This window comes from Rhinolophus sinicus, chromosome 6 (assembly GCF_057876585.1).
Source record: "Rhinolophus sinicus isolate RSI-liver-muscle chromosome 6, RSI-T2T, whole genome shotgun sequence".
NCBI classification, from domain to species: Eukaryota; Metazoa; Chordata; class Mammalia; order Chiroptera; family Rhinolophidae; genus Rhinolophus; species Rhinolophus sinicus.
In genome coordinates, this window is record NC_142506.1 from 5,994,800 (window position 1) to 6,065,948 (window position 71,149).

At 49.8% G+C, this 71,149-nt stretch overlaps 2 protein-coding genes across 2 annotated transcripts in view; both read right to left on the reverse strand.

Moving 5' to 3' along the window:
• Positions 1-3,602: 3,602 nt before the first annotated feature.
• CCN4 (cellular communication network factor 4) lies at positions 3,603-35,432 on the reverse strand. Its single transcript, XM_019724120.3, has 5 exons — positions 35,179-35,432; positions 20,110-20,389; positions 12,912-13,172; positions 9,485-9,678; positions 3,603-7,741 (listed from the first exon to the last, which is right to left on the reverse strand). Exons 1-5 carry the CDS (start codon positions 35,245-35,247, stop codon positions 7,442-7,444), a joined length of 1,104 nt encoding a protein of 367 aa, XP_019579679.2. The 5' UTR covers positions 35,248-35,432; the 3' UTR covers positions 3,603-7,441.
• A 34,625-nt stretch (positions 35,433-70,057) lies between these two features.
• TG (thyroglobulin) overlaps positions 70,058-71,149 on the reverse strand; it is a 211,028-nt gene continuing 209,936 nt past the window's right edge. The window contains exon 48 of the mRNA XM_019724102.3: positions 70,058-70,274. Within this exon, the coding sequence (XP_019579661.3) occupies positions 70,165-70,274 (110 nt within the window). The 3' untranslated portion in view covers positions 70,058-70,164. The remainder of the gene's footprint in view (positions 70,275-71,149) is intronic.

The window sequence follows — 71,149 nt, forward strand, 5'->3', positions numbered from 1 at the left end:
ATCCACAAGAAAAACAGTTTATTTGGGAAAAAAGGAAAAAGAAACAAATTCCACCACCGCAGTGGGGGAAATGCACACCTACATACAATCCAGGGCTCCAACCAGCTCCCACATGAAGAAGGAAAATAATGGCCCGGTTCCAAGATGGTTATTCTATTAGCATCCCTCCCCCTGAAGGTACCACAAAGTTCAACAGGAAGTCAGGGCTAGAGAGTTAACGGGTGGGGGGGGGGGGGGAATGCAGCTCCACCCACAGTCCTCCCAGCTCCATGGTTAAGCATTCCAAGATGTCAGTTCACTTTTATCAGGTCTTATATTAATTTTTGCTCCAAAAGACACGTTAGAACTGATTGTCCAGCTAGGTCTTATTTTTGGGGAAAACACGGTAGTACATATTTGTCTTGGGGCTTCCCAGGCTGCATGGAAACCTTTCAACTGTGTCCCACGTGGAACGCAAGGGCAGAAGGTGAAGCCTGGTTTTACAGGGTTGGAGATGGGATTAGGGAGGAGTCCCTGCCAGCAGATCAGCATCGTTCGAAGATGAGATTTCTCTGCATCTCCAAAGCACAATGGTGGTCCTAACCCAAAGGCTACATGACCTTCCATTCTTGGACCTAGAACCAATCAGGTCTTTGTGCTCCTTACGGGGAAGAATCTCATTGGCCCAGATGGACTCAGGTGTCCGCTCGCTGTCCAAGCAACTGTGACTGAGTTCACTCTACTCTCACCCCCTCTCCCACATACAGGCAGCGGGGGCTTCCAGGAATTGATGTAGTGGTGGCAGGTGAAGTGCTATGTCCTTTGGAAAATTAAATCCATTGACAGTCACACTCACTGTGGCAAGACAGGCCCTTCCTCATCTCTACTCAGAAATGTTTTCTGAATGCCCCTCCCTCCCCAGGAAGCACTGACCATGTGACAGCAGCAGTGATGGCCTCAGTAGTATACACAACATTTCTAATGTGCATCACCTTACGTTTCCTTTTTCCCATCACTAGCATTTTTTGTGTATCTCCACCACCTGCACAAGTGTCCAGCGTATAATAAGAGGTTTTTGTTAATTACTTCCTCTAATAACAGTAACATTTAGCACATGTTATAGTGTCCTTCCCCCTTTTCTCTTTGTCTGTGTGCCTGAGTTACCCTTGCTTTATAGGTAAGACAGCCAAGGCTCAAGAGATTAAATGGCTTGTCCAGCCATTTCTAACACGGATTACATCCTCCTGCCTTTCAAACAGTTCACTGAGCACACGACGCATGCAAGCACCTGTTGATGTTTTGGACTATAGAACATCAGTTAGTTCCCAGTTCTAACACCGCAGATGCGCTTAAGGCTTTTATTGCCTGAAGGGATGTTTGTCCCTCCATGAAATAGTCCCACCCTGATGAGTGACCAACCTGCTTTTATCATATTTTCTATCCGGTTCTCAATTCTTTTGTCTCTTCCTTTGCTGACAAGCTGACATTTTCTTACTGCTATCAATAACCCTGCTTCTAGCAGCTTCCTCTCCGTTTTTACGGGATGGACTAAGAAACCCACTATGTTAGTACTGTGTGAAAGGCAAGAGCAGTGAGGTTAGCATGCAGATCTGGAAATACTCTCTACAGAATATAGTAGAGGAAACCATACCTGGGCTTGGTGCCAGCTGCCTCATTTCCTTCGAAGTCCTGTTTGCTCTGACCTGTATTTGAAAAGAACACAGGCTCGGCTAGGACTTGGACCTCTGAATACCTCTGATGCTTTTGTATTTTCATTTCTTCAGTGGGGGCAATGGAGAGCATGAGTATCTCTGCTATGTGCTTTTTTACCTTCGTAATAAAGTGCACTGGCCATTTCATTCCGTTAAAGAATAAAATTCAGCCAAGTACATTTGAAGATCTAATTGTCTTTTATTAAGTGATTTGTGAATCGGGCAGCACCCCGTTTAGTGAGTGCAAGGGGGCTCCAAGGAGTGGTACAAAATGGAAGTTTTTATAGGCAGAACAAGGGTGGAACAAGAAAATTAAAAGACTAGATTATTTCAAGCAAGGTCACCTTCCCTTAGGGGGAGGCAGGCGGCCTTATCAGGCAGACTGACTCACTGGTGCTGACCAGGAAATTCCAGACTCAATGGTTTAAAATTCTACTCCTGAGAGAGGCTGCAACTACAATTAGCCAGGTATTAAATGTTGGTGGGGCTCCATTTTGGGTATGTTGTTTCTTTTTTAATATCCCAAATCTCATTTTGCCAAAACTTTAACTACCTGATATCATAAGAAATTTCCCCCAAGGTCTGAACATTCATTCTAAAGCATCCACAGGACTCCACAATGTAACCTCCAGTTTTTTTTTGGGGGAAAAAAAAAGGTATGCTTCAGGATAGAGGTGTTTTGGGAAACAATTCATGTAGCAATTATTTTTTTTACTGGAATCAAGTCTACCTTGATTTTTATTACAATACCATAATGTGTTTTGAGGAGTAGATGATGGGGATTTAGCTAGAAGATATCAGTTGTGTCATTCTGTTCATTTATTCTAGCCAGCCATCTGTACATCTGTTCATACAGCTGAGCATGTGCTATATATATAGTACATTGATTTGGGAGACACCGTAAAATATGACACCCTTCTGGCCTTAAAGAAGCTGGGAGTTTAATCAAACGACAGCATCAAATGAAAACCTAAAAATCAAAAAGTTAAAGGATCAAGCAGCATATGATTAAAGTAAAAAAACCATTCAACTGAGTATTGGTGACGTTTGCTTTGTAGTTACGATTTTGAAATAAGAACTCAATAAGTAAAATATGCAGACACATGCATTGACTCCAATTCTTCCTACAGCCTTGCTGATTACCCTGGTTTCAGGAGGAAACTGAGACTCAGCTAATAATAGCTGTGTTTCCGAAGTGCTCACCCCGTGCCACGCTCTCGTCTAAAACTTTGCATGCAACATGCATTTTCATCATTACATCATCCCCACCACAAGCCACGCACTATCATTTTCTGTATTTCACAGCTGAGGAAACGGCGGCTTACATGAGTGAAGTGAGGGCTTCCAGTAAGGAATAAAATATGTAACAATCCACTTGACTCCCCAAATCAGAACTGTTTCTATTGTATCTTGCAGCCTCCCTTACACTTCTTTTCACTCCCCTTGGTTCTCAAGGCAGCCGGCAATAGCTACGCCTCTATCCATCCGTCTCTCCACCCATCCAACCCTCGCTTACCCAGTTCCCAGCATGTACCAGGTGTTGTGCTCAGCTCAGGGGATGCAACCATAGTCCCTGACCTCAGGTGTCCAAGTCTAAGTGATGATATAGAAAGGCATTGAATAAATGAGGGAGTGAATGAATGAATGAATGAATGAATGAATGAATGAATATAAAAATCTCTATTTTACATTTATGTGAGATGTCTTCCAGCCAGGACACATTTGTAGCATTGGTCTTTTCTGAATGCCAGAATTCCTATTTCTAAGGGCATCGCCAAACTTTTAGCTATTTTTATGGCTGTAAATAAAATATCTGGGACCTGATTTCCACCATCTGCATTTTAGTGCTCAGGGCTCCATCATTGCCTCATAATAACTGAATATACAAGAAAACCCATCAAATCCAGTCAGTCTCTTTGCTGATGATTTATTGCTTTAAGGAGACAAGCTATAAACAGGGAACTTGAGCAATGCAAACCCTTCACATTGAACAAACATGTTCATACTACACAAATCATGAGAAAAATGAGGAATGTTGTAAAACATGACAGATTGCCCAAGTGCTATTTTCCCTCTGTTGGGAAATTCCAAGACATTTTTTTTTTAAATGTATTTTTCAGTCACTTACAAAAAATGGCAGTAGGAACACTTAAATATTAAGTCACAGTTTGAAAATAGATATACATACATATATAAATATAGACACACGTATATGTGCAGATACAGTTGACCATTCTGATTATTCATGAGTCCCAGCTGTGCAGGCTTGGTTATTATCGCAGTTACTGTGGATCCAGATAAGTCCTTTAAAAGCAATGACCTAATTCAATATAATAGTCACAGGCCACATTGCGTAGGTCCCCACAATCCCTATGTAGACACAGTACTATGTTAATGGATCACAGAGAGTCGTATCACCTGAGTCGACTTCCTTTGATCACTCTTCAAATCACTTTCAAAGTTAGAACTGCAGCAAAGCTTCTCTTGTACCTTTCGATTTGGGGGACAGGCTAACGGGGCTTAGAATCAGGAGCGATGGCTCAGGTGTCAGACTAACCTTGGTTTGCGATCCTGGTCTGCAGTTCACGAGCTGGTAAGATGTTGAGCAAATGACTGAACCTCTGTGTACCTTAGCTGTCTTATCTTTAAAATGGGGAAATAATATAATGACTAAGATAAGATATGGCAGTAACGCACTGAGCACAGGCGTGGCACACATTAAGTGTCCATAAAATGCTCACGATAAGGCTTAGCAAGAATGAGTGAACTGGAGGACTCAGGTCTCCTCCCACACCAGAGAAATCCATTCTAGGCACTAACGTGGCTTTCTTCACCAAAGGTTCACTGACCCTGAGTGTACCTTTCCCTCATCCCAGCACATGGAGTTACAAGGGACTGGGGAGGCGATCTGTCTGACCAGCTCGATGCCCCCCACCACTGTGACCCTCCAATGGGGGTCACTCACGCTTTGCCTGCAGGCCTCCCCAAGAGCGGGGCAGAGTGGAATACTCTGGGATTTGGGCTTCGGCTGTTTTTGACTGATTTCTCAGCCTCTCTGAGTCTCAGATGTTCCATTTATAAAAGAGAGCTTTACTCAAAATCGCTGTGATAATTAGTGATAATTTAAAATATAGCTTAGTGGTTGGCCCCAAGTAACCACTCGATAATGGGACATTTTTTTTCTTTTTTCTCTTCATTATGATTGTTAATCTTTATTGAAGTGGTTTACTGCAGGGTAATTCTGATTGCTTCCTTACTTTGGGCCCACATTTTCGTCCTCATGACTTCAGCACATGGATCTGAGTCTTTCCCTCTGGGACCTGCATAGGACAGGTCCATTTCTAGAAACAAATACTAACTGGGACATTCTGGCCACCCCATCCCACCCATTCCCAGGCCAGTCCCCAATTCCTCCAACTAGGATCCCTATGCTCTTCGAAGCTCTGGTCAGTTTCCCAAATCGGGGTGTCGTTCAGTAGGAACCTGGCTCTTGGGTTTCCTCTGAATTTCAAGTGGGGTCAGTAATCATGTAGACCTTGTCATTTGTCGATGGCAGGTGATGTCACTCTAAGAAAATCCAACACGGTCCACACAGACTAACACAAGAGATTATTCATGGGGTAAATTCTCTTCACACAGAATTCTTGTTTTATTTTGTTTCCAATAAGAATATACATTTCTTGAAATATTGTCTCTTCTTCTATGGCACTTAAGGTAAGATTCAGCTGATAAAAATTAGATTCTTCGGAAGAAGAGAGCTTCTGAATAAAAGTAGGAGCACGTACACATTTTCTTTTATTCATCAGATCTGTGTTGAGCACCACTGTGCCTTGCATTGGGTCAGACATTTAGGAAGTCACAGTAAATGCAGGCGCGTGCCTGTCCTTTGTTTCCTGGTTAGGAATCCCTTCTGCACACCACACAGAGTTCCTTAGGAATAACTGCCCATCACTCAGTATGCAGTGTTGGGTGAACAAAGCCGTCTTGTAAATGCCTGGTGAGCGCTGCTTCTGCTTTGAAGGAGGGGGTGATCTATAGGAGATTCATGGATTTTTGTCTACGCCATATTTTTTTGGATGCTGAGGCACCTAAATTATCTGGAAGTCAGATACTCTTCTCTTGTAAAAGGAGCCAGAGAGACAGTTAAAAAAGAGCAGAAAATGAGAGCAAAGGGTGCCTTATTCTGACATGTTTTCCTGCTCTGACATGTTTGGAAGCTTTAAAAGTAGGGAGAAAAATATCACGTCAGTCCAACCTACATTTGAATCCTGACTCCTTCACTTACCAGCTGGGTGACTTTGGTCCAATTTTCTTACCGATCTGAGCTTTGAGTTCACATTTGTAAGACAGAAACAATAATGGGCACTTCTCAACAAGATCGTGAAGTTTCCATGAGCTGGTGTGGGGGAAGCACTGAGAACATGGCACATAGAAGGTACTAAATAAAAGCATTATAACAGTAAACATTTATATTTTACTAATAAAATAAATACTCGCCTCATTTCCACTAGTGACAACCTTCTCTTCCTCTTAGCGTCAACCCCCTTTGGCTTTTAATCCCTGTTAAATATATTACCATTTCTAAACAACTAGTAAACCCCTGTCTTCACACCAAAACTGCGTTGTTTGGGTCAGCAGACCCGAAGTCTGTGACATGGGTCACTGAAGCGGAACAAGACATCATGTCCTGGGTCAAGTGACCCTTGCCACCCCAGGCAGATGCAGACGGACCCGCTTCTTGGTTTGACTCACACCCAGCCTGGACCTCTTGGTCATTTCAGGTGGGTCTGCTTGGGCTTCAGTTGGGGCCCCTTAAATGCAGAGGAATGTCCCAGGACACCGCTCTCAGGAGTCAGACAGGCTCTCCCAGGGATTCTACCAACTCCCGTGAGCCCCAAGCAGGGAGATGATACCAATTTGAGGAAGAGCCTGGCCAATCCCCTGATATCCTGTCGGTCAGCAGCAGATTTGGAGCTACGGTCAACTGCTCCTTCTGGAAATGGGCTGACCTTGCTCTGACCCTGGGGTGTGGACTGGGGACTTTTTCGTGAACAAGAATGAAATTTATCAAATTGCATTTCTGACTGGAATGAACCCAACGTGTATGTACCCTTCACAGTGCAGGGGTGGAGAGAAACTTAACTTCCACAACACCTGGATGAATGGATACAATTTTCCACGAAAAATCAAAACCGAACAACCATTCACCTCACTTGGCAAATGTTTGGTGACCTTGGGGTGCACACATCTTTGTAATCAGGGGTACTTTGCTGTGCTGTGGTCAGAACTGGCTACTGGAGCACCACCCAGCAGGGCCCAAATAACAGAATGTTCCATTGCCCGAAATCCCACCTCTCCTTCTCAATGGATCCAAAGAGCCTTGTGGTTCGGCATCTAAAGAGGGAAGTAGTGATACTGAGTGTCCTGTTGATTCTGTTCCTTGGGACTCGGGCAAGATCCAGCAGGCCTCCCAGTGGCTTGCATGGGCTGGACGGCTTTGGGCTTGTCCAGAACAGCTGGAGACAGGCATTTACGTTGGAGCACATGCAGAATCCTGTCCAGGATGGGACCCCGAGTCTGGGACTGAGAGGCACCAGAATGGATCATTTGGGTGGTTGGAGACAGGAAAGGGGGCCAAGGGAAATTAGAAATGAGAGGCAAGTGCACAAAAGAAGGTTCGATGGTGGGCCGCAGAGGGCTGGCTGCTTGGCAAGCATGGGGGCAGGCCTGAGCCTGTGTTCTGTGCCTGCCTAATTGGCAATTTCTGAGAAGTCAGGGTAGGATTCCAAGTCAGCAAAGATATCGTTGGGGTTCCTGCAGCTCAGGCTGCAGAAGCAAGCGTTGATCCACAGGACCTGGCGGGAGAAGCCAGGCCCATCGGGACACTGGAAGGAGACATCGATGGTCTTGGATTTGTAGGGGATACAGCACCTTTTGTCCGTGCAGACCCCACAGTACTTGGGCCGGTAGGAGCGTGTGCTGACACAGCTGGAGAGGGTAAAATTCACGGGCGCCTCCGGCTGGTACACGGCCAAACACTTCTTCCCTTCCTGCAGGAAAGGAGCTTTCAGTTGGGATGCTCAGAGGATGAACAACCACCTTCTTCCCTCTAAGGCCTTAATTGTTCCCTGTTCATTCACCCTACGGGAGCATTCCACCTCACTTTCAGATGTGCAGCGTCTTTAAGCTAGGAAGGCCCTCTCCCCAATGCACCGAGACCCAGCCATGTTACACAGGAGTAAACAGAGGCCCACAGATGAGGCATGTCATGCTTAAGGGGTACCTTGCAACCTGCATTTCCTTTCCTTCCCACATTTCTGCCCGGTCCTCTGTCACACTTTCACCAACACAGGATGCCTTTGTAGCTCCTTCAGTCAATCAAGCACCCAGCTAGTTAGTGGAAGAGGCGTCTTGGGACTCCATGACTGGGGACACACTTTCCCCCATCCTCTTCCTCCTCTGTCTCCCGCAGCCTCTCACACGCCCTCATCATGCAACTTACTCAGCTGGGTTGGTGTTATTTAAAGGTAGCTGTCTTTCCATTGGGCTGTGGGCTCCTCAAGAGGGGCTCTTGTTGGGTCTCTACAGTCTAATTCAGCAGCTGAGTTATGCAGTATGAATACACAGCAGACACTTACTAAACTCATTGGACCAGTGGTTCTTGGGGTCTACTTGGTACCAGCACCATGTCAGACCCGGGGACAGAGCAGATCAGGCTCTGCGGGGCCTGAGGCTTATACAATTGGAGGAGGCATCTTAGGCACATAATTATTGAAGTAAAATTGGGTGGTAATGGTGGGGATTGGGGATGATGGAGGGAGACTTGAATTAGTTTTGAGGTAAACCCATCTCTACCTCAAGGGCACCCTGCATTTTTCCTGCTTTTTTTCCTGCTGCTGGTAACTGTTCCATTCATGCTTCATTAAGAGACGTTTGCTGGGTACCTACGATCCACCAAGTGTGAAGAGTACAGACTGCTACGGCAGGGGAGATAATCCGAGAGAAAGAGGAAGAGAGAAGGAGAAGGAGGTGGAAGGATCCAGGTGACTGACGCAGAGAAGACGGGAGCAGGGGCCAGGGCCAGGGAGCAATGTGTGATAAGTGGGAGAACTGTAGGAAGCTGGCTGTTGTGTCTACTGGGCAGCCGGTCTTCTGCACCCCCCAGAAACCATCAGTGCTGAGTTGTTGTTTTTTTAATTGTTTTAAGTGACACTAGGCTTATGGTCAGTCTGAAGGCACCAGCAAGGACGCCACAAGTTAGGCAAATCAAATCCATTTCTAACTCTGAGGAGCAGGGCTCAGTCTGCTGTATCCTTGATGTTTTATTTTAATGATCTTACGTCAACTCCTCAGAGGTGCGAGGAGACTGGCCACAGCCACATGCAGTCAGCACAGGCAGGCATTTGGCTCTGGCGTCCCCTGCCCCATTCAGTGCCCCCTATCGCCCAGCATGGCTGGCACGTGGTGCACACAGGTGTGGGCCACCCCAGGAACAGAGGGAGAGTGGCAGTCAGCGAGGGGCCCTCAGAATCATCCCAGGAGAGCACTTCGGAGAGTCCCCGGGTTCTCTCCAGAGGGACCCTGATTCCAATAATACGGTCACCACCATCAGTTCCATTGAGTGAGATTCACGACACACCAAACCGGTGACACACATTATCCAAATAACTTAGGAGGGGGCTTAATGATTCCCATGTTACCGATGGCCCCACGAGGGAGTTCAGGAGCCAGGCTCAAAGCCAGGCTTACCTGTGACGTCTAAGATGCCTGCCCTACCTGGGAGGTGGACCCACCTTGATGTGCGAACGGATGTCCACGTCACAGGGCCGGAGGGTACAGAGGCGGCTCTCTTGCTCAGGCCAGCAGCGGGCGTTGCCATTGGAGATCCGTGTGGAGATTCCCAGGCCACAGCTGGTGGAACAGGGGCTCCACGGGCTCGTGTAGGGTATGCAGTTCCTGTGCCAGGGTTCGACCTCGCCCATGGCCGCTGTGGATGGAGACCGGAGTACCTGTGAGTCTCTAGCCACTGTCATCCCCAGTCTCCACCATCACCACACAAGCACAGGTTTGGGGTCCCTGAAACTCAGCAAAGAGAGAGGTGGCAAGTTGGCTTCTAACCAGCGTGGGTCCCCAAGGAGAGAAGGACGTGTTCTGAGCTCCTTATTGGTCTTTGGAGGGAAGACCATCCCTACAGACAAGTGGACTTGAGTTCAAATTCTGCGCAACCACCGACAAGCTGTGTGACCCTAGACAACTCAGTCTCCTTGTTGGCACAATAACATCTAGCTTGTGGGGCTGGTGTGACAATAAAAGGGTCTAAATAGTGACTAAGCATGTATCGGGCATCTATCTGCTGGGTCACAAGACACTGTTCCTGCCGCTGCAGAGAGTAAGTTTCTCTGGGGGAAGGTCAAAGGGGAGTGTCTCCACCCTAGTACCCAGCATTTCATCTGGGTGATGCTGAGGGCATAGCCGTTAAGGGGGCACACAGGCTTCAGAGTCACACAGTCTCGGTGCTTCTCTGAGCATGGCCACCTGCAAGTCAGCCCCCCTCCCAGGGCTGTGGACGGGAAAGATGGGTCACACATGTCTCAGCACTCGCACTGTCCCTGGTCCCTAGTAAACGCTCAGTAAATGTGAGCAGGCGGGGATCCTTGACTGTCGGCCAACTAAACACCAATTCTCAGATGGTCCATCAACATATACATGCGGAGTGCTCAATGGCTTCCTGAGAAGTGGAAAACAGAACTAGCTAGAGATGGAGGCAGGTGAAAGGCCAGGAAGACAAAGGAGAGATCCCACAGGAAAATGGAACAAGATACACAAGAGAGACGGGAACAGCAAGCCAGTCCCACCCTGACTCATGGGTACATAGTGCAGGACGTGAGAGAGGAACAGAGGGGGAGGGGTGGGAAGGCAGATGAGAGAGCAGAGAAGAAAGGGAGAGGGAGAAAAAAGGAAGGAGAGGGAGTGAGAGTGCAGGGGACTGAGAGAGGGAGAGAGAAGGAGAGAATGGGGAGGGGAGAGAAAAGTGGTTAAAATGGGGGGGAGAGAAAAGAGAAAAATAGGAAAGAAATCTAGTAGGATCAGGAGAAGAAAGAGAAAGGGGAAGGGTCTGTTCTTGATACCGAGACCTTCCAGGTTCATAGATGTGCAGGGAACATTGATGAATGAAGGAGTGAGAGAAGGGGAGGTTTGAGAGACAGAAGAAACAAAGGAGAGGCTTGTGAGGACTGAGGCTGGGCCAGGCTGGGATGAGCTGGGCCAGAGCGTGGAGGGAGGGAGACCATGGGAGGGATTTGCCTAGGGGGATAAAAGGGCTTTGGTTTCTGGGTCACCTGCTAGGCAGGCAGGAGCTCTGCTTATGTTCAGTCAGAATGGGGTCACTGGGCCACACACAATGAGCAGTCACTGCCACCCCGTCCCCTTGACCCCCTTGTGGCTCTGCCAAGAGGGTTGGTGGTGAGACTGCTGCTGTGCGCCTGCTAGGGACAGAGCTTTCCCGCCAAGCCCTGCATCCACAGGGACAGCTTCTTCAGGGGGCTGGCTCCGCCCTTGGGGGGCACCCAAGCCCCATCCAGAGAGGCTGTGCATCCCTGAACCAGGAGGGGGGTAGGATTGCGGGAACCACCCTCCCTCCTGGTCCAGTCAGACCGAGGCTGCATAGGACGTAGGTCTCTGTCTGGGCTGGTCCCTTACATCCTGTCCTCTCCGGCTTTCCAGTTTGTTCTTGTCGGAAGCACTTGCTTCACTTGGCTTCTGCAAAGTCTCTGGTCCTGTTTCTGGCCCGCCTCTTGGATTTGCCTTTCTCTCCCTCACCTTAAATGGGGGTGCCTAGGCGCCACACCAGTGGTTCTCGGGGTGGGGGGGATTGTGTCCTCCAGGGCACAATTAGCAATGTCTGGAGGTAGGTTTGCTTTTTATGTACTACTCGTGGGGCAGGTGCTATTGGCATCTCGGGGACAAGGGTCAGGGATGCTGCTACACATTCCACAATGCACAGGGCAGCCCCACCACAGAGAATTATCTAGTCGGAATGTTGTCAGTCCAAAGGCCGAGGAGGCCTCCTCCACGGTCTTCCTGACTAAACTCATGCACTTAGCATTAAAAAAAAAAAAAAAAAAGACCACCCCCTCAGACACCCAGACTCTATTGCCATTTCTTCACTTCTTCATGTCCACTTGCCTGATAGACACTTTCCTTCTAGAAATATCCTTAGTGCTACCTTCTGTGTCATCAGAGGCTCCTGATTTCCCTCTTCTACCCCCCACTCTCCTTCTTCTGCCCCATCTCCCTCCTCCAAAGCTGCCCCTACTGGACGATCCTCTGGGCGATCAATCCCACAGGTGGGGTGCCCAGCCTCAGACTCCACCTGTTTCAAACAACGGAGAGCCCCTCCTCCCCAAACCTACTTCTGCTCTTGTATTTTATCCCAGGTAATGAGGAGCCCGAAGTCACCCGCCATGCTCCGTCTCCACATGTTAGATTGGTGCCAAGACCTTCAGTTTTACTCATGCAATGAATGCCTCTTGTATCTGTCCCTTTCTTGCCACCTCTACTCCCACTGCCCTAGTTCACATCCCCATTAGCCCGCCCATCTATCCATCAATTTGCCCATCCATCCATCCATCCATCCATCCATCCATCCATCCATCCATCCATGTGACAAACATTGATTGGTAGTTGCTAAGTGTCTGCCATTGGCTAGGCTCCAGTAAACTGTGATGAAACTAACAGGTCTGTCCCTGCCCTCCCTTGCCAGGCTTTCTATGACCTGGTTTACCTGGCTGAAGCCTCACCTGTCCCCAATTCTCCACAGTGAAAGAAAGCCATCTCCTCTCTTGGGCCCTCACACCTGTCACTCCTGCCTCTCCTCCCCAGGTTCCCACCCTTCCGCCACCTCTCCACCCCCTACCTAACCTCTTAAGTAGGATAATAATGAATCACATCTGTCTGGCTTTGTTCTTTACAAAGCACTTCCACATTTTACACTCAGAGGATCCCGTAAGACCGGCAGGACAGAGGGTGTCACTTCCATTCTAACCCTGGGGAAACAGGGTCTAGAGGGGATGTGACTTTCCCAGGGTCACACAGCTAGGTTAGTGAATGGTGGGCTGGGAGTGGGACTGGGCTTGTGTTAACCACAGGCAGGCGGTCAGAGCTCCAGGAGGGTCTGCAACCCGCCCCCAGAGTCCCGCCCACCCCGCCCCTGGCACCCACCTAAGGCGCCCGTGTGGCGTGGCGCCGTCTTGCGCGGCCTCCTGGCATCGTCGTCGCACACCCACTGCTCACAGCAGCGGCCGGGCACGCTCACTCGCCGCGGGTGTCGGCACCAGAGGCGCGGGGGGCGCACGCGGAGGCACAGCGGCGTGCAGCCCACCGCGCCATCCACGCACGTACAGTTGTACTTGCAGTTAGGCTGGAAGGACTGGCCGTTGTTGTAGCGCACCCCGTCCAGGACGCAGCCCACGCCGACCACCTCTGCGAACACATTGCAGCTAGGTCAGGCCGGGTGGGCACCGGTATCCCTGCCAGCTCAGCGCGCAAAGGCTGGGAAGCTCCTCCCATGGGGGAGGGGCACGGCAAGGCCAAAGGCAGGGCCCAGCCAGTGATGGGGAGTTTGGTGGACTTGAGCAGAGGGAGAGCGGAAGTTCCTTTACAGCTGCAGCTGTCACCCAGTAACACCCTCTGCCAAGGTGAGAGGACATAAGTGTCTGGGCCAGGAAACCAGGCAGCTAACCCACTGTCCTGTCCCCAGCACGTGGCACAAAGCCTGGTACTGACAAAGATCTGCCACTAGGGGTCATGCTTCTGAGGGGGGCGGATATGGGAAACGAATCAGAACACTTTGAAACGAGCACCCCATTCATTCCATGCGTATGTGTGGCATGTTCTAGGCGCTGGAGATTCAGTAGTGAAGACAATAGACAAAGCTATGCCCTCACAGAGCTTACATTGTAGTGGGAATGACAGAGGAAAGACAAATCACTCACCTGGAATGTTACGGGGACAAGTGCCAGGGAGAAAACTGAAGCAGGAGGGAGCGTTGGTGGGGGTTTGGGTGGGGGTGGGGCAGTTGCAGAGTAAAATAAGGTGGGCAGGCAGGGCCTCACTGAGTGAGGATGCTTCAACAAACGTGGCAGGGAGGTGAGGAAGTGAGCCGCCCAGGTGTTGGGGGAGGAGCTTTCCAGACCCGGAGGGAACTGTATGTGGGAAGGCCTGAGGTGGGAGCACACCTGGGATGTGGGAGGGGGCAGGGCATGAGGGGAAAGAGGGCTTCCTTGGAGGCTCAGAGGAAGATGCAAAGCTGTTAGAGCCTAGAACTGTGCCTGACACACAGTAGGTGCTCAATAAGTGACTGCTGACTCAATGACATGAACACAGGGACACCCCTGGTGCTGAGCTGAGAACAGGATGAAGGGAGAAAGGCCGTCTCAGAAATCCAGGTGGGAGGTAGAGGCGCTTGGACCAGGGAAGCACCCAGGACAATGAGGGGAAGGGCTCAAGTTCTGGGTGCTTTTGGAAGGATGAGCTGCTGACCGATGGGAGGGGAGGATGAGAGGAGAAGGGTCAAGAATGACTGCCAGTTCTGTGCCCTGAGCCCTAGACAGAGAGACACTCTGTCCTTAGAGGGACAGGTTTGGAGGTCAGGGGACTCAGAGTTCTTCACTGGAGCTGAGATGCCTGGTTGACATCCGAGCGGCCATGTGGTATTGGTTACACAAGCCTGGAGTTCCAGGAGAGATCTGGGGATGCGGGGCCCGGCCAGCGGTCCCTCCTTTAATGGCATGTCCTGTCCTGAGGACAGTGCGTGGAAATGCAGGCAGAGCGCCCCAGGCAGTAAGGGCGCCCACCCAAGGAGGGCGAGTTTGGAATTCACAGTCAGCTCATAGTTGCAGCTTATTGCCAGAATTTGCCTGGGGTGGATATTAATAATAATAACCCCAGTATTTTAACCGGAGTGAAGGTTTCCCTAGGGCTGGCTGTGTTCTTGGTCCCCTGACCTGCTCCGTGTCACATTTTCTTGCATTGCTGACTTCCTCCTACAAGGAAACACCACCACGTTATCACATGAGTCTCCGTGAGGTTATGTCACATGCCAGAGGTGACACAGCGAGATGCAGAATCTCAGCCTGTGGAGATGCAGATGTGACTGCTGTTTCTCCTGGGGTGTGACTGTGCACAGAGGAGGTGCGACAGGAAAGGTACTGACACAACTGACCCTCTCATCTTGTGCCCGGAACCATCTCATATGTCATCTCATTCTGTTCTCTCAATGTCTTCACAAGGGGAGTTTTATTTTCTTCTTTGGGGAGAAGGAGGTCAAGTGATTCATTAGCTCAAGGTCATCCAGTAGGTGAATGACACAACTACGCTTCAGACCCAGGGGATCTAGGTCCACAGCCCATTCCCTTCTACCAGACACCAGTAAATGAGAGGGAACAGGAAAGAAAGAAAGGAAGGAAGGAAGGAAGGAAGGAAGGAAGGAAGGAAGGAAGGAAGGAAGGAAGGAAGGAAAGAAAGAAAGAAAGAAAGAAAGAAAGAAAGAAAGAAAGAAAGAAAGAAAGAAAGAATAATGCAGAGGAAGCAGTGGGTGAATCTCTCACTTTTGTGTTCTGAGTTATCCCCACTCCACCGTCTCGCTCCAGGAAGGTGTGTGTGCACCTGTGAGTATATGAGCATGTTGCGGGCACAGGGAGAAGGGCATGTGTTGAAGCTCAGGTCTCTGCCCCTGTGGGTGGGACTTTGGATGGACGAGGCCGTGCTGGGTGCCTGTGAGCCCTTCGCTCAGTGCTTCTCACCACCAGCTGCACAGCAGCCCCACCTGGGCAGCTCTTTAAAATTCTGTTGCCCATACCAAGCCCAGAATAGGGGGGTGGACCTGGGACTCAGCATTTTTATTTATTGACCTTGGTATTTTTTAAAGCTTCCCAGGTGAATCCAGTTTGCGGCCAAGATTGAGAACCACTGCTTCTCGAGCTGTCCATAGTCCCCTGGGAGCTTTGGGCAGGGTGGGGGAACTGGGTGGTGATGCCCGGCCAGGCCCGCTCACCCCAGGCTAGAGGGAGGGCGGGATGGATGGTGTGCAATGGCTGTGGACGGGCCTGTCAGCGGCCTCTAGTGCCCCCTCCTCATTCACTGTCCAACGAATTGAAGGACTAGCTCCTGGTGAAGCTGGCCGTTTCCTTCACCATCTCCTATCTAATCTCAGGTTTACAAGTCCAGGCCTGGCCTGGTGAGCTTACCTCTTATTAAAGAACTTCTGGGAACTCGAGTCACCTTGCTTTGCCATCCAGGCCTTCAGTCCCCTCACCCACACCCCTCGTGGACTGTCAGCTGCATGGGAGCAGGGACACGGGGTCATGTCTTATTGTGATCTTGTTAGTGTGTCGTCACTGTGTTCGCTGTGTGAATGCCTCAGTGGATGGACGGATGGATGGATGGATGGATGGATGGGAGGTGGGGTGAGCCCTAATCTTTATTGGGCTTCTACCATGTATCAGATACTTAACATCCCAACCACTCAAAGAGGCAGGCATTATTTGTCACATTGTCCTGGAGGAGGAAAGTGGCACATAAAAGCTTAAAGGAGCTGGCCTAACATCGTCATGCTAGTTAGTTACGGCCTTGGGATGAGAACTTAGATTGTCCAGCTCCAAAGACCACGTGTGAGTTTTCTACTCCCTTACTCTTCCTACTGGGGAGTCTGATCCTGGAACTCGCTGGCCTCTCCTTTGAGGACTTCTACAAGGGAAGGTTAAAACAATGACCCAGAGCAGCCAATCACAGTTGAGGCTTTAATGCGTTCCTTTGCCATTCTCAGCAACCACAAGAGGTTGGTTTGATCAAGCTCCTTAAGTGATGTGCCTAAGGTCACGTAGCCGGAAAGTGGCAGAGCCAGGATTCAAAAGCCAAGTCTGTCTGCCTGTAAATTTCATGATCCTTCCAGCAAACCACACTGACCTCAGGCCCGACCCAGCTGCGTTAAATGCAGTGTAGTGTTTGTACAACTAAAATAGCCAAAGAGTATAATTCAGAGGTCACTCTCTGCCCACAGAAGTATTTAGTTTGGCGCACAGAATATTTAAAAAATCTTTTTTTTTTAACGTGTTGCCAACATTTACAAATCATACCCAAATCTGGATTTCTGGGTTTTCTTGAAAACTGAGTGGGACGGACAAGCCCAAGCTCCCTTTTTGGCCTGACAAGGATGGCTGGTACCCAGGACCTCTGACAGCCACAGCTTGCATTGACCAGTTTGCTCCAGTTCCCATCATTTTCCCTTTGTGTTTTATGTGCCCGTGCTGTCATTGATCGTTTTTATCACCTGCCTTGCCCCGGCCAGCTTACAGGCTCATCTCCAAGGACAGAGGGCCTGCCTTGGGGACTGGTTCGGCTGACCATTTGATGACTTTGTCTATTTAGTTCTTTCTCTTTCCCCTCTGGTCCCGAGGCGCCTTCCTCTCTATAACTGACAAACCCTGGCCTTTCTTCTTTTCTGCACGAGGGTCCCATGAACTCAGACCCTATGGCAGCATTTTTGGGAAGACGTTCAGTAGAACATTAATGAGGTGTGTGCGTGTGTGTATGTGTGTTGGGGTGGGGTGGGTGAGTAAAAATCTACCTGGACAAAAAGAGTTCACTGTGCAAATAAGCTTGAAAAGAAAAAGCTTCTTATGATAGCTCCCTTTTTGGAATTTTACAATGGACACGAACATTTAAAACCTCTGAGAAGTTCTCTAACACTTGCTTAATTTTGTTCCAGTGTCTGCAAACCTAGACGACCAGGGAACCCTTGGCACTGTAAACCTATTAAAATCTCCTGCAGACCACAGTTTTCTTTCCAAATGAAAAGACAGAATACACAGAGGCCTCATGGTGAAGGGGAGCTAAGAGGCTGTCATGAGTGAAGCAGGAACTGAGACACACAGTGATGGGGGAGGGGGTGATTGGGAAGGTGGTTTTCCAGGCCTCTGGTGGGGAATGGAAGGCAGGAGAAGTCGTTCCGGGGCCTGCCCAGTCTCTGGGTCCGTGAGAGAATGGCATTAATGCCTGGCACCTGGTAAGATGTCACTATATCATAGCTTTCCAAGTTAGTATAATCACAGTGAACTGAATTACCTTTTTAATAACCTTGAAGTCGGCTGTAAAAGGGGAAAGAAACAATGTGACAGTGTCATACAACTAGAGGGAATTCTAGTGCGGGAAGGCTCAGCCAAGTTTCCTTACCTGGGTACGGGGAGAGAGTATAGGACTGACAGTAAGCAGTACCCCTCCCCCACCACCGCAGTTTCATTATCCACGGTTTCAGTTACCTGTGGTCCATTGCGGTCTGAACATAGTGAATGGAATATTCCAGAAATAAACAATGCAACAAACAATTCATACGTTTTGAATTGAAGGCTATTCTGAGTAGCATGATCCTGCTCCTGGGATGTAAATCATCTTTCTGTCCAGCGTCCCCACACTGTATATGCTCCCTGCACGGTGGTCACTCAGTAGCTGTCTCAGTGACCAGGTTGACTCTCCTGGCATTGCGGTACTTGTATTCAAGTCACCCTTATTTTACTTAGTAATGCCACATTCACATAACTTTTATTACAGTATATTGTTATAATTGTTCTACTTTATTATTAGTTATTAATCTCTTACTACGTCTAATTTATAAATTATACTTTATCATAGGTATGTATAGGAAAAAACAGTGTAGATAGGATTTGGTACTATCTGTGGTTTCAGGCATCCACCAGGGGTCTTGGAAAGGATGCCCCATGGATAAGGGGGGCTACTGTACGTTACCAGTCAGTCTCAAACTTGAGCGTGCCTGAGAATCACCTGTGAAGCTTGGTAAAGTTGTAGATTCCATCCCCAGTTCCAGGAAATTGATTCATAAGTCTGGGTGGGACTCAGGAATAACATTTGCAATCAACACGTCAGATGAGTCTGTCTGTTTGAACACACTGTTTGTTTTGGGGGGACTGATAATGCATATGAATAAAAGAAAGCAAAGTGGAATGGGAGAATCAAGGGTCGTTACCTGTAAAGCTAAAGACAGATGACTTGGTATGAAAGTTGAAGCATGAATCACTGACAAAAGAGCAGAAGAAGCTCATAAATTAACTGTGAGTCTCAGATAGGATTGTCTGACTTGGAATTATGTGTGTATCCCTCATCAACCACCCACCTCGGAAGACACAGTAGGTTAGCTGAGATGAGAGGCTACGTCGTGTGCAAACATGTAATGGGGTAGATATGGAATCCTATTATGGGGGAGTCTCGATTCAGCACTAATGGAAGAAAGAGGTTCTTGGGTTTATGAGGCTTTGTGTTACTTTTCTGAAGTTAGCTGCTGTGTCACGATGCATAGTTGCCTCTCTTCATCATGCTGAGTCAGGTATCCTGGATAAACGCTTAGATGATTCAAGCTAAATGAGTACCAGTCCAGATCAAAGCAGAAGATCAGAAAGTCCCAGAAAGGAGGTCTCTGGGAACCAAAAGGGATATGATGGGGCACTTGCAGAGCACAGACTACAAAGAGCAACAGCTTGCTACCTCCCAACATGAGGATATTATAAAAGACCAAGAGTCAAAAAAGCAAAGGCAAATAGACACTCCAGGAAAAACAAAAGGCTTCATAAGAAAGGAAATTCAAACTTGTACACTAGCCAGGCTGCTGCAAACAATATTTACATACTTATAATACTGTAAATAAGGATTATTGTATAAATGAAAATGTGACAGTGACATTTGAAGACGGGGGAGGTGTCCAGTGGCACTGGTGAGCTAAGTCGTTAGGTCATCAGCTATCATAGAAGATCATTAATAGAATATCCAAAATTCATATTTTAAGGCAATCAAGATACAACAGTAGATGTGTATTATGTAGTCGTAACTACAAGAAGAAAGAAGTTCAGTTTTAAAGTTAAAACTCTAGTAACTGAAGGCATGTAGGTGGGTAGTAGGAAGAGAGGGTTGCAGGCTGCTGGCTTTTATTCTTTCAAGACTAGTGAATTTAAAATATATATATTATTCTAATTTATAATATTACTAAAATATCTGGAGCTCTGCAGGGTCTTGGTGCCCCTAGGAGGCCATGGGCGTCCAGCAAGGGGCCCTACCACTAAGAGAATGAAACCAGGCTGAGGTCCTTCCTGGTGGCTTCTGTCTCCTTGAAGGCAGCCATGGATGTGTCTCCAGGACTGAGAAAAGAGCAGGATGCCAGGTTCTGGAGGCAAGAGGAGTGCAGGCATCCATTGTCAGGAAGGACCCCGCCACTGGCCTCTAATCATGGACTGGGACGTGGGGGGTGCCTGCCACAGAACAGCAGCCTGGCAAGGGGAAGGTTCTGCATGAGGGGCCCTGGGCCAGAGCTGGGGACGCTGGGGACTGGCCAGAGGGGAGGGAAGGTCTCACTTACGTGCACACACTCCTATTGCGTACCTCGGGCGGTCCCCACTGTAATCGCAGTAGAGGCCCCGGTGGGGGTCACAGATGGCGGCCTCCGTGCAGTGGTCCCCGAGCTGCTGTGCACACATCTTACAGCATTCACAGCCATCTGTGATGAGGCTGACCCCCAGTGGGCAGCGGGGTGGGGATGGCGGACACTCACATGGCCACTTGCAGAACTGGGGGCGTGAGGATGTGTCCTCCACTGGCGCCGGGGTGAAAGCCATGGCCGTGGGGGCTGGCGAGAGGGCCTGCGGGGGAACGGCAGTGATAAAGGGGGGCTGCCAGGCAGGGGTTTCAAAGCCAAAGGGCAATCACCTTCCCATCTTCGTGGTGTTCAAAGGTTTCTATTAAATTTTACTCTGCTTTAACAGCCAGACATCTCCTTTCTCCTCAATAAAGAAAGAGTTCAGAGATGTTAAGCCAACTGCCAAATCCCCCTGCTGGTGGGCGGTGGGACCCCGCGTTCCCTCAGAACTCTGGCCTTGCTGAGTCTCCTGAGTGTTTCCTATCCTACCTCATCCCACAGCCTGGGAGGTTGGCGAGTTGGCCCGAGCTGAGGCTTTCAGAAGGAAATGCCTTCCGATGAGTCATTTTGTAAATGGCAGGCCATGTGCCATTGCTCTTTTCTCTGTATAAGACCCACCTGTTTTACTCCACCAAGGATCTTTAACAGCTACAGAGCCAGCTGACTCATATTTAAAACTGGGTTTCAGCGAGCCGACCTATCCTTATTATTATATATTTATTGTCATTATTACTATTATTATTATTATTATTTTCCCGCTGAGTGCCAGGAAAGGGCTGCAGTGCGTGGCGGCAGGAGCACGACCCCATCGCCCCCGCGCTGGCTCTCCCTGCCTCTGTGGAAAGGGAGTTATGCCAGCACCAGCCCTTGTAGAGAGGAGGCTTTGTGTTCTGTACTAAAGGGCGATGGTTCCTTGCTCCAGTCCTCCCGCCTGCACCCCTCTCCATAGCCCCATTCGCATCCCCCAGCTACGAGGTTCATCGTCACAGCACAAAGGGCCAGCTGGGAAGGGGAAATCAGGCCCAAGAACCACCCTGTGGGCAGGAAGGACAGGAGGCAGTTCTGGGGGTCTGCGAGTGTAGGGGCTTCCAGCTGTCGGTATCTCTGGGATCCAGTCACTGCCCTGCCCCCGCTGGCTGCCTCCCCAAATCACCATCCCAGCCCCTCCATCTTTACACCTGAGAAATGCAGGCCCAGAAGGAGGAGAATTGCCTGAGCACAGAGAACGTGGGCTGCTGCCAGCTTCCAGCCTTCCAGGCCAGTGCAGTCCCTGCTGGGCTTCTCCATGTGACTCCAGAGTTCTGAGGTAAGCAGAGGTGGGGAGCCAGGCCACCCCCCTTCCATTCCAGAGGAGCCCTGCCCTATGGAATTTATAGATCTCCACTTCATTCTCAGAATAACAGGTGCTGAGCTGTTCAGAGAGATTCTTCCACCTTTGCCTGAGGAGGAAACTGAGACCCAAAGAGGCAGAGGGATGGGTCCAGGATGACACGGTCCATGTCTGGGCCGAGACACAAATGACTCACCTCGCACTCCTACCCGCTCTGCCTCCTCTGGGCTCTTTCAGTCACTCAGCAAATGTTTGCTGAGCCAGTTCACAGCCTCTCTTAAGTTTTAGGGATTTGAAGAGGAATTCAAAAATGTCCTGTGCTTGTGGGACCCACAGATTATGGGGAGACAGACGTGAGAGGTGGTTTATTAAAATATGAGGCTGTGTGCAGAGTGCTGGGCTTCCCAGGGGAGCCCCCAGAACACTCTGAGCCCCAGAGCAGGAGTCTCTGTGGGGGGGAGTGAGGTCCACCCTTGTACGCGTGGCTGCCAGGGCCAGAGGCCAGGGGAGATGGCCCAGGTAGAGAGGCTGGATTCGCTGGGCTCATGTTTCTAGGATTGGCACATCATAAGTGCAGTAAATATTGATTCAACAAGTAAAGGGCCCTTGAAAGTCAAAAAGGCAAACCTCGATTTGAGATTTTTGTCACCTGTAGGCTTGGTTTTAGGCAGGTTTGCTGATGGGGACAAATTGCTCTGGGGGTTTGACAGTGCTGGTCCCTGTTCACCTGGGAGGCAGGTATATGCCTCCCTTGTTTGGTTTTCCTCAAAAACACAACATGACACAACAAAACCCCAAACCTCCAAATCATTGAAACCAACCAAACTCACACAAACACACCCCTCTTCCTGACACTGCGGAGAGAACATTTTCCCTGTCAGACTGTGACAGTGGAAAGCTAAGCTTCAGGGGCACCAGTCCCAGAGCCCAGGCCCTCAGAACACACCCCTGGCAGAAGAAGGAGCAGGAGAAAAACAACAAAACCCTCTCCTCCAGGAAGCCTATCCCAGGCCGCTGGAGGTGCCACCTCCCGCAACAGAGGAAGCCTAACGGAATCTCTGGCCCCCACCCAGGAAGAGAACCCAAGACCCGAGAAGTGGGCCGTCTCCATGGAGCCGTGGACAAGCTTCCTAACCGTTCTGCGCCTTCACACCCCCGTCTGTGCTACGGCCACAGGGATGCCCCCTCCAGGAGCTGGGAGGGTAAGGGGCACTATGTGTGCGGAAGCAGTAGTGCAGCGCCTGGCACGTGGCGGGCGCTCCAAAGCATGACCTCCCCCTTGCACTGCTTTGCTTGTGCACCCCCTGGCTCCACAGTACCCAGCACAGGGCTTGAGGGTCTGCACACTCTGAGCTGAGCCTGATGGGCTGTAACTGGGTGGGCACCCCTGTCCCCATGGTCATTGTCCATCCTGCTGTCTCCATGCCAAGTTGCAAATCTCCAGAAGGAAGCTGCGCTGAAGGCCCCGTGGACTGAGGGAAGTGGTTATATGTCCCTGGCGCTGTGGAGAGATGGACTCTGGGTCCGCTGAGCCAGGCCCTTGCTGTTGGCGCCATCTTGTGGTAAGAAACCTCCCAGCCCTCAGCTGCACACTCCTGCAGCTTTCACACACACTGACACATTCTCTCTGACACACACACACACACACGCACACACACACGCAACATCAGCCACCTCGAATGTCCAGGATAGCATGCCATGTCCACCTGCCCTTTGCCTTGGTACATGGACCATTGTCATAAAGATACGTACTCTCCTTTTCATCCTAAAAGGAATAGAAGTGTGCAGCTACCAGGGACATTTCTTAGTGTTTTGGCCAGAGAACAGAGATAAGAGGCCCCCAGACCTTCTGTTGGTCTCTTCCCCTGAGACGTTAACCAAATCCCAAAGGCCCAGCTCTCTCGCCCTTCCTGCACCTGGAGACCAGCCATCAGCAAAATGCAGGGTCCGTCCTCATTTTGGGTGGCAGGAGGCACAGGCTGACCTTGAATGCGCGATCTGGGGCCACTTGGGGAGCGTGACCCTGATCACTTCAGAACCCCACGTCTGGCCTGAGAGAGTGCCTAGAGCTGCAGCTCTGCAGGTCACCCCGTGACGTCACCCTGGCCTCTTTTACCTGGTCAGGTTGCTCTTGGGTCTTCTGTGCCCCAACCTGCAGTGCCTGCGCAGAGTGACAGAGCCATGGAGCTCAGGCCCCTCAGCCACATCCTTATCCCCAGTGGATAACACCCATGAGGTTATGGGTCAACACAAAGCACAAAGGTTAACAAGGTAGGTGGTGACGTAGGGAGAGTCGGAGGAAATTCTGTGTAGCCAGTGGCAATAGATGAGGAGGCCAGTGCATCTACCTGGAGACTGATGACAGCATCTCTAGCAGCCCTCACGAGCAGCCACTAGTATTATCCCCATTTCACAGATGTGGAAACTGAGGTTAAAGGTCTTAAGTAACCTGCTCAAGGTCTCACAGCTGGGAAGTGGTCTATAACACCAGAGTGTCCCTCCAGAGCTCTTACTTGTAACCACCATGCTGTATTACTCCCACATTCATTCACATTCATATTCATTCATTCATTCATTCATTCATTCATTCATTCCTCCATCTGCCCACCGCACATCTTCCCTAAGCATCTCCTGTGCATCTCCTTATGTGTCTCTGTGTCACAATACAGAGACACACAAAAGGTAACACAGGGTGGTAAGGACTCTAATGGAGTTGAGCCCAAGTTGCCAAGGGCACCCAGAAAAGGAGATGGGAACCCTTCAGGAATGAGTTGCCCTTTTCTGCCTCTTCCGTTGCCCAGCACTGAGCCTGGCAGCCCTGGACAAGTGCTCAGTGAATGGTAGGGATGATCCAGAGCTTGGCTTGCGGGAGTTAGGGAGGCTGCACTCAGATTCTCCACAAGGGGGCAGGGTTTAGACAAAAATGGCCCCAGCAGGGCCCAACGGGGCCTGGGGGCTTTAGGAAAGGGCTGCCCTGTCTGGAAGCAGTTTCGGGCAAAGCCCCCGGCATGAGCCCAGGGCGTGGATGTGGCCCACCTGCCCTCCCCATGGCTTTGTTACCACATTTCTGGTGTAGCCGACCGGGCATCCGTGATGTGAGTGGGTGAACAGCTCTTTCCTGAGCACCTCCCAGGAGTGAACCCCTAGGGATCTGTGCCCAGGGCCCCAGTGGCTGCCTTCAGGTGGGGTCACCGTCCTGGAAAGCTCTTAGCTCCAACCCCCTGAAGTCACCTGGCCTGAGTGTTTGGAGGACTGGGTGCTGTCCAGAGCTTTCCATTTCTGGCTGGGATGGATCTTCAGGGAATTAAAAGTGCCTGCAGTTGACTCAGTGTTTTGGCCAGACTGCATGTCATGGGCCCTGGAAGATTCTCTTAGATTTTCTGCTAATTGGTTTATAAACATGCAGTCTTGTAAGCTTCTGGCGAGGGACACCAACTTTATATGGAGAGAGTAGAAGGGCAGGGAGTCAGGCTTCTTTCCAAATAATGAGCCCTCATGCTCATTCATTGGGTTCATTCATTCATTCATTCATCAAACATATACAAAGACTCTACTAAGCTCTAATTACAAAGCCTCAGGGAATGTCCAGCCTTCTAAGGAGACAGAAGAATAAAAAGGCGACCACAGCCGTGGACCACATCGGGCCCAACGCATTTTTTTTAAGGGCAAGGAATGGATTTCACATTTTTAGAGGGTGGTAAACAAATAATACTAATAATAAAAAACACAAAACAAAGAAGAATATTCCACAGAGACCTTATAGCCCACAAAGCTTAAAATATTTACTATCTGATCTTTGATCAGGAAGGTTTGCTAACTTCTGTTAGAGAGCAATAGTGCTACTAATAAGAATTACAGCTAACCCTTGCAGAATGCATGTCAAATGGCAGGCATTGCTATCGGCACTTTATACATAAGCAAATTTAAAACCTGTTCTTTGTTCGAGATATGTTCAAATTGTCATAAAAGTTGGGAGGATAATAAAACCAGGAACAACCATCAGCTCTTTGCCGATCTTGCTTTATCCACTGCCCCCACCTACATGCACACTTTTTCATTCTTGACGTCACGTGCTTTTCCCTGAAATTCTTCAGAGTGCGCTCTAAAGTCTGAAATAATTAAAAGCAAACAAACTAACTTAACCCCCATGCAATTATCACACCAATAAAAGTAGTCATACTTTTGTAATTTTCTCTAGTTATCACCTGGTCCATATTCAAATTTCACTGACTGTCTCAAATATTTTTTTGAATCGAATGGTTTCTTTGAATCAAGGTCTACACATTGCTTTGCCTTTCCTGCCTCTTTGATTAGTTTACATTCTCAATAAGTCATCTAATCATCTCCCCCAATGTACAGATGAGTCACCTGAGCCACAGAAAGGTCAAATAATTTGCCCACGGCCACTAGGAAATGGCAGAGTTGGGATTTGAACTGAGTGTCAGTCTTTTAAGGCATCGCACCCAAAGGTCACACTGTGGATGCCTCAGCAGAGCCTAGGTGAGGTCTATGACAGCAAGGTGAGAAGGGAAGGGGTGGTGGCATAGGAACATGGAGGGCTTCCTGGAGGAGGAGGCATTTGTGCTGCATCTTAAAAGGGGAGTGAGAATTGACCAGAAGGGCCAAGAGAGCGAGAGTGGCCAAACTGAGGAATAGCATGAGCAAGGCTGTTCAGCTAGCAGCACTGTGGCATGGCAAGGAATGAACATGGTCAATGTTTCTGGGGCTTAGGGTTCAAAGACATGGAGAAAGCAGGTAGAGGCCATGGCCAGAGGCCATGCCAGGGACACGTGCCTCCCCCCCCACCCCCCGGGGAAAATAGGGGTCTTTGCTGACCAGCCTGTGATCAAAACAATGCTGTGAGGTTAGCACTGATGGCCTCAATTTGGCAGATGATGAAACTGAGGCCCGTAGAGGCTCAGAGACACCGTAAGACAATTAGACACTCAGCTCTTCTGACTCTGGGTCCCATGCTCCACAAGTGACCTCTAAGGGACACTGCTCTTGCCCAATTTCCAGTTCATTCAATGGACCAAAGGAACCGAGAGCTTTCCATGTCCCAGGTCTGGGTGTGGGGGTGGCCATGGGGTGATCAGAGAGGCCCAGGCCTGGGGCAATAGTCAATACAGACAAAGGTGAAAGAAATGGCCATCCATTGAGCTCAGGCCTGCTCCAGGTACAAGAGTGGAGTGAGCAGCTGCCTGACAGGGCAGATGGAGCCTCTTCCAGCATCTACACCCATCCCTGGAGGTAAGAAGCCCTGGGCTCTAGCCCCCACGCTGAGGCTTGGGGCCTTGGATGAGCCACTTGTCCCATGACAGGGCTGGTTGGGATGAAACGATCCCACTGGTGCCTTCCAGCTCAGACAGCCAGCTCCCTGAGCTGGGCCTCACAGATGACCTCTGGTCCCCCCATGGCCGGAGCCTAGCCACCCCTCACCTGCCTCACTGGACTGGGTCCTGACTCAGGCAGGTTGGGGATCCAGGGGACAAAACATAGGCGAGGAGCTGGCATACAGGACACCCCTGGAGTGAGTCACACCAGCTCTGCATGGCAAACTTGCTGAGTTTTTTGAAGCTTGGGTGGCATGGGGATCAGTGACACCCTGTGCCTCAGTTTCCTCTTCTGTAAAGTGAGGATGATAAAAGTTCCTGCCACACAGAGCTGTCTTGTGAGACTAAAGGAGACGTATGTGGTCCTGGCCCACAGTGAGGGCCCAACAAGAGCTGACATTTTTGATCATTTAAGAGCTGGAGTTTCCTTGTTTATCCAAGGAATAAAGTTTCCTTGTTTATCCAACTCCAAGGTTGTGGCTGCTTGGAATACAGGGCCAGAGAGCTGCTAAGGAGGCCAACTGGTGTGTGTGTGTGTGTGTGTGTGCGTGTGTGTGTGTGTGTGTGTGTGTGTGCATGCCTGTGTATTTGTGTGTGGGGGGTGTGGAGGGACAGATTTAAATACCAAGGGCAGTGGCTGGAAGGACAGACGGCTGCAGCCCACAATCCATGCAGCACCCACCTCCAGGAACTCTCACAAGGGCCTTGAACTTGAACCTCCTCATCCCAAATCACCTTGATGTCCGTGCCTCTCTCATTTGTGCCTCCACCAAGCTCCTTCTCACAAGCACTCAGCACCTAACTTTGCTCCATCGTCACAGGGCTCTCGCTGTGAGACGGCCTTTTAAGCCCGCACTAGAGTTAGGAGGTGTGGGAGCTGGCTCTTGGGCGCAGGCTGTGTGCTACCCCTTCCCTTTGCCATCCCACCGTCCTGCCTGGTGCATGGGCAGAGTGGGTTTCTTGTCCCCATTTTCAGAGGAAGAAATCAAGGCTCAGAGGTGAGGTCAGAGCCCGGACTAGAGCTGGGTCTTGACTCCTCGTTCCGTGCTCAGGAGCCAAGCCCAGACGCTGCTGTTTGCTGTTCAGTCCCCTTAGCAACTGGGTCCAGGGCATCTTGTCTCCCCTGCTCCCCACTCCCCTGCATGAAACCTCCACTTCAGAAAGGTCAGCGGTCGCTCCCTCCCTCCCACCGCTCTCTCCCACATACATCCTACCCGGCACACAGGCCCACACCTGTTTGGTTCTCGTTTTGTTTATTAATTCATTGACTCAGCCCACAAGTATGCACTGGGACCCTATAATGCGCACCCACAGTGACAGCCAGACTGAGTAGGGAATGCGTCAGGCACAGGAAGGAGGAAGCATAAGCAAGGATGGGGGGACACTGCACGAGCCAAGGCCTGGGGTTTGTCCTTGCAGGAGGAAGGCGTGAGGAAGGGCAGCTCAGACACGGGGCAAAGCCAGCAGAGAGCTCAGCTGAGTGACGTATCCCCTTCCACCTGGGCGAGAACAAGTACCCATGAGTGCCCACGTGGGATGCTGGCTGCTCAACTTGGGGACGGCCCAAGGAAGCTGCCTGGAGGGGGAACAGTTACGATGATATCAATTTCATGAACAGAGAAGGGGCGAAAGGCGTTTTAGGCAGAAGGAACAGCGTGGGCACTTGAATGTCTGGGAGAGCGGCCCTTGAAGTAGGAAAGGAAAACAGGGGTATCTCCAAAGGATGGGGCTGAAACACAGGCTTGAGCCAGACTCCCAGGAGGAAGGAAAGCAATACTCACGGAGGGCCCACCTGCTCCGGGGTCTGTGCCCACCTTACTCGTTCTCCGGCATGTCTACATTCAGAGGTAGATGCCCCCATTTCACAGATGAGGACACTGAGGCTCGGAAAGGTTAAGTAACATGCTCAAGAAGGTCCCCTTCCTAAATTCCAACTCCATGGTTTAGTCCTGATCATTCTGATTGCACAGTTGATTCATCCTCTTCCCTCCAAGCTCGGTGTAAGGACCTGACCTCCTGGCCAGAGGAAGCCCTGGAGTTGCAGGATGGGGGCAAGGCGGTCACAGCTTGGGATCAGCTGAAGGTCAGAAGCAGGGGATGGAGGCCCCGGGTGGGGCGATAAGGGTGGATAACGGCCCCAGGCTTCTCATGGGAGCAGAAGGAGGCATTATTCACTGAGATGGGGAGGCATGCAGGACGAAAGGCTTTCAATGGTACCTGTTTCTACAAAGGTGCTTCCTGAACTTGCAAGACCTCAAGGATCGCCTGCGGTGGGAGCTGTTAAAACGCTGGAGTCCTGGACCCCTGCCCAGCCTGACTCAGGAGCCTGGGGGAACCTGGCATTGGACTTCGCAGCCCCACCCAAGGGTCCTAAGGACCACTGATCTGTGGACCCCTTGAGCTTGAGCTGGTGCTGTGCTTTCCAGCCTTATGAGCCCAGGGCTTCACTCTCAGGGTTGAAAGAGGAGACATGGGCCAACAGGAGAACACTTTTGGACACCTTACAGGGAGGAAGCATGTCTAGAGGGACATCTCAGAGCATGGGACACCCATTTTGGGGTGCAAAGGTCAGCAACACTCTTTTTAGAGGGGCAGTAGCATGAGTTCTCCTACAAGAATTCTGTCACATAAGCCCCGCTGCTGGTGACATCATGGGCCCACCCAGTGAATGAGTGAGTGGGTGGACCCCAGGTGGCTCCAGCTGGAAGTAGGGGTTAAGTCCAACCGCCTTGTTTTCAAGATTAGAAAGTGAGCACCGAGAGGGCAAGTGGCTTGCCTAAAGTCACAGCAACGAGCAATTTCCCCTGGTTCTCTCACTATCCAGGCAAGTCTACTGTTCTGCCCAAAGGCAGGCGTGTGAGTCCCTGCTCTCTCAGAAATCCCTCTACCCTTAGACACCCTGTCTTCCTTCCCCCATGGGCAGGCTCGTAGCACGTGTCCCTTTCCTCCACTCCCAGACTCAGTGAAGGAGAGAGGCGGGCTGGACCCCTCCCGTGCCCTCCCGTGGTCCTGGGCTCTCATTTTCTCTCACTGCCTCCTCCAAGGCTACCCCGACCAAAGCCCGTCAGATCCATAGTCTCCCCAAGCCTGGACTTGCCTACAGATGGGAGGCCTTGGGGTGGGCGGGCACAGACTTTATCACATCCCCTGGAATGTCCATTACTCATGTTTTGAGAGGCCTAGTTCCTTCTCTTCTAATTCTTTCTCTCCCTTCCCCCTCCACCTCCTCCTGTCATGGGAAAGAAAGGAGGGGGAGACGTGCAAGACTAACACAAATCAAAGCTGGAGGAGAGACTGGAGTCCATCTAATTCAATGGTTTTTAAAGTCAAGTGTGTGTAAGACTCTTTAAGAAACTACTTAATGTGCAGGTGTCTGGGGGGTCTCCCCAGGAATTCAGGCTCAGGGTCTCAGAACTGGTATTTTTTTCTCACAGCCCTCTGAGCTTTCCTCTCTGATTTCTCAACACATTTCTCTCTGCTAGTGTCAAAATCTGTCTCTAATACACGAGCCATCCTCGATGGTAAGGACAGAGCCAACCGTTTATCACGGCATCTCCTGAAGTAGGAAGGGGCTGGGCACATGGCAGGGCTGTTAACGTCCGTGGAACAAATAAGTGGATGGGCTACGAAATCCATGGTCAGCGTCAAGGGACCCTGACCCAGGGTTGTTAGACACAAGTCTCACCTACAAGAATTATCATCACCACCACCACCAGCACCACCAGCACCGCCATCACCACCAGCACCATCATCACCACCAGCACCACCACTGTCAGCACCATCATCAGTATTTCTTTCTCCTACACAAAATCCAGGATGTGGAAACCTTAACTCTTCAGAAGACACCCCAGCACTGAGCCCAGTGTAGCCTGCCAAGTAGTCTGCCCCTCCTCCTACCCACCTGGTACCGGGCCTGGGGTCTTTATAAACCCCTGCTTGCTGGGACCTGGCACTTGTCTCCTGCCAATATCCCTCTCCTGTTATTGGAACAATGGGAGTCATTTCCCGGATCCCCTCAGATGTGCAGGGGCTTCGTATGCCTTGTCTCCATTTTATTCTTTAACCGCCCCAACAATCTCCAGAAGTATTAGTATTATGCCTTTTATAGAGGCAGACAACGGCTCCGAAAGGCTGGGTTACTTGTCCGAGTGTGCACAGATGGTAAGTGGAGGCGCTGGGATCAGAACTCTCAGTGGTTTTCCCTCCCCGCCTACTGTAATCCCTCTGTGGACACTTGTGTCTTTCCAGGTCAGTACTGTCTAGCAAAACATAATGTCAGCCTTATGTGGAGTTTTACAGTTTCTAGTAGCCTCACTAAAAAGTCATAAGAAACAGGTGAATTTTGTTTTAATAACATATTTTGTTTAACCCGATATGAAAAATACGATCATTTCAATATGGAGTTAATGGACAAATTATAATGAGAATTTTACATTCTTGTAGTCACACTAAGTCTTAGAACTCCGGCGTGTATTTAAGTCTTTCAGCTCTACTGGGACTGGCCACATGTCAGATGCTCAGTCAGCAGCCTCAGGTGGTGAGTGGCTCCTGATTGGACAGTGCTGGTCTACACTACAATGATACTGCCTGCCTCATCGGCATGTGAGCTGATATATGCCGAGTGTTCAGGACTCAGCCGCTTGGCCCACGGTTGCCTTCGTTGTCACCCGCATTCCTGGGATACAGGGAGCTCCTCACATTCTCTGAATGAACACTGTGCCCAGACCCCGGTCCTAGACATTCTCAGTATTACATGGTTCTATCGAGACCCTTCCTTCCTTGCTTGCTTGCTTTGCTTCCTGGGCTGTGGTTGGCGTCCTGCCCGACCCCACCCTGGACCATATGGAACCCACAGTGTGTGTAGCAACCCCTCCCTGCTGCCCAGAGACACGGTGGAGGTTCCTGGGAGGAATTCCAGGGTTCCTGTTTGTACAAAGCGAAAGCCAAAGCAGCCTCCTGGCATTTGGCTGCTTTGCTGGTGAGGCAGGCAGGGGTGGGGGGTGGGGGGGGTGACAGGCAAGAGCCTTTTCTGAAACCTGGGGGAAGTGTCTTCCCTCCATCCTGCTGACAAGGCCAAGGTCAGGGTCCGATCTCTCAAGGAGCACTGCGCCCGTGCCCATTCCAGAGGGTGAGCCCAGGCAAGGGCCATGCCAGGTGGAACGTGCCTGCCCCTGCCGGGCTGTCACCAGCGCCCCACACAAGTGGCGGGCTGAGGGGCCTGCGCTGGGAGCTGTGGAGGGTGGGGCGTGGGTGGGGTTAGAAATGCACACTCAGCTCCCAAGTATGGACAGGAGGTGTGAGGAAGGTGTGTCGTTTGTGCTCTCACTCTTTTACAAGAGGCACCTGCCTTTTAAAAGGGTCCATACTATTAATATTTTACAGGTGGTCCTAGGAGCAGAGAACAAGTTTGCATTCCACACCCAGCACACACATCGTCACGCACTCACACGCACCATGGGGATTTCTAGGCTCAGAGAAGCCACGACTACACACATGCCTTGTACACATGTGCACCTGTTCACACCCACATACATTTATATGGGAGAAGAGATATGGGTCTCCGCTGTATGCAGATGACCACAGACCTAATGTTCACCTAGGAATTTGTTAGCCAGCATTTGTCCATCCAACCAGGCTTCCGACAGGCTTTTCTCAAGAAGTCCTAAGTTTACTTCCCAGCAGCAGGAAGCTTGGGGTGGGGGGTGGAGGGAGGGCTGAGGTTGTTGACCCCACTAACAAGCAAAGACAGTGAAGTCCAGAATGGTTAAGGCACTTGCTGAAGCTGGCACAGCCAGTGGCAGAGCCTGCACCCAACCTGTCTCTTCTGGATGACATTTCCCTGTCGTCTCTTATTCTGACATGTAGGTGGCTGTTGCCGGCCTCACTCGCCTGTAAGCTCTATAAGGACAGGGACCATGTGCTTCTCATCTCTGCATGAGTATGTAGACCAAGGAGACAGCAGGCTGCACTGCTAAGAGCTGGACCTAGGTTCAGATGTCGGCACCAATGAAAACTAGCTGTGTGACCTTGGGCAGATTACTTAACCTCTCTGAGCTTCAGGTTTCACATCTACAGAGGAGGCTATTGACATCTGCTTAATGTATTGCTATGAGAATTTTAGGAGCTGCTTAATGATTGTCTGCTGGATGAACTGAGGAAGGTCTTGCATATAGACGTAAATAGGACTTGGATACTGAATACTTGTGGTAGGAAGAAAAGAACAAAGCGATGGAAAAACAAGTCATATCTGCCGTGCACCTTTATCGTATATTACGGTCCCGAATACACTTGGCTCAGTTTCTGAGCTCAGTGCCCTGTCTCGCTCCTTGATTTATCTCTTCCTCCTTCGATTACAGAAACTTTAGATAACATCTTACTGTCCGATAGGGCAAGTCCTCCCTCGTAACCCCATTTCCTCAAAGCTTTCTTGGCAATTCTCACAAACTTTTTCTTCCATATGAATATCTAGAATCATTTTTTTCCATGCAAGTCCCCCTGGGATCCTGAATAGACTTGCATTCCCTTTATATGTTAGTTTAGGGAGGATTGCCACGCCTGGAATCTGGCTATAAATCAGAACGCTGCTTGTCATTTGTCTCACGGCCCTCCCGGGGGGCAGTAAGGATGCCACAGAGCTCCAGCACTATACTATGTGTGTGTGTGGAGCTCCTGAATCGGGGAACAAGTGGGGGCTGGTTCTCAGAGAAGGTCCCCAGGCAGGGACTGCACAGAGAGGAGGTACCTTCATCCTGCTGTCTGGGACCGTCTGGACTCTTGGCTCCTGCACTGCGTGTCCCCTGGGCTGAGTCCACGGCCCTGTACCCCACTCTTCCCCAGCACTGGCAGCTCTGTGGAGGTACCTTGGACCCACCTGCAGACTTCTCTCTGCCTCCTCCTCACTCAGACCTCGCTACCCCACAGCCCTCACCGCTTCTCCATTCACTCCCTGTCCTCCCAGCCACCGCAGCCCTGAAATCAGCGCTGAGTTGTTCCAGTCTGTACTAGGAAGTGCTCAGTTCTCCCTAAACTTGGAAGGCTCGGGAAGAAAGAGTGGGATTTGGCAAGAAAAGATCTAAGTTGGAGCCCTAGCCATTGATTAATTATGAGACCCTCGGCAAGTCCCTTAATTGCTCTGTTTCTATGTCTTTCATTGGTAAAGTGGAGTTCATACCCTTTTTCATAGGACAGGCAGGTACCACACAAGGTACGGAGAGTTTAACAATGAATCAGACAGATACTCTCCCTGCCTTACCATGCACTCTACGGCAATTGGGGGAATACCCATCACCCAGCTCTTACGAGGCACCTGGCCTAGTCACCTGCAAGCTCTCAGCCTCAGATCAGGTTGAATCAGAACGGGTGCCTTTGAACCCATGGGGAAGCTACTTGCTTACAGAGCCTCAGTTTCCTCATCCACGAATGGGGCACATGGATCACAGAGGAATCTGTCAGTGTAAGTGGGTAAGAAAACCCCTCTAGCCACCTCCCTCTGCTTCTTGGCTTTCCTACTGGCAGCAGGCCCTGGCCCGGGCTGTGGGACGTTGAATTCAGTAGCTCTTCCCAGCGGCCCCCTCCTGCCCGCCCCGTGCCTGCCTCCACGCCCAGCTCCGGTGGGCTGGCTCTGTGTTGCCACGTATCTTGCTCCCCTGGCCTCTTGGAGGTACAGACCTTCTTCCCTTCCCCTCGGTGTGCCCTGAGATGGAGGTGGGAGACAGAGAAGCCTCAGGGCTTCCCTGAAACAGTGGGCTTCCTCCACAGGACCCTAACATGCACGCTCCATAAACTGTAGAGGGCTGTGCAAGCCCAAGGTGGCAGCACTGGGGGTCAGAAATCATCCCAAGCACTGTTTTTACTCGAGAGAGGCACTTTTGTTGAAAGCTGGCATTTTCCTTTCCAACTTTTCTTGGCATTTTCCATCTCCTCTTCCTGTAGTGTTGCCAACACTTAGAGACTCAATTTTCAAACTCAATGACTCTGGAAGTCTCTTAACAACTTCCTCACCTTGTGCTGCTCAGAAAGGGTGAGTGACTAGCCTAAGGTCACACAGCCGGTCTTGGCAAAGCAGAGTCTGGAGTCCAGGCCCCCAGTGCCACCTTCCTTTCTGCTTTATTTCAGGTGGGAAAGAAGGCATGGGAGGACCGTTTGTGTTTCTTCACTTGCTGCCCCTGCCCCCTCGCCCTGCCAGAATCTGCTGATCCCGTGCAGCCCTACCCTTCACCCTCAGCCTCGCTCTTGCACCCTTGCCCTGTCCCCCACCTTTCCAGCCCCTCTCATCCTGCCCATCACGCAGCAGAACCAGTGGGAGAAGGGAGCTGGGTCCCCTTCCGAGCCCCTCCAGGCAGGACTCACCGTGGCCATGGCACTGCCCGCGGCTGCTGCCGTCACTGCTGCCAGCATCCAGGGCAGGAACCACCTCATGCCTGGAAGTCAGTGGCAAAGACATCGACCGAGCTGCCCAGAGGACCCACTACCTCTCGGGGGAGCTGGGCCGAGACTGGCCCAGCCCATGAGGAGCACCAGATACGCCTCGTCCCACAGCCCTTGGGGGGTTTTATTAAAGCAAGATCTGACGTCAGGGATTAGGACAAACCCTGCATTTTCCTCTGAAAAAAAACTTTTCCTGCCTCTCTCTTTTTTTCTTTCTTCCCTCTGTCCCCACCTCCAGCCCAGGCTTGGCCGCCTCCCCGGCTCTGACAGTCTTAAAGGGAAAGTCACAGGGCTATGATTTCACACCGGGGCGGCAAATTCTCACAGCGGGAGCGGGTCATCCGGCAGGGCTGTTTCACAGAGGTGGAGAGCAGGAATCCCTGGGAGGGTGCTGGGTGGAGTGGGGGATACAGTTACCGTGGTGGGCGGGTGGGGGGCTTTGAACGTGCTCCCAGTGGGGAAAAGAAACTCCCTCCCAGCTCTTCAGGCTGCTCCCACGTCTGGTTTCCATTTGTCATCTTTCACTCCTCGCCCCCTGGCTGCAAGCGAAGGAGGATGGCTTTTCCTGCATGGATCTAGAAATGATAGGAATTCACACATGAACACAGCGCTGGGCTCAGGTTCACACCCCCATCTCCTCTACAAATTGAGGCCTCGCTTACTGATTTGCGGGACTGACTTTCCCTGCTCCTCAGCCAGGCCCTTTGCAGCTGGAGCTGTCTCCCCATATCTGGGCACGTGTGATCCCTGGGGTGTGGTGGCCTTCACAGGTGTAGCCTGGACACTTGCCACACAGGTGAGGCGTCTCCCCTGGGTCCTGCTCTCCCTCATCCAGCCCCCTCACCTCCACGTGGACTTCAGTGACAGCCTCCTGAGTGACGCCCCATCCTGTCCTCCTGCCCCCCACTGTCCACGCTTCTCAGAGCCACCAGAGCGAGCCCTGGAAAATTGAACTGAGTTCATGGCACGCTCCTGACGCCAGCCTCCCAAAGCCTGCCCACTGGCTTCGCGTGGAATCCCCAGTCCTGGCGTGGCCTCCCAGGCCAGCTGCCTCCCTGGACACTTCTCTTTCCATTCTTCCTCTCAGACACTACTCTCCGCCACGATGGCCCCCTTGCTGCTTCTCTCACACCCCAGCACATTTCATCTCTGAGTCTTGGTGCCTCAGTGGGAACTCTCTGCATTGTGGTTTCCTTCCACATGTCTGCAGGCCAAACGGTGCCCCTCGAAGTTCCTTGAAGAACGTGGGATCCAGGCTATGTCTTCAGAGAGAACAAGGGGGTAGATGAAAGGTGGGGGCTGAGCTCTGTCCCTGAGGGGCTAGTTGACAGTAGCAGTGTCCGGGTGGGGGTGGAGGTGACAGCCTGCACTTTCCCAGGTGCCAGGCCAGGGGCATCGCACAGCATTACTCATTTCCATTGGCATCGGTGACTTATGTCTACCTGGGCTGCAGAGGGTTCATGACTCACTGTCAAGGCCACACAGGGACCCCTCGGAACTTGGCATTTACTTGCTCACTGCCACTTAGCCCCACTTCCCACGCCTCTCCCCCACGGCCCCCCACCCCCGAAGGATATGCAACCCTGAACTTGTATGATTGATGTGTATGTATCCTTGGAACCATTGGCTGAGGGAGAAAGCAAGGGAGTAAGTGAAAGATGCAGTTGTGATTGTTAATTTAGTAATCCTGAGTAAGTGCTCGATAAAACCCTTCGTCTGCGATGAATATTCTTACTTGACCTCTGCCCTTGGGAGCACCTGAAGGGCAGGGTCTGGACTGGGTCACTTCTGTGTCCTGCATCCCGACTTGACACACAGTAGGCACTTACAGTGTGGATGACAAAGGACAGGAGAGCCTGCAGTGGGGGCACTGTTTGGGCTGGGGCCTCATTCTTCCCGGAGGCCAGAAGCCGTGCCTCCAACCTCCATCTCTCCCACCCCCCGGCCCCCATTGCTGATGCAGCTGTTTGTATGTCCGCCTCAGCCTGAGCAAAGCTTCCAGGCGCTTTCGCTAACAGACCTCCCAGAGCAGCTATAAATGAATTCCAAAGGGGGCCTGGTGGAGGGGGTTTAAGAATGGAGGCCAGGCGAGATCGTTCCCATGCCAAACAGTAAGGCCCCTCGACCAGAGCCAGATGCACAGAAGATTCCAGAGGCTTTCAAGACCAGGCGCCCGGAAGCCTCAGATCCACTCACAGCCTATTTGTTTGTCATTTGTTTGTCTCAGGAAGACGCACGGGCCCACACAGCACAAGCAGCGTGATGCCAGTTCCTGGGGCTATGCAGACACACACACTGCTGTCCAGGCATAGAGTTCATTCCTGCTGAACGACCCTAGCTGCTTCGAAAGGCAGAGGAGGGTGGGGGTGGGTATGCTCAGTCCTTCGCCTCCTTGCCAGGCTGGCTCAGCGGCCCATGTGGGGCTCTGGTTCTCTTCCTGGGGCCCAAGGAAATATGGAAGAACCGTTGAGGGGTGACCCTGGGTTCCATGTCTGCCTAGGGGCAAAGGGGTCAAGGTAACCGCCTCTCATGCCCCAGCCCAGACAGCGAGGTATGCTCTGGGAGACCGGGCAACTCCTGGCCGGCTCCCCTGCTTGTTTCTCTGTTCTGAGTCACAGCTGATTTGGTCAGGAGCACACCTCTAGCGCCAGCCCTGCATGCAGGTGGGGATCCATAGGGCTCCCCACTTGTCACTTAGGAAGGTGGAGGAGAAAAGCAAGGGCTTTGGGGTCAGGCTGGCTTGCATTAAGCCCTCACTTTGTTCTATACCAGCTAGGAGAGCTTGGGAAAGCTACCTCACCTCTCTGAGCCTCTGTTTTCCTATCTATAAAATGGGGGCAATGATAATATTTACCTCCTAGGGTTGGGATGGAGACTAAATGAGCACTCAGACTATGATAGGTGCCACATAAATGGTTGTTATTAATACTCTTCTTTGCTCATCATCACGGAGACGCCTCCTGTGTCCCCCACCCGGGTCACCTTGATCCCAACCCTCGCTCTCTCTCCGAGTCTCCTCTCTTCAGCATGGTTGTGGGTTGGGTGTCTCCAGTTCTCCATCTCTGCCTCCTCCAGTAAAACCCACATCCTCTCAGTCCTGAGGGTGTTTCTATTGGCCTCTTTGATGAAACACACTGGGTAGATGAGGAAAGAGAAATGGAAACATGGGAGGCAGGCAGTAGTGCCTCTGGTCTGACTCACTCCCCAGCGCTCCTGGCAGCTGGTGGGGCTTCTCTCCTAAGGGGAGGTGGGTTCAGCTCACCAAAGACCCCTTGAATGCAAATGTCAGTGCTTCCTGAGCGCTTCCGCACAGAGACCCCCTTCCCATCCTGGGTCTCTGGGGGCGCTGGACTCCAAGCATCTGAGGCGTCTCTGGGTTTTGAAACCTGGGGACCAGTCCTGCTGGCCCCACGGACGCTCCCTCAGACATCCAGATGGTTATGTTCATTCTTCTTTTAAAAACTACTTATTAAAGTATCACTGACAGGAAAACCCACACCTCTCAAGTGCACAGCCTAGTAGATTTTACATGTGAGTTCTGAGTGCACCCGGGTCCAATTATGAGTCTGTCCGCATGGCTCCCTTCTGAGCTCCACGTAATGGAAGCTCCAGTTCATGCTCTTTTGCCTCTGGATTCTTTGGCGCAACAGTGTGTCAGCGAGATTCAGCCCTGCGGTTACTGCCACTGTTTGGGTTTGCAGGGCTGGGGCGGTCCCACCTCATTCCTGCTGTCTCGTTCCGGAAGGTGGTGAGCTGGGGACCTAGCCCTTTTCTCTGCTATGGGAGACCCAGCGTGGACGCTGCCTGTGTGTCCAGCTTTCACTCCTGTCTCCCCGGACCTGGGCTCCAGCCACAGGCGTCCGGGCTGGATGTGAGGCCACTGCCATGGGTGGAAACAGGGACACTCTTCCCAGGCCACACCATGCCCTTCTTAGCTCTATGCCCCCTGGGAGCGGACCCTGTGCCTCCCATCACTCGGTAGATGTTAGTTATAAAAATAAAGCTCCCTTACCTTTTTGTAAAAAGACAATGCTACCTACCTCGTGGGATTTCTGTATTAAATCAAAAAAGTATGCACCTCGCTGCCTCACTTCCACGTAGAAGTTGGTAACACCCAATCCCTCCCCATTATTTTAAGACTTTATAATTTTTGAAGTACAATTTCAAATATAATTGAGGTTTGAAATATAATTGAGAGGAATGTGCGCAGATTTCCTATGTACCCCCCGCCCCACACGTGCTCCTTCATTATCACCATTCACCAGCACCAAACGTTTGTTACCGAGGACGAAGCTACATTACACACCGGTGATGACCCGAAGCACAGAGTGAGGTCCACCCCAGTTAGTGTTGTCCATTCTGTGGGCTTGGACAAACGTGTAATGACATGTACCTGCCATGATGATGTCATACAGAGGAGTTTCGCTGCCCTGAAAGCCCTCTGTACCCCATCTCTTCATCCCTCCCTCGCCTCCCTTCGCTGACAACGATTATGGATCTTTTTACTGTCTCCATAGTTCTGCCTTCTCTGGAATGTCAACTAGTTGAAATCACATAGTACATAGCATTTCCAGATTGGCTTATTTGACTTAGTCATATGCCTTTAAGGTTCCTCCATGCTTTTCGTGTCTTGAGAGCTCATTTCTTTTCAGTGCTGAATAATATTCCATTGTCTGGATGGACCACAGTTTATTCATCCGTCACCTACGAGGGACATCTTGGTAGCTTCCAAGGTTTTGGCAATCATGAGTACAGCTGCTATAGACATCTGTGTGCGGGTGTTCGTGTGGACAAAAGTTGTCAACTCCTTTGGGTAAATCCCAAGGAGCCCTCAAGGGACATCACGTCAGAGGCTTCCAAGGCTGCTCCAGCGCCCTCACCACGTCTTCCCCGAAGGCTTGGAGAAGGGAGTGTCCTCTGGACTCTCCTTGGGGTATAACTCGGGGGGTAGGTGAGCAGATTGTATTGAAAACACCCACTGCAGCCATCCCATCTCCCCAAGTCCATTATGGAACAACAAGGAGGTGTTGCCATTTCTACTTCCTTCCTTATCGGCCACCTTTGGGTCCAGGTTTTAGTAAATGTACCCAGAAAACCCCTAAAACACACAACAAAATAACCCACAACTATAAAACGATGAGAAACACTCTCAACTGCTGAGCTGACGCACTGAGGTAGAATCTCTGGTGAGGGAGCTCACGCCAATAAATAAGGCCTGACCGGAGACCACGTTGCTTTCACTCTGATCCAACATCCTTATGAATCTTTTAAGCACATGGGACCCAAGTGCCTGTTGATATAAATTAGCAAAACTCTGCAGGTGATGGATGACATTTGGCCACAAATCCGGAAGCCATGAGCAGTGGCGGAGGTGGCCCCTGGGAGAACTGGCAGCCCCTCTGTGCAGCTCAGGGACATTTCTTAGTAGGTTCTATAGACAGGGAGGGTTTTCCTCTCAGGCGGAGAGGGAGGGTTGTTTGGATTTGCAAAGGCGGCTTATAGACTTAGGGTAGTCAAAGTTGTCAAATTCATTAGATTACACCCATATGTCCCCACCTCCATGTTGAGGGTCCCATTCTCCCAATTCCTCCTTTCTTGCAAGACTGTGAATGCAATTTGCATTATAATTCAGCCACCCCAGGATTTGGTGTTGGGCTTGGCTTTCGGAAATGTCTACTCTGAGGCTACAAAAGGTAAGGATTTCTTTCAGGACCACACAGGGAGCGCACACTTACTTACACACACACACACACACACACACACACATCTCCTACTGCTCTATGTGCTTGTTCTAAGGAGAAAAACATTCTAGACACATGACATTCTGCTACATTTCGGGTTCTCCCATCAGATGGGGACCGTGGGTGTCTGCCCTGGGTGGTCTTGCCTGTCAACTGTTGGATGCTCAGGGCTGGGCATCACCGCCTTCTTAAAGCCACATCCAGCCACTCCCCCTGCTTCCTGGAGATGACCACTAAAGACGAAGGGTCCCGCTCAGAGCACTGGTTAATAAAATAAATAAAACTAGCATACGGCCTCTGGCCCAGCACCCCCACTGCTGTGTGTACGGCCCTGAGACATTTCCCCAAGGGACATAAAGAGATACCTGGGAGGGTATTCCTCCCGGCTTCGCTTGCAGTTATCAGGAACCGGGGCAGCCTCGTGGAATGTGAAAGGGAAGTGTGGGCGGTGCATATGTGGAGTCCCGTGGGGCAAGGAGCATCACACAGATGTTCACAGAGCAGCAGGGAGACAACCTACAACCCAGAGTTGAGGGAAAGACAGAAAATGGGAGCGAGGCCTCCGGCCAGCACCACTGATGTGAATTAGTCAGATGCACGGGGCCACGTTCCACTTTTCACAAATACACGCCTATGTACACATCCAAGGACACACACTAGAGGGCAACGGGTGGGGGTGGGGAGGAGCGGGAACAAAACGAACCGAGAGAGGAGATTTGAAAGCATTAATGACAGAGGGTTCGGCTGGAAAACAGTTTACCTCATGCTTCTGCGCCCCCAGCAACAACACCAATTTAAGAGACATTGGAAAAAGGAGGAGGAAGAGGGGGAGGAGGAGAAAGAGAAGGAGAAGAGAAAGAAGAGGAAGGAGGAAGTGTGTGGGGGGGAGAGTGTGGGAAGAGGAATGGGAGAGAGGAAGGAAAGATATATTTGCACGAACAGCTGCGCAGAACTGTTCATAGAAGCTGTATCTGCAATAGCCCCAAACTGGAAACAACCGAAACGCCCTTCCATGGCCACACATTCCAACCAGCTGTGGCACAGCCACACTCTGCAGTGCTATCGAGCAATAAAAAAGGACAAATTAGAAACTGGTCACCATCTACGGCCTGGTGATTTCAGAGAATGAGAGAGTCGCCTGGCTGGTGCTGGAGCAGCGAGGCCTGAAGATCTGACTCCCGGTTCTGAACTGGGGCTCCTTCTGCGCCTGAATGTGTGTGTGTACAGAGAGTAGGAAAGCCCTCAAATATTCCTGCTTAGGTGGGCTTGCAGCAAGTTGCCCGATGACTCAGCACTCAGTTTCCCTTGCTGTGAAATGGGGACGCAGTGTGTACTTCCCGCATAGATGGGCGGCCTCCTTGCAGCACCAAGCCTGTGCACTCTCCCCAGTGCTGCCCTGGGCCTGGAGCAGAGTTAGGGTGCCTTCCCTTTGGGTCTAGGGCCTGGGGTGTTGGCTTCTGCCGCACTCTCAGACTGACCTCGCTGTGAGTCCGCGGGCTGGTCTTTCTCCTCTCTGGGCCTGTTTCCTGTTCTGTAAAATGAGGGTCTGGAAATGTCCGCCTCTGACTGCCCCTGACTTGACTGGCGACTCTCAGCTCCTTCCTCAGGCGGAGGGCAATCAGGGACAGTCCTTTGCCCGGCTGCCAGCAGCCCCTGGCAGGGATGGCACTGATCCATTTACCTTGAAGACTCCAGGGGCATCTTGGGCTCTGCGTGGGCAGCCTGGCCAGGGGGTCTCCTGATCCCCACCGTCCCTGGCCTGATGCCTTCCCCCGGGCACAATGCTGCCTGTCTTCTCTCTTCGAGATCTGGGTTAGATAAAGTGTCTACTTTCTTCTTTTCCCTTATTTTCTAGGAGTTGTAGCAAATTCTGCCCCAAAGAAAGCTGCCAGATCAGTGGGAACCTGGTATTTTTCAACAAACTGAGCTCAATGGGATTGTCCACAGGAAAAACAGCCCAGATTGGTTCCCAAAACAACTCACCCCAATGCACACATGGCAGAGGCAGTAGGTTCCCGGGGTGCAGAGAGCACTGGGGCTCAGAGCTGGGCACTCTGGGCCTAGAGCGAGAAGACTCGGGTGTGAAACCAAACTTTGATGTTCATCTGCTGGTACCTTAGAAAAATGACAATTACTAATCATAGGCCAGAAAGAGCTTTCGTGAGCGCTGGAATAGAAGATTCAGAAAGAGCCTGGCCAAACGTCTGGCACAGGGAGAAATGCTGGCTGTTTTAATACCAATTTATGTGCACGTCTGTGCGCATATACAGAGGGTGCCAAAAACATGTATACACATTTTAAGAAAGGAAAAAAGTATTAAAATTTTAATGCTCAATATATAGCGATAACAAGAGATGAATATAAGTTACATTTGACGTCTGCAATTACAAGAGGTGCTCAGAGTGGTTACCGTCAGCGTCCAGACACTTCTGATGATGGTGAACTACTGCTTGAGCAACGCTGACCAAAGTGTCCACTTTTATGTGTTTTTTGGCACCCCTGGTGTATATATATATATATATTTTTTTTTTTTCCCCAGTAGTTATGGTATAAATATATATATATATATATATATATATATATATATATATATGACATTATACATATATATATAAAACATTTGAGATATATATATATATATATATATACACACATATATGTATACTTAAAAACTGATATCAAGCTACCTTTATTTATTTACTCTTTACTTGATATTTTAAGCTAAACATTTCTGTGTCTTCAGTGTCCTGGGAGGGACTGGTCTGAAAGGGCTGCATGATATCCCCTGTGTGGACCCACTATGACTTATGACAGCAATCCCCTATCACTGGGCACTTAGCTTGTTTCCAGCTCTCCACCACTCTAGAAGGGCAGGCTTGGACTTTGAACCCAGGTCTGCCGAGACCAAAGCCCAGGACAATTGCATTACCCATGAGGCTCTCATACAGGGCTGAGGCTTCAGTGCCTGTCAGTCTCTCTGTGGTTTCCCCAACGCCACCTCTGCCTTCTTTGTGCTCCCCATGGCTCCTCTGTGGCCCTCTCTCCAGAAACCCAGTAGGCTGGTGGCCACCCACATCTCACTGAAGAGTTACAGATATACCTTCTTTAGAATCCGCATCCATTCCTTCCCCCACAGGGCCTGTGTGGATGGAGGGGAGGACAAGAGGGATTCAGGGACAAGGGAGGAGAAGAGGGATTCAGGGACAAGGGAGGTGAGGGAAGATGCCAGATAAACATGGGCAAGAAGAATGGTATTTGCTGAGAATCTTTTTCACTTTTTGTCCTTCATGGCTTGGCCCAGAGCTTCAAAGCATGTGTTCAGAAGTTTCTCTGGTAAATCTGTTTTTGTTTTCCTAAGTGGGAGAAACCCAGTGTCATGTGTTTCTGGATCTATTTACTCCACATTTAAGAAAACATTGCTAGGGGCTGGGAAGGAATCAAAATCTAGCTGGTGGCTGTGCTGGATGAAGCCCCTCTTTCTGCTGTGCAGCCCCATGACCCGGAAGTGAATCTCCAAGGGCAGGTGGTTTGTAGAAGTCAGAACAGCTAACCTCCTACTGCACTGACGTCCTCAGATCTCGGCAGCCCTCCTTTCCCAGAATCCCCTCTCCCAGCTGCCAGAGTGATTGGTCTAAAATAGAAACCTGACCATTGCATCCCCTTTCTTACAACCCACAAAAGTTTTCTTTCTGTCCTCAAGGTACAACCAAACGCCTAAAGCCTGGGGCCCACACCTCTCTGGGACTCATCCTCTCCTGACCCCGCCCCCCTATAACTCCCACATTCTGCCCCCTCCGAGCGAGGACCTGGAGTGCCCCCACACTCTCCTTTCTCTGGATAGAGCTCCTTCTGTTCTCTTGAACTGGAAGGCACATCCCCGATTGTATCTTCTTTGACCTGGCCCCTTCCGAATAGTAGGGCTAACCCGCATGGGTCAGGCAGTCTTGGCTTTGTTCCTGGGTCTGTCACTTTTTATCTGTGTGGTATTTGGCAAGTGACTCAACCTCTCTGAGCTTCACTTTTCATACATTAAAACGGGGCTAATAATCACACCTACCTCAGAGGGTCGTGATGGAGATTAAGGGAGCTATTAATCAGAACGGTACCTGGCACCTACTAAGTATTCCATAAATGTTAGAGTATTCCCCACCTCAGGCAGCACCTCCTTTGGAAGATTACAAATGGCTGGAAATTCTTTGATAATCGTCTAGTGAAAGGTAGAGTCTAGTTCTACTCCCCTTCAACCCGGACTGGCTCGTCACTATTTTGACCGATAGAGTACAGCAGAAATCACTCAATTTGGGGCCTCACCTTTCAAAGGTGGGACGTCTCCTCCTTGTGTCTTGCAGCCAACTGGAAAGTCCCTGAGGCTGTGTGGAGAGGCAGCCGTGCTCACCCAAGCCCCGCCTCCAGCCATCCCTGCCAAGGTGCCATCTTGAAGCAGTCCTCTGGGACGTGGGTGCTCCAGCCCAAGTGTCCCAACTGATGCCGTGTGGCTCAGAGATGAACTGCCTAGCTGAACCTTTCTTGTGTTCCTAATCCATAAAATTGTGAGCAAAATACAATGGCTGTTTTAAGACAACCACTCGGGGTCATTTTTTCTTTTTTATACAATGATAGTTAACTGAAATGCCTCCTCTACGAAGCTTCTTGGGTTTTCCAAGTCTCAGACTTCTGTTCCACCACAGATAGTCATGTCCAGCTTTCAGCTCCTTCTGCTACCTCTGCATTTTTGTTTTCTGGTCTGCAACTTCTCCTGGGATGGTCTCAAAGTCAGAACTCAGCCCTTTTCTTCATGTACACATGCTGCACACACAAACATACACATACACGGGACCTCTGAATGGAACACAATTTACCATAAATCTTCAAGGATATGGAAGGAATTTATCCCAGTAATGCACATAACTTCACATGAAACAGAATTATGCTCATCTCTCATCTTACTGGGTCACCAACCTCTCTGCCATGTGGCCTGGCTTCTCTCTTTTCTCCTCTCCCCTCGACCTTGAATCCATCTTTATTTTGAACACTCTTGATTCCTTGTCTCTTATTCATTTATGCCCTGAAGGTTCCAATGTCAACTCAAGCTTCTGATCAAAGTTACTCCCTAAACAAACATCTGTGTGAAAATGAAGACCTTCGGAGACAGACTTCTTGGACGAGCATTATCGAAAATGGCCCAACCCCAGCCCCCAGCCTTTAACCTGTCTTTATTGTTTTCAAAGCATAGATCCCTACCAAACACTGTACACATTTTACATGTTTATTATTGCTTCTCTCCTGGTATGAATGTAAACTTGAGGAGGGTGGGAACTTAGTTACCTTTATTCTTAAATCCACAAAGTCCAAAAAGAGTAGACACATCGCAAATGACTATTTTGGCAAATGTGAATAAACGTATGAATTGAAGGGACTCTGCTGCCAACTATGAGTACCTTTCAAACAATGTATTCTGTGACATCATTAATGATCTGGAGTCTAATTATTGTTAGAAATTGGGGTGTCCACAGACTGGGCCCAAAAGAGCAATCAGAATCGACAAGATCAGAACTCAAGTGAGGGACAGGGCAACCATGGCACCCCACCCCCACCACAGCCCAATTCCACGAAATTCTCTTTTCTCCTGATGTCTTGCTGTCTTCCTTATTCTCTGCCTAACCACGGCCATGCCGGAGGTTTGCTGCTAATGCTTCCGGGTTAACATCTTCCAAGCTTTTGCATCTTTAAAACAGACCCATGCTCTAAGGCCCATGGATTTGGGAGAGGGAAGTCCTCTCTCATGGACCAGCAATGTTCTGGAGTTCATCTGGTGGTTTCTCCATGGCTGGCCCACCATGAGCTGTTCTCGTTGCCGTAAGTGTCGGCTAAGACAAGCCTGCCTTGGGCTTGGGGTAGGACTGTGGTGGGGGAGAGGACCGGAGGCCAGTGGTGAAGCTCATACTTCAATCCCCTGAACCTCATGTCCTTGAGCTGTTGGTTTTGTATCCCTGCCATGAGTAAGTCTAGAAGAACAAGCAGACATTCCAGAAATGGAGGGAAAACCAGCCTCAGCCCTGTGAGTCTTCACAGCCCAGCCCAAGGTCACAGACTGGAGCTGAGACATTGTGGGTCATAACCAGACCGTTCTTATTTTACAGGCGGGAAAACAGGCCAAGAGGCCCACACCAAACTAACTAGGAAAGCTGGCTGGCGTGCTCGCTCCCACAGGCCCAAAGGCAATTGGAGGGGATGTGAAGTGGAGGCCTGAGCTCTGCTCTTGGTGTCAGACAGGGACTGACTCCTGTCCTGCTCTGCCACTTCTGTCGTGACTTCCTGTGAGTCTGTTAGCACCTCTGGGCTTCAGTCTTCTGATCTGTAGAATGGAACAGACACTCACCTCACAGTAGCTCAGATTAAATGAGGGAACGGACAGTGTTAAAAAAAAAACAGTTGACTTTCCCCTTGAGACCTTGCACTGAAGATTCTAGAGCCTGCGTCCTGGATGCCCTTTGTCACATTAACCCCTGAGAGGGCAGAAGGATAGGATGGGACCTCACAGGAGTTCTGCCCCAGTCACTTCCGATCCTCTGGAATTCTCTGAGTTCTCCCCTCAGGGGTCCCCCAGCCATGACTTAGCCTGCTCGGCCAGGTGCACAGTCAGTGTAGAAACCCAAGGTCTTTGGGTTTGACAGGCAGGAACCAGAGCTTTGCCCTCCCTTTGGAGAGGTGCACATCTGGTGAGAACGGAAGGCTGCTCCCGTGTGGCCATTTGGGGACAGCCGTGGTCAGCGGAGCCTGTGCTGGCTCTTTTGGGGAAGTACATGTAGGTTATAGAGGTCACCTTCCTGGTGTTAGTGGTCTTAGGAAATTAAGAGGACTAATTAACTAACTAACTAACTAACTAATTCTTCCTAGATGGCAAGCTCAATTCTGAAGCTCTAGAGACGAGCAAGACATGGTTAAGGAGGCCACGGTCTCGTGAGGAAGACAGACAAACACTCCCATAGGAATGCTTTTAATGTCCTGGGCTTCTCGTTCAATAACGTTTGGCAGATGCCTCTCTGTATTGGGTGCTATGCTAGGCCCTGGGACCACTAAGTCCGAGAAGCCCGGCTCCTGCCTTCACAGAACACACAGACCAGTCCGGGAGGCAGCGGATTACATTGAAGAACACAGCACAGTGTGAAAAGAGTCAGGACAGTATGTGATGGGATCGCAGAGGAGGAGGCATCTCAGTCAGATGAGGGGAGGGCGTGGGGGAGGGAATCAGGGAAGGATGAGAAGGGTGTAGCTGCAGGAATAGGCACCAGGCAAGAGGAACGCAAGTGGGTAGGAGTGGAGGTGCAGGGCGGCAGTGGGCATTAGGGGAAGTACACACTTCACTCAAGTGGAAGCAAAGATGTGGGAGGAAATTAGGGGGGAGTAGACTGGGAAGCAGGCAGTGGCCACACCATTGAGGCCCTTGGCTAGCTAAAGACCCTGGTATTTATCCTGAGGAAATAGGAGGACCCTGGCAGGGTGGAAGATAGATTGTGCTAATTGGGAGGGAATTGGGGTGGTGAGCTCCCAGACAAAGAGAGGCAAGCAAGGATTGCTGAAGTCCTGGCTGAGGCAGTGGACGTGGAAAGAAGAAGCCTGCCATAAATAACGAACGGTTCAGGGAGTCAGAGTCCACAGAATTCAGAGACTAATTGACTACGGGCGATGGGGAGGGGAAGGAATCTCCACTGATGGTCCATCTTTCCTTCTGGTTCAAGCAATTTGATGAATTATGATGTTGTTAACAGAAATTAGCAAGACTGAATGAGGGAGGGAAAACCCTCAGGAATTTGGTTTTGGATGTAATTTAGTGAGAAGCTCATGAGACAGCCTGAGTGGAAATAACAAGTAGGCAAGTTGGCGACGCAGGGGGAGGCGTCTGTTCTGGAGACAAACTTGAATGTGGCGGCAAGGCAGAAAGGGAGCTGGTTTTCTGCAGCCACCACTCGACCCGAGAAAGATGGAGGAAGATGCTCTCACCACCTTCCTCCGTGTGCAGTGACCTCTCCTTGCCTGGGCAGCAGAGCCGGTCCTAATTCTGTGTCTGTCCTGTGGGCTCTCTTCTAACACCCATTCATTCTGGTCCTGAGGCTTCCCCCAAACAAAATCCCACAGACCAAGCTTTCCCATTTCCGTTCAGACATTTGTGACTAATATTCACTGAAGCTGCAGCCTATGGAAAAGAAGGCGAAATCTGGTTGCAAAATCCTTAGACGCCTTCCAGCACGTTAAGACCAAAGTCCCATTGTCTCTGGGCAGGGGTGGAGTGGAAGGGGGGGGAGAAGAAGGAAGTGGGACCGCAGCGCCTGGCACCAGGCACGCCTAGAGGAGACACAGGTTCCAAGTTGGCTTTGCCCCGGGTGGACCAGCCAAGAACGAGGGCCAGCAGCCTCACTCCTGCAGCCAAAGACGACTGCAGCACCAAGCGTCACGGAGGAAATCCTTCCAAATCCTTTATTTACAAAATCGTCAAGTAGCTGGGTATCTTTGGAAATAACTGAGTTGGTGCTTAAACTCTGTAAGGGTCTCTTTTCTGTTTCACCTTGGAGCTCATGCATTCCCGTGCTTTTAAATACCTGCTGTATGCCAAGGACTCCCGGATGTACACACCTTCCCCGCGAAGCCTAGACTCATAAGCATCTCAAGGACAACATGTTCAAAGCTGAGCTCTTGGCGGGACCTTCAACACGTCCCTCCCACAGACTTTCCGTGTTAATTAGAGCACCACCATCCACTAACTTGCTACACTTGGTCTTAGCCAAAAGGCCGAGAAGCGACCTACTGCTCACTCACTAACGCCAGAAAAATGGGGATGTTTCTTCACTTCCTTGTCTATCCTCTTAACAAATCCTCTTGACTTTCCTTCTGAAATGGATCTTGAATCTAGTGATTCCTCTCCTTCCCTGTTGGAACCGTTCCGATCCATGCTTCCTCTCTGGGAAGGTAGCAGGAGCTGGCTAACGTATCTGTCAGAGAGGGAATGGGGAACAATCAGCCCTGAGAATTTGCTAAGACGGAGGGTAAAGGATACCAACCTCTTTTGAAGTTTCTTTTGACCCAGGATATACTTACACAGATGGGATTTATATGAATGTTAATTTCAAATAAGTCTGTAAATATATACAGTTTGAGTAGTGAACTTCGCAGTTCCAGAATATTTGGGAAATGGAATACTCTAGTCACTTGAAAATGCTGGTTAATTAAAAAGTGTGGCATTTATCATCTCTTAGATCTCTCTCACTCTGTCTCTTCAAGAAATTAAACAAGTCAATGTTATAACATTAAGCAAAAAAAAGGGCAAAGTACAGTTTATTTATACGACATGAGCTCAACTACAGAGAAAAATCTAGAAGGAAAATATAGTTCACAGAGATTCTCAATAGTTGATGGAATCACGGCTGCGTTTGTTCATTCTGTTTTGTATTTCAAAGTTTTCTATAGATGCCTCTAGTTCTTTTATCGTCACAAAAGTAAACTACTTTAAAATTATGTTTAAAAACAATAATATAAAAATGGGCTGAGCGTTCCAACAACCTAGAATATACTACTGGACCCCAAGGACTTCAGGATGATAATTGTGAGTGTTGACTCACACTGTCCGTAGTTGGCTCGATCATAGAAGGTGGAGGAGTGAGCTGACCTCAGGGCACCAACTAAATGCAGCTTTTTGGAATCAGTTCTAGAAGATTCTTTATCTATCAGCCATTGTTATCAAGGCGAGTCTTTATTTTTCATTCATTCATTCTCTCTCTCTCTCTCTCTCTCTCTCTCTCTCTCTCTCGCTGTGTTGCTCTGTTCATTTAGTAGCACATTATTATTATTATTATTATTACATTATCACGTCAAGGCATTCACAGGGAAATAAAAATTCAGACAGTCTAGAAAGCTCAAGCATAGAAGGTGCGCACCAGAAGTCAGAAGTTCCTATTTTTGACCTTTGTGTCCGTGGTTGCTTTGGTGTATAACTCCATAACATTAAATAATAGGCCCAGACCACTACATATATGAATATTAAACAATAGCTATTATCTCCTCCCCTCTCATCTTTTCCTTCTCTCATTCTACCTTCTTGATATTTCTAGAATATTCTGGGCTCAGAGCTCATGCAGTAAAATGATGTCTCATCGTTATGCTGATTTTTATTTCCCTGGCATGGGTTAGCCCTCCACAGTGCCCCATGCCTCAAACCTGTGCTGGCTTTATTTTCCCTCACTCTCCCAGGAAATGGCTGGCTAGGCAGAAAGGAGGAAATAGACATTTAGAAGCACATTCTATACGCCAGCGAATATGCTGCCTAATTTGTACGTTACCTTATTTAATTAAATGAGATAAGAAAATGTAATCTCCGTTTTACACATAAGGAAATAGAAGGTCAGACAGGTGTATTTACTTCCCAAGGTCACAGAAACAGTAGAATCACAACTTGAACCAACATCCGTCTGGCTCTAAAACCTATCCTTTCAAATGCTCTCCATAAGCTCCTAGGTTCATCTGAGGTTCACAGCCACCCTGTGGGACGTGAGGCAGGCTCCATCATCCCCTTTCCTAGACTCAGAGGGGTTGAATGACGTGCTTTGTCACAAACGAGGTAGACTAGAAACCTACGGTTTCCATCATCAAGTCTAGAACAGCTTCGATCGTGGTGCCCACCCACCCCTTTCCCCTGGAGTTGGGATCACGGGTCTGGCTGGCAGGGGCAGCTATCACGTGACCTAATACCTTCCACTGAATCCTGTGCTGTCCAGAGCAGCAGAGGTGCCACCTGCTTTGCCAAGGTTACAAGACCCTCCTTTCGTCAATAGATTGTCCCCCTGGTGGCTCGGGGCGGGGGGGTAGGTAGAGAAAGGGGAGAGACATGTGTAAAGGAAGGGACCCTGAAATCCCCAGGACAAAAATAACCTCACTTTCCCCCACCCCCACGTCCACCTTCCATCCAAGGAGAGGAGCGGCAAAGTTTCAGAAACTCTGAAATGACTAGAAGCAAAAGAAACCTATTCTGAATATTTGCCGAATATTTACATACGAATCTTCTTACATTTTCCTTTCCTGTTCTTAACGTATGAGCTGGCACCCCGACATGGACAGCCACCCACATGCACACAGGATGCAGCCCAGCTACACGTGTGTCACATGCACAGGCTCGGTGCCCATGGGAAGCCATGGCCAGGCACCCGGGCCACAGACGTAGCAGTGTCACCGGGACGCACTCTTCTTCGCCCCAGACCTTGTGTCTCTGTGCTTCACACCAGGAGTCTACATTTGGCCTCTCCAGAGGCAGCTCCTGAGTTAAGAATTCGAGCGCAAGGGATTTATTTGGCAGGTGATTTGGAAATGCCATTAAGAGCATGGACAAGTGAGGAGGGACCAGGGGGAACATTATCGACCCACAGCGGTGACCCTTGGCAACAGGGACCCAATTCTACCGTAAGAATTGGCTTGTCTGACGAGCAAGGGTAGGACACAGCCAGGCCAAGGGACTTGCCTGTTACATTGTCCACAAAAGGCTTCCATCCCAGCTCTGTCACTTCCTCATTAGATACCTCAGGCAATTCCTTTCTTCTCTCTGAGCCTCAGTTTCCCTCAGCTATCAAATAGGAACACTGCTGTTCCCCACAACATTTGAGTAGAAATTTGATGAACTAATGCACGTCACATATTAACAACTTGCTAAGTTGGCTCTCAAGAGATTAGCTTTCTGTCTTGCCGCCTAAACTTTCCTCGTTCCTTTTCAACCTCTGCTTGTTAGAATGGCCCAGACTCGGTCCTCAGGCTTCTCTCTTCTCTAGGACACACCCCCTAGGTGATCTCATCAAACTTGAAGGCTCTGAATATCATCTAGAGTAACACTCAGAGCCCCCATACTTCTGTGTCCTCTCTGCCTCCTTCTAAATAGATCTGGAATCTGATACTTCTCAGCTTGCCTGCTACCACCCTGGCCCAACCCCCCTTTATCTTTGCTTGGATCATTGCAATGGCTTCCTAACTCTTCTCTCTTCTATTCCTATTCCCTTTACAGTCTTTGCTCCATACAGAAGCCAGAGGGATGCTTCTATAATACAAGTCAGACCATGTCATCTACACAGTCTTCTAACGCCTTCCCATCTCGTCTAAAGGAAAAGCCACACTTTGCATTGGCTTCCAAGAGTGACTGGACCCCTTGACCCAAATCTCCCATCTTATCTGCTCCCTCTCTTTTTCCTGTTTTCTCTTCCCCAGACACTCTGACCCCCTCCTATTCATCCAACTGCCTGAGCATCCTCTGACCTCAGACGTTGCATGTGCTGCTCCCTCTGCCTGGAAGTTCTCTTCCAGAGACCCACTGGCTAACTCCTTCACCCCCACCCCCCAGACTTGGCTCAAATATAACCACTCAGTGAGGTGTAACTTAGCATCTTATTTCAGATTGTGATGAAATTCCATCTCACCTCCTCTTCCTTCCCTGTTTTTTTATTCTTTGTAGCACTTACAACCATTTACTGTACTGCAAAATGTTTGTGTTTATTTTATTCATGTCTATTTTCAAGCCACCGACCCCCAGTAGAATGTAACCTTACGAGGTAATTTCTCTTCGCCTGCTCTGATCACTGATGTGTTCTGGAGCTGTGCCTGCAATACAAGTGCTCATTCATTTGTAGAATGAGTGAATGAATGAATGAGTGAATGAGTGAATGAATGAATGAATGAATGATATGCTTAAAAGCCAGCCTGTAGGAGTCATATACACCAATTCAATCTTATTTCCATAACTTATTATCTGTTACCTCATATGCATTACTTTACCAATCTAAATCTTTGTTTTCTGATCTGTAAAATGGGGCAAAGTAGTACCTTTCTCTTACGGTTCTTTGAAGGGAGGTAAGATAAGATATATTAAGTACTCCATGCCTGGCACAAAATATGCTCTCAGAAAAAGGTAGGTTGTTTTTTTTTGTTTTTTTTTAATTTCTCTTTCATCTTGTTCTTTGGTGGTTTCACATACATTTTAGTGGAAAATCTTCTAACAGCTTATGGCATAATAGCACATGTAAGAAAACAAACCAAAAAACACAACATCGTAGGATGCAAAGTACATGTAAAGTATTAGCAGAATTATGTGAATCTACACACACCCATTCACAGAGGCAAAGGCCAGAAGAAAATATGTCAAAATATTTACAACGGTTATTTCTGGAATTTCTTTTAGGATTATGAGTGACTTCTAATTTTTTATTTACATAATTTTTGCATTAAAAAAATGTCCATAATGAATTTGTGTGACTTTTACAACTGAAATGAACATTTTAAAAGGACAAAAAGAAGCCCTGGATGAAATATGGCTCTTTCCTCAGGCGGTTCTTTTCAACTTGAGTCCTCACACCCCAGTCAAGAATTGTTCTGATCGTGTTTTAAATCTTGTATGTCAGGGAGTTCGCACACTCTTGCTGACAAGCCCACATGGGTCTTCTCCAAAGCCACTTTGTCTCCCTACATGTCAAGTGGCAGCTCCCGTTCGCGGAGGCAAAGTGCCCTTCTCCAGCACCTTCCTGTAAACTGCCCATTATAGCATCAGGAACTACAATGCAGAGCAACCAGAAATAAGAGGCAGCAGGCACTTCAAATCAAATCATCTATCACTTATTCCCTTTCCAGTATCAGCCCAAAGAATGGCAGGTTGCGACCTGGGAGCTGGGTTGTAGTCCAGCCCTGGGCCGGGCCTGCCTGGCCGCTGTTTCTCTGAGATCCCAACAGCCAAAGAACAAATCCTTAGAAGAGATCATTTCTATTCAATGGGTGTCATTGGGGGACAGATGAGGGATGTGATCCAGTCCCCATCAACTTCTTGGCTCAGGGTGACAAGTCCCCATAGGGAGTGCTAGCGAGTAGGACCTGGGGGACTTTGAAGACCACCGCCCCAGGACCTCCTGGGGCAAGTAGCGGTGACTTTAGCTGGGGATATCTTTGAGTACGAAGTGAGCTGTGTTCTGGGGAGAGGCCCAGCAGGAGGCAAGCAGTGGATGTGCTAGAGGCTTCCATGGCCCCTGCGTGCTGTGGGGAAGGAACATGGGTCTTCAGAGGCAGCCTGAGGGGGCTGAGCTGATTGGAGGGTGAGGCCCACGGTCATGAGCGGCTGGCCTGCGGCTTTCGGAATGAGTCAGGCACTGGCTGCTGACAGTGGCATTTTCCACCCCAGGCCATATGGGCTATTCTGAGCTGCAGAGGAAACTGCTTGGCCAGAGGGAGCCCGAGAAATCTCAGATCATATACAAATGTCTCCCTGCCCCACACCCACCCGACCTCCGGCTCTAGCATATGTTAGCTCTGCTACTGGCCCTGGGTCACCATGCAGACACTCGTGTGTACACACACGCACGCACGCATGCACACCTCACCACCAGCCCCAGCTCACTGTGCAAACACGCGTGTACACACGCGCACACACACACACAACCTCCAACCTCACCATATTATTCTACTCCCCTCACACATAAAGAAATAGTGCTTATTCACTTACTCACTCACATTGTGCTAGTGTAAGAGGAAGAGGGCACACAACCCTGGACCAACGGGGGCTCCCCTGGACACGGGACCTTGCATTACAGCGTAGTCAGGGAGAGGCAGGATGTGAACCCATCCGCTCAAGTGCAGGCTAAGGAACTCCTACCACTGCAAAGCCTCTGAAATGTCTCGAAGTAGCTCAAGACAGAAACGATGGGGAGCGTGATGCAGCTAACGAGGGCGGTGGCTCCTGGTTTAGACAGATGACACAGTGAGCCTTTCGGAGTAAGGAATGCAAGCTTGTGCCCTCCACCCTACTCACCACATGAACACAGACTGGTGGTGGACGGAGACAAGTCACCCGGTAATGTACAAGTAATAGGAATTCCAGATTCTTTCTGATGGGCAGGGAGAGAGAGAGGCCAGAGACTGGAAAGAGAAGAGGAACATACAAGACGCATTCTCACTAGAAGAGTTTCATGAGTGAGTGGGAGGCTGGGCCTGGGGAGAGGATGGAAAAAGATGATTTTCTAGTGGTCGGATGGCCAAGAAATCAGAATGCCTAGTGCCATAGAGCAAGTTGTGTCCTGATCTTCTGTGGACTGTGATCACCTTCAATCTGAGTCTGCCACACAAACGGGAGGGTTTGGGAAACGAAGAGTGAGGGCAGATGCCAATGACAGGTGAGGCAGGCATTCTGAGAGGAAGGCGTTAGGTGCAGGGGCCAGGCTGAGTGAGGGGACTGGATTCAGAGGTCACGCTGTGGAGGGAGATGGCATGAGAAGGCCCATGCGTGGGGGACCTCCATGCTACACAGGTGGGGCCATTGCTGGGGTGTCACCAGTGGCTGGGCATCGGGGTTGGGGATGAATGCTACAAGGTCACAGGCATGGAAGTGGTTTTCTTGCTAAAGGGTAACCTCCAAAGCTGAGTTGGCAAGAGGAGAAGGCACAGGAACCCCACAGAGAGGCATGGGGCCAAGACAGCATGTGTCTGTCCCCCCCCCCCCCCCCGGGGGCACTGCTTCTCCTGGTGAGAAGCCAGCCTAGTCAGTGGGAGGTTGCATAGACTGCTAAGGGCCAGGAGGTCTGCATTTGGGTGCCAGATGTTTACAGCTACTGTCTGGGAAACCAGCTGCAAGTGCTTGGAGACCTTGAGGACCCACTTCCATAGACGGAAGACCCAGGCTACAGGGCAGCTCAGCTTGGGTTCAGCCCCTCCAGCTCTGAGCAGCTCACTGTCCAGCCAACCCAGAGTTGAGTTCTCTAGGTCACTTGCAGATATCTCCTTGCTCTCCTCAGAGTTTGTGGGGACAGCAGTGGGTTTCCTGAAGGATGAGGGATGGGAGCCTGAACAATTTATTCACATTAGAGGAAAAGGTAACCACAAAAGGGACTGGAGAGTTTGGGGCATGAGGTCATGGGTATAAGCTTTGAGCCACACAAATAAATGAGACACATTTTTAGCCCTCGAACTGCCAGAGAAGGAGACAGGCAAGGAGGAACTAATTACAAGTCAGCATTCTGAATGGTAAAGTGGTGATACTGACATTCTGTGGGAAAGTAAAGAAGAAGGCTCATAGCTGTCTACAGGGGCTAAGGCAGGCTTCACAGAAAGGCAGACAGGAAGAAGGAAGAAGTGAGAAGGAACTGAGGAGAAGGAGAAGAGAGGAGAACATTGCAGGCAGAGGAAACAGCTAGAGCACAGCTGGAAATGTAACACTGCTTAACCCTGAGGCTGGGGTTGCCTCCAGCAGGAAGCACTTCTGCAACACTGTTCTTTCCTGACCTCCCCCAAGCTCATTGTTTACAACGAAAAAGACTAAGGTCTCAGCCAGGAAGTGCTGGCTTTGAATGTTTACCAGCCTGATGTACCCACTGTCTTCTTCCATTTTCCCAGCCGGGTTGAGGAGGGGGTGGCTAGGCTGAGAGCAATTCTGCCTCTTTAGAACGTGGACAATGAGTCGAGCAGGAAAAATACAGCTTCCACACACGTGTGTCCAGCCAGAGTGATAGAGATTTGCAGTCATCAGAGGAGAACTCAGAGAAGCAGGTATGACAAGGCTGTTGTATCTGGCTGAGGAAGTTGTGTCTGCACAATAGCATCGTTTAGTTCCTGTCAGGCACAGCATAGTGGCTGAAATCCATGTCACGTCTGTCCCTAGGCCATGAATCTACGGAGCCTGCCCAGAGGGGAGCACCTTTCTCTAAGTAACAGAAACGCTCTATGTGGACAAGAAGAGGACCTGGGAACACTGCCTAGAGACAGGAATCCTGTATTCTAATCCCATCTTGGCTACTCAGTTGTTTCTGCCCTGACGCCACTTCTATTTCCCCACCATCTTATAAAACACAGGATGGTGCAGTGGCTCAGAGGGAGAGCACGTGATGAAAAAATGCCCTGGAGTTGGTGTCACATGGGAAGGACTCACAGGAGACCCCAGGGGTCGGCTTTGTAAGGTTGGGTAAGTCACTCCCCTTTTGTGAGCCCGAGTTTTCCCATCTGTAAAATGCAGATGCTAATCCACACTCTGACCTACTCACCAGAGCTACTGTGAAGATGAATTACAGGCATCTATAGCCTATAGATATTCACGAGATAGTAGTATTTATATACAAGCGTCTGAGGTGGAAATGTGATGACCTTTTAATTCGATGCGGTAGGCAAATAGTAATAATACGATAGGGTGAAAATATAGAAAAGTTTTAACCAAATGCCATCTGCTTCTTTTGTTGTGATCCCCAAAGAAACAGGGATTTACTCCAACATCAGAAAAAAAATACTATTAGATTTAAAAGGGTACATCTGTACCATAACTGTACCTATTGGACGTTATACATTTTGAAGGTTAATTTTGACTGTATATGATCTTTACTCAAGATATCAGGCCTATTTTCTCTCCAAAAATGCAAGATTCAGTACTAGAGTAATACTAATTCTAGTGCTACACTGTGACTCAAAATTACTCAGAAGAGAAATCCAAGATGGCAGAGCAGATAAACAGTGTGCTTGCGTCCTCCTGTGAACAAATTAAAATTACAGCTAAATTATAGAACCATCAACCTGGAGAACCATCTGAAGTCTGGCTGAACAGAAGTTTTATAACGAACGATATAAAGAAGAAGCCACATCGACACTGGTAGGAGGGACTGAGACACAGAACGGGCTAATCCCAAACCTCCATGTGGCGGTTGAGGACCAGGAGAAATATCTCAGCTGCAGAGGTTCCCCCCAGAAGAGCGAGGGGTCCCAGTCACACACCAGACTCCCCAGCCCAGAATATTGGTGCCAGGAAGAGGAACCCCCACAACACCTGGCTGTGAAAAACAGTGGAGATTCCGACCATCCAGGTGGGACAGAAGGCTGCAGGAAACCCAGGCATCCTCTTAAAGGGCTCGCACACAGACTCTCTCACTCCCAGGCTCTCACGTTGGGCTCCAGAGGAGGGACAGTAACTCAGGGGGTGTCTGAGACATATGGGGGGCAGATTAAGTTGTGTGGCTTTGAGATGAGGGCTAGAGGACAGTCGGCATTTTCACTGTAAGGTGTCCTTCTGTGCAGCCGGCAGGCTGGCGCCATGTTTCTGATGTTGAGCTCGTCCCCTACGCTTACGTCCAAATCTGAATCTGATTGGTCTGTTGAGCTCTGAGGCTCCACCTGGCTGACTCGACCCCACCCCACCCACACCTGAGGCACTTTCTTCACAAGCAGACAGCCCTGCCCATATTTCACTCTCTTGGAAAACTATCAGAGTCTGACAGACCCCAGGCAGGCAGCCACTGGCCTTGGTGTGTTCTGAGGCTTTTGCTGAGTAGCTTCAGGCTCAGCACTGGCACCAAATCAGAATTTACATTAACCTGGTGACCAGAACTCTTCCCACTCTCGTAACTCCCTGAGACCGAACTTGTATACCACAGGAGGCTTTCTCAGTGGCTAAACCTTAAGGGAACTGGCATGTGGCAGCAGGACTCGGCATGTCCTGGCTTTTTGTGGAGCTACCCCAGGCCTGGTACTGGTGGCAGCCATCCTTGGTTCATGGTGTTGCCTTTCCCACATGCCTCCAGGGTTAACACAGGCAGCAAACAACCAGGCATTGCTTTGTAGTTCTTACCAGATAATCCCTGGCCAGTCACAGGCAGTGGGTGACCTGGGCCTGCACCAGAGCCCCTGACAAGAGACCCCAGAAACAACATACTTGGAGGTTGGTTTCAGACCATAGCCAAGCACCACTCAATTAGCCACACAAGGGGAAAACCCAAAGGGCAGTCTCAACAGGCACCAGAGCCCACTGGGGCAAAGCCTCCTAAACAGTAGCCTATAAGATGTGAACAAGGCAAAACCACACAGCCAATCATCCTGTGGGTCAATCCCACCCACTGACATGCCAACAGCAACCAAGGCTCAACTATAACAGGAGGGCACACACAACCCACACAAGGGACACTCCTGGAGCACTTGGTGCAAGTGACCAGGGAGAATGTGCCACTGAGCCCCACAGGACACCTACTACATAAGGCCACCTGGCCAAGACTGGAGGGACATAGCAGGTCTACCTAATACATAGAAACAAACAGAGAGGCAGCCAAAATGAGAAAACAAAGAAATGCACCCCAAATGAAAGGACAAAAGAAAGCACCAGAGAAAGAACTAAATGAAATGGAGGCAAGCAACTTACCAGAGACAGAGTTCAAAACACTGGTTATAAGGATAAAAAAGAACCAGTCAGAAGTGAAGAATGCAATAATTGAAATGAAGAATGCACTGGAAGGAATCACCAGCGGACTAGATGAAACAGAGGATCAAATCAATGATTTGGAAGACAAGGTAGCACAAAACACCTAATCTGAACAGCAAAAAGAATTTTTAAAAAATCAGGATAGTTTAAGAGACCTCTGGGACAATATCAAGTGTAACAACATTTGCATCATAGGGGTACCAGAAGGATAAGAGAGAAAGCAAGGGAGTGAGAACCTATTTGAAGAAATAATGACTGAACAACCTGGTTGAATAATGAACTTCAACCTGGCAAAGGAGATAGACATACAAGTCCAGGAAGCACAGAGTTCCAAACAAAATGAACCCAAAAAGTCCCACAGCCAGACACATTATAATTAGAATGGCAAAGGTTACAAAGAGAAAATCCTAAAAGCAGCAAGAGAAAGGCAACTAATAATTTATGAGGGAGCTCCCATAAGACTGCCACCTGATTTCTTAACAGAAACTTTGCAGGCCAGAAGGGCTTGGCACAAAATATTCAGTGATGAAAAGCAAGGACCTACAACCAAGATTACTCTACCCAGCAAAGCTATCATTTAGAATCAAAGGGCAGACAAAGAGCTTCCCAGACAAGAAAAAGCTAAAGAAGTTCATCACCACCAAACCAGTATTATAAGAAATATTAGAAGGACTTCTTTAAGATGGAAAAAAAAGTCAAAATTATGAATAAAATGGCAATAGCTACATATCAACAATTAATTTCAATGTAAATGAATTAAATGTTCCACTCAAAAAACACAGGAGGACTGACTGAATGGATAAGAAAACAAGACCCTTACATATGCTGCCTACTAGAGACTCACTTCAGATTGAAAGATACACACAAGAAGAAGTGTAAAGGGATGGGAAAAAAGATATTTCATGAAAAAAAAAAAAGCTGGGGTCGCAATGCTTATATCAGACAAAGACTTTAAAACAAAGGCCATAACAAGAGACAAAGAAGGACCCAGTAATCCCACTTCTGGGTATTTACCTGAAGAAACCCAAATGCTACTTCGAGGGGACATGCTCATCCATATAGTCATTGCAGCATTGTTTACAATGGCCAAGGGGTGAAGGCAACCTGGGTGTCTGTCGATGGAAGAATGGATAAAGAGGAGGTGGTACATATGTACAGTGGAATATTGCTCAGCCAGGCAAGGGAATGGGTTCTTGCCATCTACGGCGGCATGAATGGACCTGGAGGGTAGTGTGTTGAGTGGAGTATGTCAGATAGTAAAGATGCAATGTGATTTTGCTTATATGTGGAATCTAAAGAACAAAATAAACAAACAAAACAGAAACAAACTCCTAGATACAGAGAACATATTGATGGTTGCCAGATGGGAGGGGTGTTGGGGATGAATAAAAGAGGGGAAGGGATTAAGAAGTACAAATTGGTTGTTACACAGTAGTCATGGGGATGTAGGGTACAGCATAAGGCATATAGTCAATAATATGGTAAAAACTATGTAGTGTTAGGTTGGTTCTAAGCTATAATTAGATCATAATTAGATCATTTCTTAAATTATACAAATGTCTAACCACTATGTGGTATATCTGAAATTAATATAATATTGAATGTCAACTATAACTGACAAATTTTAACGGGGGGAGAAAAGGTGAAGGGGAATAAGAGGTTCAAATCTCCAGGTATAAAACAAGTCATGGGGCTGTAATGTACAGCACAGGGAATATAGTCAGTAATATTGTGATAGCATGGTACGGTGTCAGACGGTTGGTTGCAGGACTTATGGTGATAACTTCTTTAGGTCTATAAACGTTGAATAACTATGGTGTCTACCTGAAACTGATACAATATTATATATTAGTTATATTTGAATAAAAATCTTTAAAAATTTACTCAGAATAATTAATGACACAGTATGTGTCCACATCTGATGAAAAAGTATTTTTTTAAAGCAGACTACAACATAGCATGTGGCACGTGGGCCATTTTTTTGTTTCAGTGCTTAAATAACTACATGCCATAGGAATATGTTTCTAAATACATATAAAGGGATAGACACCAATGTTGCAAGTGATTCTCTGGGTATTAGGATTTTGGGTGATTTCACTTCTCTCCTTTTGGATGGTCTGCTTTCAGTCATGATTTTCATGCCTCTGAAATCAAAGTTGTCAGTCACACACCCTTCTAAGAAGCAGCTGGGGCGGAAGTTCCAGGGGGATTCCAGAAGCATAGCAGGGGCTGGCAGTAGAGGCCCACAGTGACCCATGGTGACTCTCTAACTGCTAATAAATGTTGGAGCTATTTGGGGACTGTGATGTCACCTGGCGGGCCAGCCCTTGGCTGTGGTTATGATGTAATCTGTTGTCTGGCTGGGCGGCTCTGTGGCCAGTGAAGTCACTGGGAAGGAGGCATCCCACACAGGGGTCTGTCTCGTCTGGATTCAGTCCCCAGGAAGGTGCCCGGACAGCCCGAGAAGCTCTAGGGCTGCACCGGGGCAGCTGGCTAGGCCTGGGGCCATAGGGGGATGTTCTGGCCTTAGGCCTACACCTTCCTGGGGGCCCAAGTCCAGCCCAGCCTACCGATCTCCTGCCCCTCTACCACTGAGAGGGCTCGTATCATAACTGTATCTACTGGACTTCACAGGAGATTGTCAGATCTTCTCCAGCGCCCCCGACATGCTGACCCCTAACACTGCCCCTCATGGCAGACCTTCTACCTGACACAGCCTGCGACACCCCCACCACCCATCGTTAATATCAACCATCCTTCAAAGAGCCGGCTCTGAAGTCCCCTTCTCAGACTGCACAAGGGCTGCCTGGCACAGACCCCTGTGTCAGAGTTCTGGGTCCAAACCCCTGTTACAGGGCACGGCCCTGGGCAGGATTTCTCACTCCTCTGCACGTGGAGAAATGGATTTTCACCCCTCACTTCATGTGAGGGTGAAATGAGGAATGTTATGTGGCGGCTCAGGATGCTACCTGATAGGGTTCAGCCCCTGGCAGCATCAGCGTTTACTGCATGCCAAGTAACCCTCCCCACCTCTGCGTCTCACCGCAGCTGCTCCTTCTGGACATTTCTGAACACTCTGGCAACTTACATAAATCCTCCCAGCTTTACTCTCTCCACAGTGAAAGGCAGATGGATATAATTATTAAATCAGGGCAGATATCTAATAGTAAGACTGGGCACGAACTCAGAAAGACATGTACAGCTGGTCTCCCTTCTCCCCGGGCACCCTGGAGACTTTTAGAGAGGAGGTCATTGAAAGCCAGGCAACTTATTTGGCTCTTTCTGTCCCAGCTGACTGGGTTTACCGTCTCTCTATCTAAACCATCATGCCCCAAATCTTTGAGCGAGAAAAGAAGTGAGAAAGGAGGAAAATGGCGGCTTTTACCTTCATGGCATGTGAAACCACAACTCAAAGGGTTTTCACCCCAAAGTGCTTGGACATCACCTAGTTGAGATATCGAAGTTCAAGGTGAAAGAAGCAATAAGCTCTCTGCCCAGTAAAGTTCCCCCACTCCCCACCCCATGACCCATCAAATGGACGGGAGGCATCACAGAATGGGGAGGGGATGCCATCAGCGGGCAGGAATTTAGGATATTCCTGCAAGAGGGGCTTATGGAATTTGGGGGGGAAATCTGGGCTGTGTTTGGAACATTCCTGGACTCCCTCTGTATGGGATATGTTTAACTCCGATGAAATTCCCCCAAAAGTCTCCCAGCCTATAGGTCTTGTCTTACTTGACCGTGCCTGGCACCCTGGGGCCCAAGGCTTAATGGGCCATGGGCTTGGTAGCCATGCAGTAAGACATCTTGGAGGGTGGTAAGACATTTAAGGAAGGGAGGTATGTGGGAACCACTAGCATGGTACCTGGATCTCAGCAGACATCTGCCAATGGTGGTGACAGTTACACTTTGGGTATTGCTTGGTAGTGTGTATATTGGCCCAGGAGCTTGGTGGCTCTGACGTCTTCCTGACCTGGAGGCTCTGTGTATTTGTTTTCAGCTGTTGGCATAACCCATTGGCTTAGAACAATATACACGTTTATTCTGTCATAGTTTCTATAGGTCAGGATGAGGTCCCCATTTCCTTGCTGGCTGCCAGCTGGGGCTGCCCTCAGCTCCTTGAGGGCTCTGCCTGGTCCTTGTATCTTGGCCCCCACGTCTCAGAGGCGGCAACAACACACTGACTCCTCATCACGCTGGGAATCTCCAAGCCCTCCCCTTCTGCCACATCTCTTTCTGCCTCCGGCCAGAGAAAGTTCTCTGCTTTTGAGGGATCACGTGATTAGACTGGGCTCCAACGAGATAATCCAGAAATCTTTCTGTATTAATTAAGGTCTCTAGCCTTCATCACATCTGCAAAGCCCATGTGTCATGTAACGAACTACGCATAGCTTCCAGGTATTAGGGCCTGGACATGTTTGCAGGCCCATTGTTCCGTCTACCATACTCTGCATGGGTTCTGTCCCACTATGAGACTTCCGTCTCAGAGAGGCCCTGAGCTTGGGAAATCGGAGCTCTCCTTGCTTTCAAAGGGCCTTTATTAAACCCTCACTGTGTACCAGGAACTCACTAAGTGCTTGGAATATAACAGGAATATCTGTGCTCCTAAGAGGAAGGAGGAGGAGGAGGAGAAAGAGACTCTGACTTCTTCTGAGCACCTACTATGCGCAGGTGCACTTCACGTATTCTCTCCAATGTTCAAGGACATCCCATTGTACAGATGAGAAAACTGGGGTTCAGGGTTCCATAACTTGCCCAAGGTCATCCAGCTTATACACTTATCCACAGTCAAGACGCGACCCCTCTTTCTGACCCTCCAGGTTTGAGACACTCAGGATACCTCCCGTCAACAGAGGGCAAGACCGCATCTTCTGGGACCAAGCGTTGGACCCTCCCCAACAGGGGTCACTTCCCTCTTCCCCCAGAAGGTGAGGCCGTCTGCATTTGTGACCCCCCTGAGGGACCCTGGGGGCTTCCCCGAGACAGCTGGAGGGGAGAGCTGGCTGGCCTGCGGTCCCTGTTCTGGAAGCCCAGAGCTCTTCTGCAGAAGCCAGGGGGAGACTGTCGTGACGGCTGGGCCCCAAAGTATCCTCTGGCCCAATTTACATGTTCTTGGGGGTCCAGGTGCAGTGCTTCCTCTTTCTGGTGACTTGTGGTATTTATAGCTCATCCTTCAAAGGGTGATGAGCCGTGAGCTTCCGTCTTCAGATGACCATCTTGTAGAGAGCCAGGAACAAATTAGGTGCTTAGTACATGCTGTTGACCAAAGGGAGAAGGGCCGTGGCAAAAAGCCAGGAAAATCTAAATCAAAAAGCACTAACAAAGCCCTGCATCATAAGAGAAATTCACTTCCCATTACTAATATGATTCTGAGTGACCGTGTTTCCCCGAAAATAAAACCGAGTCTTATAATAATTTTTGTTCCATTAGGGCTTATTTTCAGGGGACATCTTATTTCTTCATGGACAACAATCTACATTTATTCAATTACAGTCACATCATCTTCTCCTGGAACATTGTCCTAACATATGAAATGCATCCGTCTGGCTGAGATCTTAACTGGGGCTTATTTTTGGGGAAACACGGTATGACAGTCACCTCTTGGGCAGTCACACTGCTAGTACTTTCATGTGACGATGGTGTGTCCATGTATTTACTCCTTACCGCGCGTCTGAGAGTGGAGATGGAGGCTCTTCATCACTAAGTCAGGAGGTGCTCAGAGACGCTGAGTAACTTGTTCTGAGGCCCAGCGCTGGCAAGGGGCAGTCTGCGTTCAAAGGCAGGTGTGTCATCTGCCACTCACAGCCTAGCTCCTCCCACCCGACCACCCAGAGACCAGCAAGGCGTTTGCATGCAGCTCCCACGATGTCACCTCATTCCCACACCAACTGTGCAGGTGGCCCTTCCCTTGGGAAAGGCCAGAGACCCTGCAAGGACCATGGTTAGGAGAGGTCCCGGGCAGGAGGAAGGAGTGGTGAATTCTGGGAACGTGAAGCCCCGCGTTGGCGTGCTGTGTTGTCCTTCTCTGGGCCACATCAGCCTAGACACCTGCACTGATGTGTGAGGTCACCCTGCTTTCCACCTGATGCAACAGGCCTGGAGCTCCCGGCTCTTCTCTCTGCCCATGGGGGTGGGAAGTGGCTTCTTCTTATCTGTCCTTGTGTGCTATGTTTTCTGACACGCTTTCCCCAGCTCTTCCATGGCTGGCTCCAGCTTATCAGTCAGGTTTCAATGTGAAGAAACAAAGAGGATCCTGGGGTTCTATTAGAACGCGGCCTGCGGAGGCCTTGCACACACACACAGCCCAGGCCGGCAGCACTTGGGCAGAGCCTGGATGTCGGTCCTGCCCCCATGATGGTCGGTCTGCTCCCCACGCTCTCCTGTTTCCCCACTGTGATGTCACTCACATTCCGACCTTGGAAAGACCCAGAATGTTGACTCACACAGGCGCAATTGGGAGAGGGTTCTGGGCCGGCATTAGACTCCACAGTCTTGTTCTGGGGGCTGGAAGCTGAGCAGCTGATTGGGTGGAGGCAGGGCCGTGACAGGAGAGAGATGAGCAGGGTCCCAGGAGACCTGGGAGGGTCTGACGGGCAAGGACCTCAGAAGAGGCCTGGGGCTCCCCCACAAGCGGGGAGGCCTGGGCAGGGCCCCATGGTGTCATGCCTCCAGGCCCCTGCACGCTGGCTGGTGACAAGTCGTGCCTGTGCTAGTGTGCAGTCCTAGAACACCGTCCCATATCCCTAAGCTTTCTATGCCAGGCTTGGCTGTGTGTGTCCTTTGGACTCAGCCTTGGGTCACCTTTCTGGAGAACATTCTCCACTCGGGCTTGGGTACCCTCTTCCGGCTCCTGAAGTCTCTCCTTTAGTGTGTCCCCATCGTCACATTTATTCCACTGCGTGACCGGCTGTTTGTCCCTCTGAACCTCCCTCCAGACTTGGAGCTCCTCAAGTGTCGGCATTGTTTGTCTTTGTGTCCTCAGCTCCGAGCAGAGGGCCTGGCCAAAGTGGGAAATGAGCTGGACAGGAATATATATTGGTAACGAAAACACCTTCTAATCACTGCCCATCAATTTCTAATGACACAGGACGTCAATTTCTCTTGCCTTCTAGGAACCTCCCAGCGCTGCTCGGAGGGCAATGAGTGCCCACATTGTCCAGGTGAAGCTAATGCCCCCAATGGGGCATGGGTTTGTTCTGGGTCATTCTGTCAGGGAGCTGCTGAGTCAGAACTCCAACTCCTGCCTGAATTAAAAAAATCACATGTTTTCCTGCCTTTAAGGCGATGATACCCAAACCTGGCTGAGATCCACTAAGGGAGATATAAAAACAAACACATTCCTTGAAGATATGAGAAAAGTACAGAGTTCAAGGGAGAAAGAGGGAGATTAAAGATGATAGATGATAGATGATAGATAGATAGATAGATAGATAGATAGATAGATAGATAGATAGATAGATAAGAAAGCAATTATAAATGCTATATAAAGCAAGAAGCTACACCATAACATTAGAGTCTAAACAGAAATTGCTCTAAAGCATTGCATGATTTTAAGCAACTGATACAGTATCATAAAAGAGACTATTTGCTCTTGAGTCTAGAAATATTCCTCTCTAAATGCCCTGAGATTGTATCCATCCCTAAGGGCAGGTCTTGTTAATTTGAAAATATGGATTTAAGAGCCCAACCTTAGACCTGTTTCTTCTCAAAAGTTGGGAACAGGAACCTGTGTTTTGCACCAGCTTCTCAGGGGACTTGCATGCGTTTAGACCTGCCTTGGGATCCCTGCTTGATGGCCTTGGGTGATCTGGGAGGAGCTGTCCTTGCTGCCCCAGCTCCAGTGGGGACCTAGGAGTCCCTGACACGCCACTGCCTCTGTTCCCGGGCTTGCGAGGACCTCTCAAGCTTCTGTTGCAACTTCCCTGTGAGGAAGTCACTTGCCTCATCTTCCTGCCCTTCCAGTTGCTTCCAGCTTAGCAGGAAGCTGACTCAGACCGATGACTGCACGCGGAGCGAATGCCTTCATTTAATTTCTCGATTCCTGCCTTACTGATTCTCAGGGTCACTCTGGTCCGCAGGGCGAGGTGCTGCCCTTTCACCTCCTGAGTCAGCGACCCTTGCCTTGATGCTGGGTGTAATAAGGGTACCAGAAAGCACCAGGGCCACAACCTCTGACACTAGGGCACTGGTGATCAGATTTTACAGCCCATCCTGAACTAAGGAGAAAGGAGGAGTTGCAGGCCAACTCCAACTCTGGGCCAAGGAAGGCTGGCCCCAGAATGGGGGGTTGAGACCAACACTCATGGTCTTGGGAGCCAAGATTAATTATGTGGCAGAGGCAACACTACCTACCCAATAACTGTCTCCCCATTCATCTCTGCTAAATTTGCCCCAGCTCTGTTGGGACAGCAACATCTCCTCCTCTAGGGAATAAGTCATACTGGTCTCATCAGATCATGGTAAGCCTGTTCCCTAAAAGTGAGGACACAAATCCATGAGATTTCAAGGGAATTCTACTGGTAATTTCTGGGAAAGACTTTCCCCCAAGAAAAGAAAGGGGCACTGGAAGGCAAGGCCCTTTGTAGTCTGCCTGCTTGCTTCCAGCACAGGATGCTGTCAGGAGGGGCTGTGATGTCTGGAGCTGCAGCAGCCACGTTGTGTCAGTGAAGTGAGATGTCATCCACATGCTGAAGATAGCAAAGCGGAGGTCTGGAGAGAGCCTGGGCCCTTGATGACCTAACTGAGGCATTGCTCACCCCTAGGGTCACCCGCCTCTGGGAGTATCTGTCAGCGTAGGCACATTAGTTGGGTGTTTGGTGCTTACCATGAAGCATCCTAACTGACAGAGCCTATAATGTAGGTTAGAAGTGCCCTGGGGCTTTCAGTGCTACCAGGAGGTTTTGTAGGACACACTATTTGAAGTCCAGGAAGTGCAAGGAAACAGAGAAATCAGAAGACCTGAGTTGAACGCTGATCCACCATCGCCTCCCTGTGTGAATTTAGGCACACCACAAGCCTTTCTGAGCTTTATCTTCATATCTGCAAAATGGGGTGACAAGCCCAACACAGGAATCATCACTGAGGTTGGTCTATGTTCAAAGGAGATAATAAGTGTAAACACATCTTATGACATAAATGCGACAGACCATGAATCAACTCCATCTGCTTTTACTTTAGGTTGAGTGTGTGTGTGTGTGTGTGTGTGTGTGTGTGTGTGTGTGTGTGTGATTGAGAGAGACAGAGACAGTTTTAAACAGATTTGTGTGTCCCTTAGGAGGGTGAAGAATGAAATTGGTTACTTATCTGGGAACCCAAATCAACCAAAAGCTGGGGTAATAATTCCTTGCAGCTCCCTCCTCTCACATTCCATCAAGTCCATCAATTCTACTTCCTAAATGATTCTCGGATCTGTGCCTCCCCCAATCTCTACCCTCCCGGCCTTGATTCAGACCTCATTGCCTCTTACTTAGAATATTGCTCCAGTCCAGTTGGTCTCCTACCTCCTCTCTGGAACCTTCACAAGAGAATCCTTTCTTACACGTAGGTAGGACTGTGTCACCCTGGGGCCTGCCCTCGATGGGTCCCCATTTCCTGTGTCACTGCAAACGTCTGTTTACCTGCTCTCTCCTCCTTCTAGAGGGCAAGGCTCTGGCCTCTCCAGCACAAACATACTGTTTGGTGCACAGAGGGTGCTCCATAAATATTTGCTGGAAGGGAATGGCAGCCTGGGATTCAAGGCTCAGGAAGATTATTAAGATTGAAGATTATTAAGACACAGTGTGGTGTCTTCCAAGGATTGTCCTGAATTAACAAATCAGACTCACCAATGTTTCACTGCATGTAGACACTTTATTGAAAGCTCGTGGCTGTTTTAGAGAATAAGGTGCCCAGGGTGGCAGCGTGGGGTGTGGCTGGTGGGGGTGGGTCTCGGGTTGGTCACTTGCTGTAGCTCTTGGGGCCTGGATCTGGGAGGTCTTCTCTCAGGCCGGAGCCGGCCGGCCCGTCCTCCTCTTCACTCGGTGCTGGCGGCTCATCCTTGGCTTCATCTGCAACACGAGGGGCAAGGCTGGTCCAGTCCAGATCAGGACTCTCCTCTCTTATCGTCATTCTTTGACCCTAAGAGACCCCCGTCTCTGATGGGTATCCCCTACTAATGCCCTACAGAGGGGCATTTCCAGACCCCCTGGCTGTGGGGACATGCTAAGGATACAACGGGACTCAGGTTCATCGACAGAGAGCCTCTTGGCCTTGGAAGGTAAAAGCAGAGGTGAGACTCTTAAAACATGTCGGACAAGGTCACTTCCCCGCTGGATGTTCCACTCTCATCCGTCTCTGCCTGAAGAACTCCTGTCACTCTGAAAGCCTCAGCCCCAATGTCACCTTCCCTGGGACGCCTTCCCAGATGCTGGCTTGGGTGCAGACTTCCATAATGGTACCAGGAAAGCAGAACACTCACTGGGTTATGTCACGCACTCCTTACTCTCTCAGAAGCTTCTTAAGGGCACTGCATTTATCTCTGTATTCCCAGTGTCCTTATTATGAATCCTTTTCTCTCCCTAACACCTCTTCAGCAGCAAGTTTTTCTCAACAGGAAGTTCTCTTCAACCAGAAGTTCTTTTCGACAAGACATTCATTTCAACCAGAAGAAGTAGAACGCCCGCTTCTCCCCTGGTTAGAATTCACTCTCCAAGATGTTTGACCAGCCCTTCAAGGGCAGCGAGGACGAGGTTCGCGATCCTACCTTCCCTCCCCGGCCAGTGCTGCAGCCTGGCTCCCCATTCCACCGTCCCACCATCCTTTCTGCCCCCTGCAATGTCCTCTCCCTGGGCTTCTCTCTCACTTCCCCCTGCTGCCCCCATCGGAACAGGAGGCCATTGGCAAAGAGGGGCCCCCTGAGACTGCAGGCTCCCCCTTGGAGCGG

Bases quoted from the DNA above. Each gene is read 5' to 3' on its own strand.
- CCN4 (XM_019724120.3), bottom strand. From the start codon at position 35,247: ATGAGGTGGTTCCTGCCCTGGATGCTGGCAGCAGTGACGGCAGCAGCC. The intron at 20,390-35,178 runs GTGAGTCCTGCC...GTTCCCCCGCAG, and splicing joins CGGGCAGTGCCATGGCCACG to GCCCTCTCGCCAGCCCCCAC. The intron at 7,742-9,484 runs GTGGGTCCACCT...CCTTTCCTGCAG, and splicing joins ACATCCGTTCGCACATCAAG to GAAGGGAAGAAGTGTTTGGC.